The 72,089-nt window shown below is 37.5% G+C and overlaps 1 protein-coding gene and 2 pseudogenes across 1 annotated transcript; 2 read left to right on the top strand and 1 right to left on the bottom strand.

The window, feature by feature from the left end:
• The first annotated feature begins 2,157 nt into the window (after positions 1-2,157).
• On the top strand, positions 2,158-6,729 carry LOC107774628 (uncharacterized; annotated as a pseudogene).
• A 1,526-nt stretch (positions 6,730-8,255) lies between these two features.
• Positions 8,256-17,522, bottom strand: LOC107774629 (very-long-chain aldehyde decarbonylase CER1). The gene is made up of 10 exons (XM_016594223.2): positions 17,357-17,522; positions 16,510-16,736; positions 14,188-14,420; positions 12,874-13,093; positions 10,836-11,211; positions 10,564-10,671; positions 9,986-10,183; positions 9,796-9,894; positions 9,035-9,208; positions 8,256-8,756 (listed from the first exon to the last, which is right to left on the bottom strand). The coding sequence occupies exons 1-10, from the start codon at positions 17,414-17,416 to the stop codon at positions 8,574-8,576; spliced, it is 1,878 nt and encodes a 625-aa protein (XP_016449709.2). The 5' UTR covers positions 17,417-17,522; the 3' UTR covers positions 8,256-8,573.
• A 24,231-nt stretch (positions 17,523-41,753) lies between these two features.
• Positions 41,754-41,852, top strand: LOC142177821 (small nucleolar RNA R71; annotated as a pseudogene).
• The last annotated feature ends 30,237 nt before the right edge of the window (positions 41,853-72,089 follow it).

Here is a 72,089-nt window from a genome sequence, read left to right on the forward strand (position 1 = left end):
TGAACAAGACTAAATTTCTGAGATTGAAATATGGGCGAAAATATTGTTTCATGTCGCGCATGCGATGGTTACCCCATGGGCACAAGTTTCGAAAAGATAAAGTTTAGTTTGATTATTTTAAGGAGTTAGAGGCAGCACCTAAATGTTTGTCATTTATTGAAGTTCTTAAGCAATTGAAAGGTATTAAAAATAAATTCGGAAAATGTCCATCGATCAAATCCCAGAAAAGAAAATGGAAGAATTCTGATCATGTTGATGATGCCATGTTGCAATATTTATGGAAGAAAAAGAGCATATTTTTTGAGTTAGACTACTGAAAAGATAATATGATTCGTCATAATCTTGACACAATGCATATTGAAAAGAATGTATTTGACAATATATTTTGGACATTACTAAATATTGACGGGAAAGGAAAAGACAATCTGAATTCTCGTTTGGATTTACAAGAGATGGGGATTCGAAAGGCGTTGCACCCTAAACAAAGAGCTAATGGCAAATACTATCTACCTCCGGCATGTTTCACCTTAAGCAATGCACAAAAAGATATGCTCTTACAAGTTTTAAGAGATGTGAAAGTACCGGATGGATATGCTTCAAATATATCATGTTGTGTTGATCTTAAGCAACGCACTGTGCATGGATTGAAGAGTCATGACTGCCATATTTTAATGCAACAACTCCTTCGTATTGCTTTGCGAGGCCTCCTTCCCATGAATGTCCTTAAGCCAATTATCGAATTAAGTAACTTTTTTAGGGGCATTTGTTCAATAGTTATGAATATAGGTGAATTAGAAAAGCTCCAAGATCGAGTTGCAATAACTCTTTGTCATTTGGAGAGAATATTTCCTCCATCTTTTTTTGATATCATGGAACATCTAGCCATCCATTTAGCTGAAGAGGCAAAGATTGGTGGACCTCCACAATACCGTTCGATGTGGGCATTTGAAAGGTACCATTTCGTTATTCTTATTTACAGTACTTATGAAGTATTATATTGAACTATAATATTATTTATTATTTTAGGTACTTGCTTACTCTTAAAAATTATGTGAGGAGTAGAAGCCATCCAAAAGGTTCAATTGCAGAGGGATATTGGATAGAAGAGTGCATGACATTCTGCTCAAGATATTTACATGATATGAAAACAAAATTAAATGGACCTTTAAGAAATTATGATTTGTATAATGAGATTCCAAATCAATAGGCTCGTCAATCAACTAAAATTGACGGGTTTACGCTTGATGACATTACCCATGCCCAAGCACACAGATATATTTTATTTAATTCTGCTACCACAACTCCATATCGCGAGTAAGTATCAATAATATTCTGCTTTATAATTAATTATTATGTTATAATATTTATAATTTCTTCATTAAGTTTTTATGTGTTTTACTTTTGCAGTGAGCATATAAAAGAAATCAAGAAGCAAAATCCTCGTCTATCGAGACATGATGTGGATCAGATTCACAATGAAAATTTTCACATATGGTTTAGAAAATATGTAATTATGAACCAGCTAAAATGCATTTACACACACACACACACTATATAGAATATCATTTTATAATTAGTTCTTGCTTATTTATAATTGATAGGTTGAGAAGATACATATGGCAGGTGAGCAAATACCAAAAGAAATTCAAAATCTAATTATTGGCCCATCAAAGCAAGCAAAAAGGATGAGCGGATACATAAGTAATGGAGTTAGATACCTAAAAAAGCCTCGTGATGCAAAGCTAAAAATACAAAATAGTGGTTATGGTAAAGGCTGCCACTCAGAGCTATGCAAGCGCAAGAGACAGAAATCCCATATTAGTAGAAGTCACCTTTTATGAAATTCTCACGGACATAATTGAGTTGTATTATACCGCAAACCTCAAGTTTATTCTATTTAGATGTGAATGGGTAGACAATAACAAGGGGCTTATTGTGGACGATGATTATGGATTTACTCTTGTTAATTTTTCTCATCTACTCTACAAAAGGCAGCACCCGTCAAATGAACCTTTCATCTTTGCTTCTCAAGCTCAACAGGTGTTTTATGTCTATCATCCAATGGCAAAAGAATGGCAGATTGTAGTTGAAATTAAACCAAGAGGTTTTTGTAATTTAGGTGAAAACAAACTAGCAAATGAGCATATGGAATAGCACATGGAATTGTGGCCAGAACAACAGCTGGATGATACTATATTTGAAAATGAAGAGGATATTGAATGGGTTAGAGAAGGTGTGCGGGAATAGAAATTGACCCACTTACTTTGGAAAGTAATGAGACATATGATGAAGAAGACGACATATCTTAGTTACTTTTATTATTTTTGTCATTATTTTAGTAAAGATTGTTATTGAACATATATAGATCATCGTGTTGGGGATTTCTTACTATGCGTTTTAGTTGTTTAAATCTCGTATGTGCATGTGTCTTTTTGTTTGGCTTGTTAGTTTGATATTATTTTATACTTTTGGATAGTAGAAAATATTTTTTAATTTTGCAGGAACTATAGTATTTGAGCAAATTTATTGTGATGGCAAGAAAAAGACAGAGAACTTCCAGTCAAGAAATGCTTCTGCCTGATTTTTCGGAGTAACAAGAAGAACAAATGGGAGGTGCGGCAATGCCTCAACCACCTCAAAACTGGCCACAAAATGAAGTACAAGCTATCCGATCTGGTAAATCAAGAAATGATTCACATGAAATAGAAAATTCCCTAGGTACTTATTATGTATAATATCTTATCTTTCTTGAATAGTTACACTTTGTATATTTGTACATTTTTTCATAAGAAACCTCTTTTTTATATTTGGTTATTACAGACTCTAGTGTTAGTGAAGAGCAATCTAAGCGACCTAGGGATCCTACTATGATGCACTCAGGATGGGGAAAAGATGGTGGCATTTTACATGTTGAGTTCAATGATCTTAGCCAAGCTATTAGGCCTGATGCAGCTAGATTGAGTTCAAAACTTGGTGTCATAGCACGAAATGGCATTTTAGCTCCCTTAAATCATAAAGATTGGAGGCTTGTGCCTAAACTGTACAAGAATAGGATATGGGCTCATATTAAGGTGCTTAAAAAAATAAAAAAAAATATTATATACTAAGATGCTTATTGATATTATGCTTTTATACATGTGTTATATGTTGATATTTGCAGGAAAATACTGATGCTACTGAGGATATGAGACGTATGTTGATGATATCGGTTGGATCTAAATGGAAAGAATGGAAGCATGAAGCAAAAATGATCGGTTATGAGCCATATAACAACGATATTGAACGCTTATCTAAATGTCCAGATAGGATAGAAGAAGACCAGTGGAATGCATTAGTTCATTATTGGAGCTCTAATGAAGCAAAGGTATTCTCCGAGTATCAAGCATCTTCTTCTCTTGCTCTTAGCACATGCTATTAGCGCATTCCGTATGCGGATCACACTTTTTCCTTTAAATATTTTTATGCTTTTCCTCTGTCATTCTTCTTACTTTTTATCTTTTTTCTTTTAAAAAAATTTGGTCATGAATTATCTCTAATATATAAAATTATGTGTAACTTTTCTAGGAAAAAAGCGAGAGGAACAAAAAAAGTCGAAGGAAGTTGAGTATGCCACACACATCAGGAAGAAAAAGTCATTCTCAAATTATAGATAATGTATGCCATGTTTGCTATAAGCTTTCTGCAATTTATATATCAATACTTATTTTCTTGAATATATTTGTAATTCATTTTTTACTATTTAAACAGATGACAAAGAAGAATGGTGTAAAACCAAGTCGTATCGAGGTGTTCAAAGAAACACGTACGAGAAAGAATAAACAACCAATAAATGAGATAGCTAATGAAACTATGGTAAATTCTCATTCTTTATGAATATAAAATTACTTTCTTTCCAATATAAAATTTTATTAACTTTTTATTGTTTTACCTTTTCTTTCCAAAAGAAAGAAATGGATGAACTTGCTAAGGTGTATCCTGAGTTAAATATCCCTGGAAGTGCTCCCAATGATGTGTATGCACAGGTTATGGGATCAGACACTCATGAAAATGTTCGAACTCTAGGAAAAGGAGCAGCTCCAAGTTTTGTTTATGGCCCTGCATATAAACGATCCCAGGCTGAGCAAAGAGAATTTGATAGAAGGGTTGAGATAGAAGTTGAAAAAGCTACCTCCGCCATAAGAATTGAGATGGAAGAAAAATTGTCTGAAGCAAATGAAAAAATAGAAGCGAAGGAGAAAAAGTTATTTGAAGCAAAATAAGAAATAAAAGAGATGGGAAAAAAATATTTGAAGCAACAAAGGATATGGAAGCAAAAATAGACGAGAAAGTAAAGTTGGGTATAGGTGCATATCTAAAGTCTTTGGGTATTACTATTGGCTCAAATAGGAAATTATTTGGTAATGAGCAGGTAAAAAATATTGTGCTCTTTAGCAAAAATTTATTGTTTTTAAGATAATCTTGTAATTTAGTTTTCTTTTAATTGTAGTAATCTTCCTCTTTTGTGATAGGTTTCTGATAACTCAATGGACGATCACCAACAATCACTATCACATGTTTCCGTTGTTCACACAAAGAAGGTGAGTTCGTAAGCTCATTTTAACTATATCTTTTTAACTATAAATTGTAAATTTATGTTATTATGGGTGTAGCCTTAGTTTATTGCTTTTACTTTCTGTTCGTGTCTAATTTCAACTTAAGAAAGTTATGTATATATTTTTTGGGTATGTACCTCACATGGGTTTCATGGATAGTTGCATTCCCATTTTAAAAAATCTTGGATTTGTAGCTTGTGCTATTTTGGGAAAATGTTAATTATAATCTTTTACGTGTCTACATTATATTGGAGTTATTGCCTAAGGGTTTAATTGTGCTGGTTGCACTTTAACCAGATTGGCTCCGATAATTTCAAAAGAAGAATGCTTTGTTTAAGCACACATAGTCGGTTTAAGTTATTGGTAAAAACTTTGCAGTGACCGAGTATTTTTCCTTCTCTTGCGTATGTGCATTTGATTGAAATTCAAGCTGTAATATACGTGGGTGGTCAGTGATAGTTGCTAAAGTTTGTGGCGCTGTGATGATCATACAGGCTAACAGTGGGCCCTAAGCCAGCAGGGGAAAATCAGAGTGGATTAGTTTTAATAGCCTGGGTTATCATCTTCATTGTTTCTCTCTAGCCAATTCCACATCATTTTTCCCTTTCTTCTCAACTGAATTATCTCTAACTTATTGACTCGGTGGTCTTTTGTAGGGACATGGGTTTGTCTCCCTCTTTCAAGTAACTTTTATTGATAGGGAGATTTTCTTTAGGACAATTCCATGTAATCCTGTGACCTAAAGAAGTTAATGCAACAATCAAATCTAAAAGGCGGTTTATGTTTGCCACATTTAGTTGCACAATTTGATTTATCTCTGCCATGGAAAAGAAAAATTACTTTACCAAGGGCTTAAGGATTAAGAAAATGTTGTATTGGATTATGTAAAAGTTATTTGCTTATATTTATGGTTGGAGTGCGGCTGATTGGTCGTATAAAATAGGTCACATTGTAAGTTTTTACAAGTTTATTTTTGCTCATATATATGATTCAGTTGTTCTTTATTCACGTAGAAGGTTGGATTATTTTTTAACATCATATGATGTTTGATTTATAAGTTATTTAGTTTCTTCTCTTGCATATTTCTTATAAGGTTCAGAATTCTAATGTCTGCTTTTTTTTTTTGGATATGTGGCTATTATGTGCTGCTTGAGTGTAAAATAATCTGAAGGGTATATTCTGATGTATGGTTCATTTCATCTAGCTAAATTGATCTCTTACTTAAGAGATAATTAGTGGGTAGTTTTACTTGGCATAAAAGTCAAATTTCCTTTATCTTATTTAGCGACCTTATCTTCCAAATGCAATTAATAGAAGTATCTTGAGTGATTTTGGAGCTGTCATTACTAATTGCTTTATAATTTCCTTTATCATATTGCTTTATAATATGTTTCATCTTGAGTGTTTCATATTAATAGAAATCACTCAAGATACTTCTGTTAAGATTTGTCCTGGCAGCAATTCTATTAATTGCATTTGGAATATATTAATTGCATTTGGAATATGTTAAGATCAAAACATAGTAATGACAGCTATAAAGTTTAAGATTTGTCCTGTTTTTTATATCTTGTATTCACAATTTTCTAAACTACCAGAGTAACCAATCTTATATTTCTTCACAGGTTAACATAATCAAGAAGACTGCAGTTAGTGAAGTTGGCACAAAGAAAAAGAAGTGGGTAAGTTTGAAAAAATTACAAGATTCTTGTTCTTCCTTTTCAAAGGGAGAAACCCTTCATGTTATAGTTTGCAAAACTTATAAAACATTCATTAGTTTTCAACTCACTATACCATTTACGGAAACTAATATTTCAAAATTCAACCCTCCTCTCCCACATCCCCCACATCCCCCACAACCAAAAAAATATCTTCAACTGCATTATAATATTAGATTATTTCAGTTGTTGTTGGGTTTGGGCCGTTGCGTTCACTTTGTTGGATTTTTTGCTTTATGTTGCCTGTTTCTTTCTCTCTTCAGCTGCTAGTATTACATTTATTATCAATTTGTTTCTCTTTTAGAACCTCAATCAGTTATTATTTTTCGTATTCCAATTGTTTTGGAGGAGGAAAGAATTCACTTTATTAAAAAGTTATAATTCTTTTTGTTTTTTTGCGACTTCTTGTGCAGCATTTTTGAAGGAAGTGATACATGTCAATTACTGGCAATGAAAAGCTTGACTTGTGGATAGTTGGTTTTATAAGATTTAGTCTAGAAGTTAAGGAAATTAATTCGAATTAGGAGTGATCTTAACGTACTTACACGCTGAAGTTACTATCTTTTATGATTTAGTTAGATTTGAGTTTTACGTGAGAACAAATTATTTGATTTGACATATCTATCTTGTACTAAGTATATTTTATACTGCTACTTTATTCTTTGGTTACAGTATTAAAAGATATTTTCTTTACATTTATTTCATGTTTGTTATAAAAGTTTGACATTTGTGAATGTAAATGATGATGAAACAAAACAGAACATTATTATTTACATTCTAAAAAATATGATACCTATATTAATTTAAATGTCAAACATTTAATGCGACATTTTGCTATATTGTAAAAGATATGTCACTAATTTTTTAAATGACATTCACGTAAAGTGGATACGACATTTTGTATATGTTGTGAATTTTCTTATTGACATTTACCGAAATGTCGGAAATTTTAATATGACATTTTGTGAAGATCATACGTAAATGTCGTATTTGTTTAGTAACATTAATGTAAATGTCGAAAATTTTAAGTGACGTTTCTCCTAGATGTCGTAAATTAAACGTCGTAACATTCTTACCGATATTTACCTAAATATCATAAATTAAATATCATAAATTTCTTATTGACATTTATCTAGATGTCGTAAAATAAGTGTCATAAATTTTTTATCGACATTGAAATTAACGATATTTGATGCAAATGTAAATTAAATGTCGGTAAATGAATTTGTGACATTTAAACAGCTTAGTACAACATTTATTCGTATCTCCACTTTCTTGTAGTGTGTTTGGCATTTGCCAAGAGAAAGCATGTCTATTATGTGGCATACAAGATGAATCACTGGAACACTTAGTCTTTGGATGCCATTTTTCAGAACATGCATTGAGGCAATACTTGAGTGGTTGGAAATAAGGGTGAGTCAAATTCACATACAGGGTATATGGAAGAAAATCAGTAGAAAATCAAGGGAAAAATAGTTTGAGCCTTTGTGATATCTGTTCTGGTAGCCATAGAATATGGGATTTGAAGATCCAGGAATTAATGAAGGATTGTGGCAGCACAAGGTACCATGGCCTTCCAAAGTATGGAGTACAATCAAAGATGAAAGTCACTGTAGGTTTGAAATGAGAATGCACAACAGACACAGTAGAAAACAAATAGGATGGATACAGAACTTGTACATATAGGTTTATAGAATAAATTAGAAAAATAGATTTAGAGACTCTTGTAGCTACTACCTGGGCAGATCTACGTGGTAGGGATGTCCAGGGGAGTTAGATAACGATTTTGTTCTGGTTTTGTAAGTTTTTGTTTTTCTGGTGATGATGAATAAAATTTTTCTTTCACCAAAAAAGACTTGACAATCATGTAACTAAGAAATATTAATATAAAATTCCATTATAGATAGCCAAATGCGTTCGAAGAACCAGCAAATACATGTAACCACTATAAAGAAATGGAATTCACTGATATATATCATTGATAAATGAACTTTGAGCCTAACTCAACTCCAAAAGCTAGCTTATAAGATGAGGATTGCCCAAAACCATATAAGGAGACTAAGGACCTCAAATCCCTCTGTGGGACAACTCAACACTTATAAGTTATAATGTTATAAGATTGTAACCTGAGCTAGCAGAATCAGAATTAATAGAGGTTAAATAACAAATATCTTAAAATTCAAACAAATTAAACTAGAAAGTCTTACATGTTACTAATAACTTGTGAATAACCATTGGTCAATTATACCAAGGACAGGAAAACGATTTAAGCCTTTGATTCAGTGGCAGAAGTCAAGGTTAATGGGCGAAAACCATGATCAAGACTGGCTTTATACGCTTTCTCAATATCAAACATCTTGTCCCCACACTCGTGCTCACTCCATCCTTCCAATGCATGTAAAATCCCAGCTATTCTCCATGCACTCATAACTCTTCTCGGAAGCCAATTCTAGCGTTACAACAAATATAGAACACAAATATTGATATATTAGAAGTATTCAAATATTGAACAACAATAAAGAAGACTACCAAAAAACGCTAGGTGATTTTCTTCTAATTTAATTTGTTTAAGTGCCCTTGGTGGGCAGAGTTGCACGATATCTGTGCTGGTGGGAGATGGTAAATAACTGGTGGAATAGTCGAGGTACGCGCATGCTAGCCCGGACACTATTGTTTTCAAAATATATAAATAAATAAAGGAGAGATCAAGTTTAAATTATTTCCTACCTCACAAGAGTCAACATTTTCAAGATGCTTGGGAGCGATCATGGCCGGGGTATGGAAGTAGAAGCAATCTTTGCGAGCTTTCCTTGGTGGGAATTGTGAGAATGGAATGAACAATGTTCCTTTTGGTGCCTTCAATTGTTGTTCTTCACTCAATCCATCCCCTACTAGCCATGTCTACAAAACAAGAGTTAAGTTAATTATGTATAAACATATTATTTCAGAGGTGAGGAGTCACCGCCGGACAAATTACCAATCTTGGCATGTTAGCTGAAGATTAGAGGCGGCAAAATCAACTCATACTTTAGTAATATGTCCAACTAAACTAAATTTAAATGACTAATTTGTTGACTGTTGATCCGACGGATTGACCTAGAAATGATCCATTAAGCTACTGGATCAACACAAATCATAGTATAACCAATCGGTAAAAATACAACCAAAATTCAAACGCACAAAATTAAATTTGAAGATTGAAGACAATGTAAAATCTGAAGAATTTAAGCTAAGGATTTGAGAAAAATGCATTAACCTTCACATTTTGTTTTATCAATAAGCAAAATAAAAAAAATGATGGGAGGTTGGTTCACGTAGAGACAGTTGGGTTATGACCCGATGACCGAAATTGAAATAATTGGGTCGTGGTCTGTCTTAACCCGCATATAGAAGTTTGACTCAACCCGCCTGTTTACCATCTCTAGTTATGGATGATCAAAGTATAAGATTGAAACAATGAATTTCATTGTTTTTTTGTTTATACATACCTTTGAAGTATAAGATATTGAAGTAGCCAGATTAGTTGCAGCCTCAGGGGTAAGCCTTGCTTTAAGCATGTTGTAATCATTCTCACACAATGTGATAACCTATAACAATAACAGCAATATATATATATTTGAAACGGAAGTTGTTGGAGAAAATTCACTATACAATTTAGTGACTGAATATTAATGATACCTGAATTCCATCTTTGCATAAAGCAAGGGCAATGAAATAAGCTACTTTTGATAAATGGCCACCAAGAACCACTTGAGTAGTTCCTTTAGGAATTGAGTTTAGAACCACAGCAACTGCTAGGCTACTTCCATCAACCAACTTCACTTTAAGTTCTGGATTCCTTTTTATGTATTGTTCACCATTCATATTTAGTAGCTCCTATCAAATTTCAATGTACAAATACATTAGCTCAAGTAACTCATCACTTTCTCTAGCCAATATTTAGTGAATTAGCTGCACATTATGGAATATCAGAGAATAGATTATTTTTTCTGGTTATAGACAATTGATAACAGCTAACAAAATTTGAAGTGCAAACAAGCATCATTTGAATGAGTTTAAGTTTTATCGCACTGGTGGATGGAAAATATTCAGGTCATTGATAAGGTAATTACATGTAAATCTTCATAATAAATATAAACTAATAACTTGATAAAAATGATAAGTAACCTGCTATCACATGTTAAATTTATTAATAGCGCACAAAAATCTATATAACTTAAATTCCATTTGAATCATTGACTTATTTTTTAACTTACCTGATTTAAAAGTCCTAGAGTCAAAACCTTTACGCCTTTCTGATCTGCTTCTTTGATGGCTTTCTCCATCAAATTGCTAATAGACTCTCTTTGCCATGGCATAAAGTACTGCAACAAAATCAAGGAAAAGGCAACAAATTACTTATCGAATTTATGGTATATATGTTTAAGACTACAAGTTTCAAATGTCTTTTATTCTTTCTTAAACTTTATGTTCAATTAAACTACGCTACATAAATGAAACAAAGGGAGTATGCAGTGCATATTCTTACTTGTACGCGATATTTTGGAACGATCCAAGTTTGCAATTTGAGATTCTTGAATATGTTTCTCTCAACAATAAATGCATGGCCATAAAACCATGTAAACATCGTAGACCACAAAGTGATTGGCCACATTACTGGAAAATACCATTTTGAGGTGTGAGGTTCTGAGGCCAAGGATGCAAATCCTAGGCGGAGATGGTAGATGGATTCTGCAGTTGTTAGATGTGTTAAATGCACCACATCAGGCGATTCGCCTACCCTCTCTAGTGATTTTTCATATAATGTATCTGAAGATTTGTCCAATGTGTTGTAAATATGGTCATACATTGGCATAAAAAGTGAGTAATTTGTTCTGAATTGAGTGTGATGCAGTGAGTGGTACCTGTGTCATCAAAGAATTGAAGTTAATTGAATTCATTCTGTGAAATTGTAAGAATTTTTTTGTGATTATTTACCTATCTAGCAAATCTTCAATAGAACCTTTTTTTTTGTTGGGATGGGTTAAAGTTTAAAGCAAAGTCCAATCTATGCTTTTTCTGGTTTAACTATCGGGTATCTAATATTCATTAGTCGAACTAATTAGGATTTGTGCCATGTAGGGTTCATTAAAGTAAGAATGCTTCCTGCCGGCGGAAGTTTCTCCATTCCTACTGCTCTAAATAGCTATGAGTAACAATTGTACCTTTAAATGTGTTCAACTCACATCTTGGGGTCCCATAACCGTGGAGAGAACGTAACGATCATGGAAATAACTCGGGAAAAGATTAAAACTTTTTGTACAGTACTAGTGTTTATCTTAAATTTCAAAATTTAGACAAGGTGGGTTGCTATGATGGTATGCACCCTCCACTTCCAACCAAGAGGTTGTGAGTTCGAGTCACCCCAAGAGCAAGGTGGGGAGTTCTTGGAGGGAAGGATGCCGAGTTTCTATTGGAAACAGCCTCTCTACCTCATGGTAGGGGTAAGGTATGCGTACACACTACCCTCCCCAGACCCCACTAGTGAGATTATACTGGGTTGTTGTTGTTGTTGTAATATATATGGAGTATTTTATTTTCTCATTCTCGGTTAGAGAAAAGAGAGCTCATTTGTTTGCACAAATAACATTAAATACTAGGCGTCAAATATTAACCAAGAGCATGCTACTTTTAAATTTTGAAAATTCTCATCACCATTGAACGGTAAGTTGAAAGGCATACAGAATTTCAATATCAAACTTCAAAAAAAAAAAAGAAATTCTTACAATCCAAATGATAAGGGATAAAATAAATGAGTATAACGCAGCTGGAAAGAATGTGTCGATATCACCTTATCCATGAATTTATGCACGACAAGCATTCATTAATTCATGAAGATAAGGTGGTATCAACAAGATAACAAATTCCTTCATTGTATTCTATATTCTATTATTTTTTCACCTTATCATTTGGACCACCATGAATGTATGTAAGGATTTGTTTTTTCATAATGTTGGTATTGAAATTTTGTATGATCAAATGAAAAGTATTTTTTTTAAGAGAACGTTGGATTGGTTTGGTTGGTTTTTGGGAGGTGATAGATAATTTTTTTGGGGGATGCTCTTTAGTGCATTTTTTAAAGTGGAATTAAGGTGGAAAGTTTCACAGTAGTAACCCAGCTCGCTAGTGATATTGTCCGCTCTGAATCTATGCCCTCACGGCCGATGTACGACTCTATCTAAAGTCCGGGGTATTACATACACCCCCTCTTATGGACTCAACATCCTAGACTCAACATTAAGGTTTGCCCCGCCTAAACTCTGATCCACCATCGGCAAGGCTGACAGAAGAGTGGCTCGGATACCATCTGTAGCAGCCCAACCCGCTAGTGATATTGTCCGCTCTGGGCCTAGGCCCTCATAGGTTTAAAATGCGCCACTAGGGTCTAAGTTTAATTAACTTATATACCCATCATCCCTCTTATTAACTTACCCATTATTTTGAATTGGACGAATAGTAGAAGCAAGATGTTAAAGATTTGTACTTAATTGGTCTTGATAAAAGTAAGATGGAAGGTTAAGACTTACGAGGGTGTATACATTAAGTACTTGAGAGGTGGAAAGACAGAGAAAATCCACTTAGGAATAAGTTCAAAGTTGCAGTGTCCCAAGTTGTTCATGAAATCAATGTAAGTGATGTAACCCCCAAGTGCCACTATTGAAGCAGTCCCAGTAAGTACTGCTGTGAGCATTGGGATGGCAAACAGCGCGAAATACGCTACATGCTCTGCAAATGGATGAATCACGGCTGCCAAAAAGAAGAATATTTATCAAACACATAGCTAACTAAATTACTACAAGTAATATGATTTGCATTTTAGATATCTACAGTAACAAGTTTAAAGATTTTTATACTATGAAGTTTAATATGTATTAGCAGGTTCAATGACGCACGTAGGCATGATTTTTCTTAAGCGTGCCAATACTTAAATAAATTAATAAATGAATAAATCACTATAATGACAAGCGATAACTCTGAATGCAGGCTGCTAATGTAAAATTGGGCAAACCAACGATCAAGCACACTTATAAAGCGGCAAATGCATTAGCAAAAGAAGGAGCCAAGAAAAAGGTTTTTGGAAGGCCAGCAATGCTGATAGTTCCTCCTGTGTATATTATTGACGTTTTTTGGACAGACATTCTAGGAACTACAAATCAAAGACTAATTTTAACTTGTAATAATACTAGCACTGAAGCTTTGGTTTGGTGTTCTATTTTGACTGGGGATACCATGTAAAATATGTTCTGTTGTTGCATCATATAGATTCAATCCATTTGGTGGGGTGCAGTTTTAGCTGGAAATTAAAGTTGGCAACCTATGATGGCTAGCTAGCTAGCAGGCAGGTCTTACTACTTAATAACGGTCATCTTAAAATATTGAGGCGAATTGAGTAATTTAAATTTAATGAGTTTAACATCCAGGTTCTTACTGTTAAATCCACAACATTTTTAAAATTACATGTTCAACGTTTAATATTTTCCTAAAAAAAAATATGATTATTTATGTGTATACACACGCTGTGTCGAAAATACTTGTTTGGTTGAACCCATTAATTATATACTACATCCATATCATTGGTTATCACCTTTAGTCTTAGGATCTTATAACTTCTGGCACTAACAATGCATAACAATTTACACCATTAGATTAACACGATCTATTGCAATGGATAATTAACCTAATTTAGTAATTTAGAAAATAAAGTAAATAACCTAGTATAATGAGTTAAAATGCATTGAAAATGTAAACATATATTATTTCGTTCCACTATCGATGTATATAAGTTAAATATATTTTCAGTTAATAGATGAAACAGAAGTAGGAAATGGGAGATGGCTTACAAGTTATGGGCTCTGTGACAATAGAGGAATGGTGATGAGAGTGATAGCGAGAGTAAAGGAAATGATGGTGCAAAGATCTGTGAAGCCAATAATAGAGAAATTCCACAGGACCAATATGAATCAAAGCTGTCAAAATTATCCCATCAGTCCTCCAAAATGGAATATGATGAGACTGCTCCAACTTCATATATCCATAATAGAATAAGAGACCATTAAATATGATCTGATCATCCCTGCAAACATAAGATCGATAAACATGAATCATATTCTTTGCACTTCAATTTGCATTTAGATTTTCTTTTTTTGGAGCCCAATTCCCACTCCTTTTGAGCTTGGTCCAAAAATAGCATTGTCGTTAAGGAGTTCAATTGAATCCCTTTTAGACGAAAAGTTATATTATCAAAATAGATAAAAGAATATTTTGTATACATATAAAATGTATCCACTCCTTGGCATATGAAAAAAATATAGTGTAATGGCAAATATGAGCAAAAATTGATTTAAGTCGTAAGTTCAAAATCCTTTTTTTTGGGGGGGGGGGAGCGGGGGGGAGGGAGGGATGATATGATTGAGAATCAAATCTTCACTAATAAGGTAAAAGTTTAGAGGTACCTAACCAACTGAGCTACTATGATTTCTCATAAGTTCAAATCTTAGGTATTTATCATTTATGCATTTTCTAAAAACACTTTGTTAATAGTTTTGATTCCGCTGCATTTAAAATAAAAATAAAAATAACACTGCAAGCTGTATGTAGAAGATATGTTTCTCTATAACAAGGTCTAGGTATGCCCCTGCCAATATTTTAGGGGGATACTCCTAAACTGTTAGATCATAAATTTCATGTTCAAAAAAGTCTTATAAAATAATAATATAAAATATATGTATGATCGTGTATAATTAATGTATAATCTATATATATACCCGCTAAAATAGTAAATAATGAATTTGATTGGCTATGTGCAAAAAATCCCATTTAATTATACACCGCTAGATTAGATCTTCCTTCTTACTGGCGGAAGGAGGCCAAAATGACGTACCACCCATTCATAAATGTTAACAACTGAATAGTGGGATCTAACCCGTAAAAATAGGGCCATCGTATCCAAGTATTTATGATAAAATAAAACATAGAAAATAATTGTAGACATTGCCGCTGACATTATCAAGAACTGTACATAGAAAAAATAATTAATTTTTTTTTAAAAAAATAAAATAAATATATATATATTTTTTATTTTTTTATTTTCATGCATGTCAGGAGGAGGGCGGATCCAACTCCCTTCTATTTCTTAGTCTCTCTATTTCTCCAAGTTCCTACTTAGATTTGAGACATTTGTCAAAATTAAATATTAATGGATGAGATTTACTTGAATAAAATAAAACCCTAACCATAATTAAAGTACTTAATTCCTTCTTTTATTCATTCCCAAATAATACAATTATAGCTACACATTATTTAAGATTCCTTCTTTCTCTCTTGCAGTAATTTTCTTTCCAATCAATTCTAGCAGAGTTTTCTTTCGTAGTATTCATATGCATGTCTAAATGAATCAAATTTTATCCGAAGGTTTATTGGTACAAATGAAGGAGAAACATCCATATGTTAATTTTGAGATGTGACCACAAATCTACCATTGAAAAGTAGAAAGTAAGATACATGGTTCTGTTACGAATAAAGTTTAATTTTTCGGTTAAAATTAGATTGAGTTTTTAAATAATTATTTCAAAGTTTTTTTTAAAGGATAGTGAACTCCAGAATAATGAAAAGAAAATTGTGAAATGAAAAGGTAAATTTACTACGGAAGATTGCAACTTAAATTTTTAAAAGGATTGACATGGTAAAAAATTTTGGGGATAACTTTTTGGTGCCAGAAATGGATTTTGTAGGAGGGAATATCAAAATTTCTGAAAATTATATATGGAATATCTATTATTTAACCATAGTTAATGCCTTGTTTTAGTTAATTAAATCTAGACCATTAATTTTAAAATGGTATAGGTGTCTCCTGTCCAAGTAATAACTTAAAAAAATAATAAAAAATAAGGAGGAGTCAAATCCGAGGAGGGCCAGGGAGATTTTCTTTTTGTTTTATACCGCGTCCTTCCATTCTGTGGGGTTAGGGATAGGGAGTGTGGGTAAAGCAGAGAGGGACAGCGACAGATGCAATAATAGTTCGAACCGAGTATAATTTATTATTACTAGAGTATCAAATAATACTAAATTACGTGCTACTAATTGTAAAAGTGTAATAAATCAAATGGTGAGAATATAAATATTTAAATCCCGAATCCGCTTTTAAAAAAGGTGTTGGTGCTTACCAATTTCTTTCTCTGTCAACTTGGTCAAATTCAATGCTCTTATCAACAATTCGATTATCTCCTTTGGCAGTTCTGTAACGAGATATGGATATCCATATTTGATTGTGAATCATTCTTGAGAGTAGAAATGGGAATATAATAAACTTTACAATATCCTTCTGCTTTTCATCTTTGCTCAAGAAGAATGAGTGTATGCTATGAGCCACGAATGGTGCCAAAACCACATACTTCAGTCAGAAAAAATAAAAAGCTGTTAGGGGTATGAAAAATTATATTAATTACATACATAATTCATGCTAGCATTTACTTTCCGAAAAGAATTGAAAAGAAGAAACAAGTTAGAATAGAGTCACAAAATTGAAAATGACAAAACATTGTATCACGTGTTAAGTATGAGACAAACCCGATAGAGCCTTAGATATTTTCTAACACAAAGCATAAATATATGGAGTATATGAAATAACACTCAAATAATTTTAAATTTTAAATTCATAATTTTAAAAGTTCAATAAATTTAATGAAAAGAATGTAAAAGTTGAACTTATCAAATTTGAATTATGAATCGCCCCCTACACTAATATATCTCTATTTATTTGTTTGATGCATTGAAGGAACATATTTTCCTCACAGAAGAGGAGGAGAAGAAGGAGGAGATTCATTAGCAACAACAATCCACTAAAATTCCACCAGCAAGATCTGGGGAGGATAGAGTGTACGCAGACCTTACCCCTACCCGGAGTAGGAGATTCATTAGCATAAATGTAATTATGCTCTAATATAATAAAAAGAAAAAACATACAGGACTTTAAGAAAAACTATGAAAAATGAATCAATATGATTAGTATACCTTGAAATTGCCAAGCCATGTCCATGGCCATTCAGTGAGAATGCCTGGTTTAGATGCCATGGATTTTTGTTTTGGTTTTGCTAGCTTATCTTGTAAAGTAAGTAAGTAGTACAACTTCTTTCAGCTAGCTAGCTTTTTTCGCCTTCTGTCCTCTAATTGGGCTGCATTTTATAGATCCCTAAAAATGGAGCTGATGCCAGCATATTCAATATTTTACACTGTCTCAAAATTCTTTACTTATCACAAACCGCCATGTGTCCCCATCACATCACTTTTTTTCTCTAAAAAATTCAACACCCGGTGTTTATACTATTAAAATAATTTAACTTGATCTTAAAGTTAAATTATTTGGTTTAAAGTAACCATCAGGTAAATTTCTTTTTACTACCGCATCTTCACTTGCCTGTGAACCAAACCAAGTTAATTTAGATATACTCTCTCCATTTTATTTTGTATCTTAGTTTGATTATGCATGAAATTTAAGAATATGAAGACATTTTTTTTTTATTTTGGAATCTTAAATTAAACGTGCATATAGTAATATACTGAAGGTATTCTTTGAATATTATGGTCTAAACATGCCATTGCATTCCTATAAGGGACGATGTGTCAATAAGGTTAAATAAAAAATACTAGAATTAAAAACTTATATAAAAAATTAACATTCTTTTTTCAACAAACTAAGTAGTAAACAAAAAACTAATTAAGACACATAAATAAACTGAAACATGAAGAATAATTGAAGGCACACACATTAAAAAATTGGTAATTAATATGGCTAAATGGTAAAATGTTATGTTGAAAACATATGTGATGAATAGATTGATTAAATACAAATATCAGGTGCAGTGATTTCTTTTTCACCTAAAAGTATTGATCAACGGATTCAACATTGGTGGTCTTCGAACTTTATTACTGTAAGAGCTACATCACGTTGCAGCCGCTACTCCATTAATTTAAAGATAGACTAGACCCATGAGGTTCAACATAAGTAATTAATGTGTCACACCTAACAAGTATTCGAGCAATATTATGTGTTCCAGCACACATAATAGTTGGATATAATGTATGTTATTAGTTATATAAAGTGCGAGAAATCAACAACCCGAGCTACTAATATTATGGCTCACTTCAACCTGCAATAAGAGGAAAACGTCCTACTTTCAAATATGTTTTTTTAACTTTAATTTCAAATACTTTTTTTTATACTTGGATTAGATATTGTTCAAACACCTACTAAATATTTCAAATCTTCTTAATACACTAGAGAGAGAAAAAAAGGATATGCAAATTATCTTGAATTCCTCGTAGAGGAAGAGCTGATGCTACTGGAATATTGCAAACACGGTCATAACTTTTGCAAGTTAAAATGATAAAAGAAAACTATCTTTTGTAATGCCGAGTTAAGTTGACGAAATGTCTAAGCATCACCAAAAGTTACCAATATAAAGTGTACTTTAACCTTCTAGATATTTCAATGGAAGTGCCACCGGTGATGTTGGATTGCAACTCGTATTTGTTCAACTCGTTTTCCATCTGGCTCGACTCGCCCATTCGTCTCCATTATTTCTCTCTTACAATAATAATAATGACTACGACTCAATTTTAAAGTCTGTTGGCCAAACATCTTGTTTACCCTAAAAAATGGATAACAATTAAATTTATATGTGGTTTAAGGATATATGGATTAATTCAATACGAATGATTAATGACGTTAGATTAAACAAATGAAAGACGTAATAAATGGCCAAACCAATGATAAGAGTGATTCCGAGCTCAGTTGGTGACTCAATGAGGAACCCGCCCTCGATTCCGAGCTTGCACTTGTGAAGAACTTAAGAACAAAAGTAAGAACTTTGAACGACAAAGAGAATGGAAATAGATTTCCTTGGTATTCGTGTTACAATGATTCCTTGAACATTAAGTTTTCCACTTTATATAGTAGGAGAGTTTTAACCTAAGTACAATTCTAAGAAAGGCAAAAATCTCCTGTTTCGCTAATCACTGATTTTCTGCCGATACGGGCCGAGATTCACGCCGCGATATCCGGATGGGCACGGACATCACGACCCTTTGTTAGTCATGTGCAGTTGTTTGGTAATACTCTCCGAAGTCTTGATCCCCGAACCGGACCCGGAGGACATGGCCCTGATACCCCCGAGGGCAGGTATTTTGCCCGAGCCCCGATATGAGGGGCTCCTTGCTCTGACTTCAATTCATTACGGTCACATTCTTGCTCTGTTTGTTTCACCGGGAAATCGGGGTGTTCAGTGGGCTCGGTTTTACCCGTATACAGATAGTCCCCTCGTTTCTCAAAGAGTAAGCTTGCCGAAACGATGGGAAACGATAGATGACTCTGATTCCTTCCTTCATACATTACGACAAGGGAGTCGAAACGTCCCACCAGTCGCGTCGTTCTGATTTCGGACACATATCGCTCACCGGTAGGTTGCCCCCGAATGCGAAGCGTCGGCTGTTTCCCTATAAAAGCTTCCTCCTTTTGTCCTTTTTCTACTTTCCGACCAAATCACTACCTTCGAGCTTTCCAACCATCATCAAACCTTCTTCATATCTTCATCCTTGTTCTTCAATTTCCATAGCAATCTCCATATTTCTGCCCAGATTTTCTTCAAATCTTCATACTCTGTTCTTCATCTTCAAAACCCGTTTCTCCAAAACTTTGTGTTCTTTCCTCAAATTTTCAAACACTCATCCAGATAACAATGGCCAAAATATCGAAAACAGTTCCTCAACAAGTTGCCTCTTCATCTTCTCAATCGGCCTTTGGTACTGAACCGGTTTCCCCTGAGGTGGTTGCCTTCGAAACGGCTCCCCCCGTTGCGGCTGCTAAGGAACCGGCCGCCGAGATTCCCTTGTCGGCGTTCATTCTCGGGGGCTGCTCAATTGCAGATGACTTTAAAGTCGAGAATCCCTCGTGCAAACATGACCGGGGTGAAGGAGTCTCGAGGTACATATATTCTGTGAGTGAAGATGTTCCTCCCACAGTTCGTAAGGACTGCAATTAAGAAGGCAAGAACGTAGTAGTCCCCGGGCCCAAGGATACCGTCACTACCCACGTGGAGGGGTACTTAAGTGTTTACACTTATCCCTTCACACTGGGCCCGATAGACCCGATCGTCCTAGACTTTTGCAAGAGGTACAAGGTGTGCCTCAGGAAAATCTACCCATCATTGTGGAGGATCGTGACCCTCCTCCGCTACATCGTGAACAAGACTGAATCTTGTCGGTTCACGATCGACTACCAGCTTTGATTATACAGTCCCCGGATATTCTGAGCGGGACTAATCAAGCTTACTCGTCGGGCCACCAAGGCCCCCTTTTCGAGTATCGACGAAGACCAAGATCGGGGGTGGTAAGGACGCTTTTTCCGAGTCAAGACCGAGGATTTGATCCCCCAGAATACATGCCATTCTTGACGAGCACAAAACACAACACAAAATTATTGCTCACTAGTCAAAGATAGTATAGTTTAACTATCGTCTCCGCATGGATTGGATTTAAACAATGTTCGAATAATCTTCAATTGATTACTATCCAGAAAAATTAATACTTGATTTGATGACTATCACTACGATTAACTACTAAAAATTAAGCAAGTAACAGTTGATCACATAAGACAGCAGATGAGCAACGAAGAAATATCAATGAGAGAAATAAGGGTATTTGACTAGATAGGTGCAAGATAATTGACTCGGGATCGAATTCTTGAGTTAATTCACTCAATAATACTGTTGGTTCTCACGAATTCAACAGATAATTAGATTACACTTGAAGTTAGTGTTCCTCTTTCGATTAAACGTTAATTTCAATAATTAATCTAATTGAAGCACGGTAAATAATTGCAACAATAAAATGATAGTTATGATCTAAAGGGTAACTTCTCACGAATATTTCCCTATTTTCTAGCTTGATTGACAATTCAAGAGGCTCTTTCGATTACCTATATGAATCACGAATTTAAAGTAGAGCATAAGATGTAAAGCAATTCAATACAGTGCTCCTCTTTTGATTAAGCAAAATAAGAAATAACTCCACAATACAAATTAAAACTCCATCAATTAATTGTGACAATTATCAAGAATCGAATCCCTAATCAAGTTATCAAAACACTGTATCTGCCAACACCCTAATAGAAATTACTCCATAACAATGGAGTAATACATTTCAAATAAGTTTAAGAACAAAGAAAACATCAAAGCTACTGATTTTGATACCAACTCCTGTATTGCACCGATTGCAGGTTGTATTATTGATGAATTCTTGAGTTTTATTGCTTTTGTTGGTTCTCCTATCTTTTGTAGGTCAAAAATCCCTTCAAAATCGTGTTTTTGGTGTATTTTATACCGTGTAGAAATAAGCCAAGACAAAACTACCCTTTCCTAGCCGAACTTGGAGATCACTCTGACAAATTTGCACAGCCGCGCCGCGCCCCGAACCGCTCCTTGCGGCGCGCTAGTGAGGAAATCCATAGAGCTCGCATTTTTCTTGTCAGGCACTTTTGCACTGCCGCGCCACGCCCCATGCGGCGCGGTAGTAGCTTTTTCTTAGAGTAAATTCATGTGTTCACTTTTTGATATCCGGACTTGGTCCTCGACCCCCGAACGTGATCCCAACCTAATTTCTTGGGCTTCTACTCAGACTTCAAAGTTCTAACTTGTTTGATTTCGCTCCAAATTATCTAAATAGCTCAGAGTCATTTCCTACAAGGCATAAAATACATAATAAGTATAATTCACTATCATTTAAGCTCAAACACACGTCAAATGTAATAATTAGAGTGAAATACTACGGCTAAAACACGGGTTTCTAGCCTACCATCCACACCTCACACTTAGATTGTTGCTCGTCCTCGAGCAATCAAACTGCACTTCCCCTAGGGACGACCTTTTCATTAAACAAAATCCCTAACACATCATGCCAAGAATGCTTAAAATAAACTAAGCACCCTATCATAACATCCTTACCTCAGGACTCGACTCAAAAGCGCCACGCATTTTTCACAACATGTCCACTTACTCTAACACAGAGGTCAAAGACTTTACCTTACCTTCACAAGTCATGTGCCTTCACACAAACAATAGAGAATAGTTCCATATACAATAAAGTTCAAGAGCAGTTAGGACTCAAGGTAGAAAGAATTCACTCACTCTCAGGAATTAAATTCATGCGCCATAGAAGACGTACCATATGTTTGCCCATAGTGTAATACTCTACTAATTTAGCTCATTCAGTCAAGGATCAAGTACGACTTTAATTGGTTGTAATGTAGGTTGTGGGTCGGGTAGGATACATTTGAATATAGTGATCACAACTTCCTAAGTACTTTAATACATATACATTAACAATTTCACCCCACACTTGTGTGAAACCAAACCCCAACATTCACACATAATCGCATCAAGCTCCCGATTTCTTTAAGCACAAACCCGATAAGAACTACCACTAGCAAGTAATTACTTTTTTATACTATATACAAACACCAATATTTTTTCTTTTTCTAGATTATGATATTCTCTTCTCTTCTTTTTTTATCTCAATTCCCTACAAGTGGTTCTCATAATCTTTTTTTTTCTCAATATACCTTTCCCTTTTCTATAGTTCCACTCAAAAACCCAACCATACCTCCATCTAGCTTTTACAAGCTCATAACAACTCACGTGCTCAAGAGAGGTCTACAGTTCAAACAGATAGTCAATTCAAACAAAGGGGTCAAGCTTGTATTGTGGTTACCAAACAAATAGGATTACAGGCTCAAAGAGGCTAACTAAGATAAACATTAATTAGGTGGGCAAAAGCATATATCTGGCTCAATAAAAAAATGCCTATATCCCTTCCTAGACTGAACAAGACTGCTATTTCGCTTTGCAAACACACAGGGTAAGTTCTATACATCAATAGACATGCACATAATATCAACGAAAACCACACTCATACATTGGCACATAACTCACTCGGGATCGGATCTTTCCCGACTCTCTAGTCAAAGCATTTAAGTAGAGTTACGATCAAGCAATTTAAGGCACTTATCTAAAAGTCAAGAACTGAGCCTAGGCGTCATGACTAAGGCACTCACCACTCTCAAGGCATATGCAGTCAAGGGAAATTGCTTCAAATTAGCACTATGACTCAACATTTTTTACTCCTATAAACCAAAAAACTAACTACACCCGGTTCAAGTAAAATCCTTAGAAAAGAACCGCGACACAAAGAAAAACCAAGGAAGAATTACTACACTACCTAAGAAAATAAAATAAAATAAAATAGAATAAAATAAAACAAAGGACTTATTTTTGGATTTTCAAAATTTTTTAATTTTTGTTTTTCGTTCGACTTCAAATCCCTCAAGAAGCCAGTCGACAAAATCCATCGTCCGAAAGAGTCAAAACTAAACAGTTAATTACTAACTATTACAGGACGATAGAAAATAGAGTTATGATTACAGACCATATTATCTAAGAAAGAAAGAAACAAATCAAACAAAATCAACTGGCAAATAGAAAACAAGTACAAATACAATCAAATAGGAGCACCCCACACTTTAAAAAAAATTGCATTGTCCCCAATGCAAAACAGTAAAACAAGAGTGAAAAGGTAACTCCCTGAGGCCCATGGCCTACTCTTCATCGCTACCCTCAAAAGTGTGCAGGTACTCTTCATCATCAGAGAGAACAGAGTTGGCGTCCTCATCAGGTGGCATCTGTACTCCAGCAGCTAATCCCAACCACTGCTGCGTGATCGCGGAGAGTAGATGGTCCTCCTGCAGCTATGCCAAGTCAACCTCCCCCCGAGCAGCGCGAAGGCGCATATCAACAAATAGAAATTGCAGTGTCTTCTCAACACGAACAGTCTTTGATCTACAGGAACAACAACAGCATGAGGGTCTATCATAATTGTGACATCAAAAGGCTTAAGAGGTCGCAAAACCAGAATCTACCGATCATAATGAAACTCCTCCTTCACATGGTGGATCCTCAGAAGTCATATGATCATACTCAGGAAATATAGACGGTGGTCCCCAAGTGGTCGTACTCGAGACATGTGCTCAAGCATAATCTTACCCAGATCAAACTTCGTCCGAGTCAAGATAGCATAAATGAGACACACCTTCAACCGGGAGACATCAATGTTGTTCTGGGTAGGCATGATCTTCGCATTAATCAAACGGTGAACGACTCTGGCAAGTAATACTATGGCTAAAATATGGGTTTTTAGCCTACCATCAATTCCCTAAGAAGTGGAATGCGTCTCGTAAGTGCAATTCTCTCTTTAAACATCAAAATTCTTTTTCTTCAATTTCTATCTTCTCATTCATGTTTGTGGTTGTACAGCTGTCACCCGGTTTCCGAATGCGGTTCCTCGGTTAAAGGAGTGGATCGAGGGCATCTGTACTCGAATGTCGTACTTCGAGCGTACATGGCACAGACTCTCGAAGGGCCGATGGGAGGCCCGTTCTCATGGTAAGGCCTCTTTTTGGGTTGCCAATACTATGTTTCCACCTTTTATTATAATAACTCTTCTTCCCTTTTTGTTATTGCAGGTTTACCTAAGACCACCGAACTTAGGCCTTCAAAAGGGGATGAGGATGTGCCCCCATCCATTGATCCCTCTACTGCTGCCACAGAGGGAAAAAAGAAGAGGAAGAGAAAACCCTCAGGCTCCCCGGGCTCCGAGGTGAATAAACCAAAGAAACGGGTGCTCTGCAAGCCTAGGAGGGGCTCCAGTTCCTGGGTTCCAGCCTTAGACTTCCTCCTACGGCTTAAGGACGAGCCGGAGGATAAATCTATTTTTGTTACCCACAAGACGACCTATCCCGGGGACGCAGATGCATCCGAGGGGGAGACTCGTGAGATTGACCCCCCTCAAACTCAAAAGACCGACGTGGATAACCGGGGTAAAACTCCTCAGGATGCCAGTTCCGATCCAAAGGAAGCACCCAATATAATTGAGATCTCGGGGATGCCCTCCTACACTAGGTCCATGCTCGAGGAGGCCAAGGAGAAAAAGGAGAAGTCTAACGAGGGGGTCCATAGTTCTGAAAATCCTCTTCACTCCTTTTTCGACGATGTGGACTCGACTACTTTGGAAGACTTCTCCGGGCTAGGCGACCTAGAAGTTCTGAAGAAGGACATATCCTTGGAAGCAGGCGGGCCGAGCTCTAGCCCTAAATTGATCGATCAGTTCGTTGCCCCAAGTGTCAACCCTAGGCATAGGAGATCAATCATACTGAATGTCCATGAGGATGCTCGGGTTTTGTCCGCTCCTGTGGGGGTAGCTAGCTACCTCCGATGTCTTGTGACCGAGGAGGATCAAACAAAAATGAATGAGGTGAATGTGCCATGCCTCTTCAATGAGGCGCAACAAGCGCTGAACCAGGTAAGGCACTATTTCTCTCCATCGATATATTATTATCTTCGTTTGATGTTTCTCATATTTGTTTCCTTTTTGCAGGCCTCGGTACTTCACCACAAGAGTTTTCTAGGTACCGGGTTGAGGTCAATCAACTCGAGCTCGAAATCAAGGAGCTTTCCCAAAAGATGGACATGTTCAATCTTCTTAGCGAGCAGCAAGAGGGGGTCGCCAAGAACCTCCGGGCCAAGTTGGATGCAGCTCAGAAAGAGGCATCGGCCTTAAGGAAGGAGCATTCCAACTTGGTGGAAAAGGTAAAAGTTTTTGAAGTTAGACACAAGGGGCCGGTAGCAGAGGCTAACAACAATACTTCGCAGATCCAGCAGAAGATCGACCAGATCAACCAACTCCGCAAGGAGATGGACGAGATCCAAATAATGGCCGACGGGTGGAAAACAAGATGGACCTGCTAGCCTCGGAGAAGGAGACCGCCCAGGCCAAGCTGTCTTCGGTGAAAGTTCAGCTTCGGGTGGTGAAGGAGAAGGCCGATACACGAGCTCAGCAAAACGAGGACCTCCAAGCACGGCTGGGCTCGTCCATCGCTGAATGGGATGCCCTTGGCAAGGAGATCAAAATAACGAGGTCTAGGTTGGAAGAAACATCGGCTGATGTTGACGAGATGGTGTCCTAATACAAGGCCGATGTTGAAGCAGCCGAGGCCCTCCTGAAGACTACTGCTGAGTATGTAAGGCGGTTATCCCGAAGGGAAACCCTCGAAGAAATACATGCCCGAGGCTTCGACCTATCTGCCGAGATCGAAGAGGAAAAAAGAATCGAGGTTGAGGCCAAGAGGCTAGTTGAACCCTAAGGTGAAGAAGCCTCTGAGGGCTCTGAAGAATCCGGAGGCCTGACGGTTCTAGTGACGAGTCGGGTTCCGGTGAAGACCAGGCGTAGATGCCTTAGGATGTTTTTTTGTTTTTGTATGTAGTAAATATATTTTGTTGAGGCTGTTTTTATTTGGCCTTTGTAAAGATATTCCGGAATATATAAAAAAATTTCTTTTGGCAATTTTCAAGTCTATTATCTTAGTATCGTTTTACAGTTGCAATAGAATCAAACGTAGTAATAAGTCATTTTTCGGAGGTCCGAACAAGACCTGTCCTTGATGCAACTTTTGCTCGAAACTTGTGGAAGCTCGGAGTGGCCGAAAATTTCCCCAAGGTGCTTGCTTAAATGTTTTTAGACTATATCTTTGCCGAGGGTAAACTTTGAACTGGTTTAGAATTTTGTTGAAGTCCTTATGTTTTGATTACGGGCTTCGGACGTCTCCAAACCATTTTTAGGGTGGTCGTAGTTCTTTAGGTTTAGGCGCTGCCTAATAGGTTTTGTGCCTCCGGGTTTCGATAACCAGAGCCGCCTGAACTTGTCTCAGATGATAGTCTCCGAGTGGGGATATCCCTTTGGGCTCGGATAGGGGTGGCCCTTGGGCTCGATGGTCTCCGGGTAGGAATATACCTTAGGCTCTATACTTGTAAGAAGCAAAAAATATGCATTAGCAAGGTAGAAACTTTGTTTCATTTTTGTGTGTAGCGTACAAGATTGTAAGCGTGTAAAAGCTCATATTATGGCTGAGGTGGCCTACATAGGCATGGTTCACTTGACCGTTTGGCCCTTACAATAAATCCTAACAACCGAGCCTACATTGTTCAAGCACAAAGTTTCCTTCCTTGCTAAAAATCTTGACCCAAGGGTGATGGCCCCCAGTATTCGAGGTTGATATTTGAGAGGGATCAGATACTGTTGATGCGACTATTGACTCCAATTTAAAATCGGTCTTCAATTCTACATTAGCACGATTTATGTTGCCTCATTAAAAACCTTGCCGGAAAACCCATTTAGGATAAAACCGGTTCAAGGGAAAAAGAGTGCAACGTATGCTTTCAGACCTAACAACTACATTCTTCTTTGGTTGTTGCCTGCAAGTGTTAGTCTAATTCATAATATTAAAAAAAGTGAATGAGGTCGTACCTTAGCAGTATTACCATTTTAAGTGGGTCACGTTCCAGTTGTTCGGTAGCTGTGCACCATTCCCTGCTTCGCGTTTGTATGACCCTTTACCGATAGTCCCGATGACTTGATATGGACCTTCCCAATTCGGTCCCAATTTCCCTTCGTTCGGGTTCCGGATGTTCAGTGTTACTTTTATTAACACCAAGTCCCTGATATTGAAGTGTCGGAGGTTGGCTCTTCGGTTATAATATCTTTCTATCCGCTGTTTCTAGGCAGCCAACCAGACTAGGGCGGCCTTGCGCCTCTCATCCAATAGTTCCAGACTCGTGCTTATGGCCTCATCGTTTGATTCTTCAGTTGTATATTAGAACCTGAGGCTCTATTCTCCTACCTCATCCAGTATTAATGCTTCAGCACCATAGACTAACGAAAATGGAATGGCCTCGGTACTAGATTTTGAGGTCATACGGTATGCCCACAAGACTTCGGACAAAATTTCCTTCCATTTTTCTTTGGCATCGGTCAACCTTTTCATAAGGTTTTAAAGTGTTGTCTTGTTTGTAGACTCTGCATGTACGTTACCACTAGGGTGATAGGGTGTTGACAAGATCTTTTTCATCTTATGGTCCTCGAAAAATTTTCTTACCTTGCTGCTGATGAACTGCTTCCCGTTATCACATAATATCTCGGCCGGTATACCGGACCGGCATATTATGTGGTCCCAAATGAAGTCAATGACTTCTTTTTTCCGGACCTTCTCGAACGCTTGAGTTTTGACCCACTTAGAGAATTAGTCAATCATAAATAGTATAAATTGAGCCTTGCCTGGTGCCCATAGCAGGGGACCGACAATATCCATTCCCCATTTCATGAACAACCAAGGTGACATGACCGAATGTAGTAACTCCCCAGGTTGATGGATCATTGGTGCATGCCTCTGACGGCCGTCGCATCTCCGCACAAAGTCCTTTGCATATTTCTCTATGTCGATCCAGTAATAGCTGGCTCTGATTATCTTACGAACCAAAGATTCTGCCCCCGAATGGTTTTTGCAAGTGCCTTTGTGAACTTCCCTCAAAACATATTAGGTGTCTCCCGGCCCCAAGCATATGGCGAGTGGGCCATCGAACGTTCTTCTGAATAGAGTACCCTCAAATAGGCTAAACCTAGTTGCCTTCATTCGCAGAGCTCTCGATTCTTTAGGATCCGAGGGCAACTTACCAGTCTTCAAGTAGTTTATATACTTGTTTCTCCAGTCCCAAGTTCAACTCGTTGAGTTTATCTCAGCATGGCCTTCTTCCACTACTGATTTCATGAGTTGTACGACCATTCCTGAGCTGAATTCATCGTCATCAACCGATGACCCCAAGTAAGCCATAGTATCAACTTCGTTGTTTTAATCCCGGGGTACGTGATGCAAGGTCCATTCCTTGAATCGATACAGCGTTACCTGTAATTTGTCCAAGTACCTTCGTATTCATTCCTCTTTTACTTCGAATGTCCCGTGGACTTGATTTACCACAAGGAAGGTGTCACACTTAGATTCGACCACCTCGGCCCCTAAGCTTTTAGCCAATTTGAGACTTATAATCATGGCCTCATACTCGACTTCATTGTTAGTTAATTTCACAGTTATGATAGATTTCCTAACTATGTTGCCCGTAGGCAGCTTCAACACGATGCCGAGTCCGGACACTTATATGTTCGAGGCCTCATCCGTAAAAAAGGTCCAGATTCCCGAGGAAGTCCCCGAGGTTAACAACAATTCCTTTTCGACTTCGGGTATTAAGGCCGGCATGAAGTCGGCCACAGTGTCTGCCAAACTTTGAGATTTAATGGCGGTTTGGGGTCGATATTCGATATCGTACCCACTAATTTCTATGACCCATTTGGCCAATCGTCCCCAGAGATCAGGTTTGTGCATTATGTTCCTCAGTGGGTAAGAAATTATGACACATATGGGATGGCATTGAAAATATGGCTTTAACTTTCTAGAGGCGCTTAGCAAAGCGAGCGCCAATTTCTCTAGGTGAGGGTACCTTATTTAGGCCTCGCCTAGAGTCCTGCTAACATAATAGATAGGAAATTGCGTACCTTCCTCTTCCCAGACTAAGTCTCAACTTACCGCTATCTCGGATACCGCCAAGTACAGGTGCAGTTGCTCGTCTGCCTTCGTAGTATGAAGCAAGGGTGGACTCGAAAGGTACCATTTGAGTTCTTCCAAAGCTTGCTGGCACTCTGGGGTCCACGAAAAGTATCTTCTACTTCAATAATGATAAGAACCAATGGCTCTTATCGGAAGACCTTGACATGAACCGACCCAGGGCGGTTATGCTCCCCGTTAGCCTCTGAACGGCCTTGACATTATCTACCATGGTGATGTCTTCTATAGCTTTGATTTTGTCGGGGTTGATATCGATTCCCCGATCGGACACCATGAATCCCAGGAACTTCCTGGACTCGACACCGAATGTGTATTTCTCCAGGTTTAGCTTCATATTGTATTTCTTCAGTATGTTGAAGGCTTCCTGCAAATGTTCCAAATGGTCCTCTGCTCGCAGGGACTTAACTAACATACCATCAATGTAAACCTCCATTGATTTTCCTATTTGTTCTTCGAACATCTCATTTACTAGGCGTTGATAAGTGGCACCGATATTTTTTAGTCCAACGGCATTACGTTATACCAATAGGTGCTGAATTTAATGATCAAGGAATGTTTTTCTTGATCGCCCGGGTCCATCCAGATTTGGTTATAACCGGAATAGGCATCGAGAAAGCTGAGTATCTCGTGCCCGACCGTTGCATCGATCATGCGATCGATGTTAGGCAAAAGGAAAAGAATCATTGGGGAACGCCTTGTTCAAGTCTTTGTAATATACGCACATTCTTAAATTATTTCCCTTTTTAGGCACTACTACGTTAGCCAACCAATCTGGGTACTTAATTTCCCGAATGGAACCTATTTTAAGGAGTTTGGATACCTCGTCTTTGATGAACGCATGCTTGACTTCAGACTGAGTACTCCTTTTCTATTTAACCAGAAACTTGGGATCCAAGATTAGCTTATGAATGGTTACTTCTATTGGGATCCCTGTCATATCTAAATGGGACCAAGCAAAACTATCCACATTAGCAATAAGTAATTTAATGAGTTTTTTCCTGAGCTCGGGAGTCAATCCCGTGCCCAGGTTTACCTTCCGATCGGGAGAGTGTTTGATCAATATGACTTGCTCCAGCTCTTCGACCGTCGAATTGGTGGTATCGGAATCGGCAGGGGCGATTAACGACCTATGAACTCCATAATCATCATCCTCGCCTGCCTCCTACTTCTCTGGTTTTGTCTGGACCGGTGTCGGTGATTGCTATTTAGTTTCTTCCTTCCTAACTGACTCTGGGTTCTTTGATGTCGAGAGTGCAGACATCGAGATCACCTCATCGACCGCGAACATTTCTTTTGCGGCCGACTATTCTCTGTAAACCATCTTGATCCCTCCTAGTGTGGGGAACTTCAATGCCTGATGTAGTGTCGAGGGTATTGCCCTCATGTTGTGAATCCATAGCCTTCCGAATAGAGCGTTATACCTCATATCCTCTGCGATGACATAAAATTTGTTTCCTGAATGGTTACGGTGGTGTTCACTGGCAGGGTTATCTCCCCTTTAGTAGTTTCACATGCCATGTTGAATCCGTTTAAGACCCGGACTGCAGGTACTATTTGGTCTTGTAGACCCAGCTGCTCTACGACCCTCGATCTAATGATATTGTCCGAGCTACCTGGATCATCAACACACACTTAACTAGATATTTATTTATGAGTACAGAAATTACCAGTGCATGGTTATGCGGTTGCACGATGCCTTCAACACGTATTCCCGGGTTCGCTTTTCCCTTGTAATGGACACCTTAGTGCACTTCAGCATGGCCCCTAGGGGATGTCGCCTCCATCGATGATCATGTTGATGACGTGCTAAGGTTCCTCTTGCTCGGTCTGCTTGTTGGAGTCCCTATTTATGAAGTGATTTTTGGCTCGATCACTCAGAAATTCCCGGAGGTGTCCGTTATTGAATAACCATGCCATTTCTTCTCTTAGATGTCAGCAGTCTTCAGTCATGTGGCCGTGAGTGCCATGATACTTACACATCAGGTTGGGGTCTCTTTGGGCAGGATTGGACTGCAATGGCCGAGGCCACTTGGTATCTTTGATGCATCCGATGGCTGACACGATGCCAGCCGCATCGATGCTGAAGTTGTATTCTGATAACCTCAGTGCCTCCCTGACCCCGATTGGCCTGTCGAAACCATTTTGGCTCATGAGTCCCCGGCTATTATGACCTCGATCGCTTCTTTTTCATTCTTTGCAGGGTTACGTCCGGATCCGCTGCCCCTTCGATCTCCGTTATACGGTTGATACTGATCTCTGCTTGGTCTTGGTATATGATCGACGACTCTTTTAGACATGTCATTAGTTATTATGGGATACACAGACCCAGAGGGGGCCCCGAGCTGAACATCCTCGACTCTGATTTTCGATTGGTAACTGTTATGGACGTCAGCCCAAGTTACCGCCGGGTACTCTATCAAATTCTGTTTCAGCTGTTGTAAATCCAATGAGCTTTGGGGGTTGAGTCCTTAGGTGAATGCTTGAATGACCCAATCATCCGCAACCGGAAGCAGGTCCATCCTTTCAATTTGAAACCTCGATACGAATTCCCTGAGCATTTCATTATCTCTTTGTTTCACTATAAAGAGGTCTGATTTTCTGGTCTCGACTTTGATGTCCCCGTCATGAGCTTTTATGAAGTCATCTGCAAGCATGGCAAACGAATCATTGGAATTAGGGGGCAGGTTGTGATACCATATCATTGCTCCTTTAGACAGGGTTTCTCCGAACTTTAAGAACTTAAGAACAAAAATAAGAATTTTGAACGACAAAGAGAATTGAAATAGATTGCCTTGGTATTTGTGTTACAATGTATCCCTTGAGCAATAAGCTTTCCCCCTTTATATATTAGGGGAGTTTTACCCTAAGTACAATTCTAAGAAAGGTAAAAATTTTCTGTTTCGATAATTACTGATTTTCTGCCGATAGGGGCCGAGATTCACGCCGTGATATCCGGTTGGGCACGATCATCACGGCCCTTTGTTAGTCGTGTGCAGTTGTTTGGTAATGCTCTCCGAAGTCTTGATCCCCGAACCGGACCCGGAGGACATGGCCTTGATACCCCCGAGGGCAGGTGTTTTGCCCGAGCCCCGATATGAGGGGCTCCTCGCTCTAACTCCGATTCATTACGGTCACGTTCCTGCTTTGTTTGTCTCACCGGGAAATCGGGGTGTTCAGTTGGCTCGGTTTCACCCGTATACACATCTTTTGATCAAAAGTATTTTGTTGTCAAATATATTTTTTTTCTAAAGTTAAGGTGTTTGTCCAAGCATTTAGAAAGAAAAACAATATGAGAGTAAAAGTAGAAGCAGTTTTTTAGAACATAAAAAATTAATTTCTCCCAAAAAGTATTTTATTTTTTGAAAAATACTGTTCAGAAACATCATTTAAAAGCTTGTCCAAATATTAATTACTATTCAAAAATAATTTTAAATTAATTAATCAAATATATAGTGTTTCTCATCAAATGTAACTTTCTGAAAAATATTTTTTAAAAGCAGTTTTTAAAATAAATTAATTTTAAAAACTTGGCCAGGCTTTACGCCCATTAAGTCACTTCTCTCTCCCAATTGTGCACATTTTCCGTTAGAAGCATTTGTGCACATGTATGTTTAGATTTGTATTTAAAATTTAATTTGTAAATATTAAATTCCTCGTGGTTGTAAATCTTCGCTTGGATAAAATAAAGACACGAAGATGCACTTTCAATGTCAAAACTTATGGACAAAGGGTGAACGGTGGAGGCGCCCATGTTAAAGCAGCCTGTGTTTATCCGTAAAATGATATAATTAAATTTATATATAATTTATAAATAAATGAATTAATTTGATCCAAAAATAATAGATAAATTAGACAGAAATATTAGACTTAGTCTTAAAATTGAAATAAACGACATATATCTTAGTTCCGGGCGTAGAGCTACCGATAGTAATAAGAACAGTGCAAATAAACAAGAAAATAAAATGTTATTTGAGCTTTTGATGAAGTATAGTATATGCTTGTAAGAAAATTTGTGTCCTTATAATGATGATAGAACTCACTATTTATAGTTACACCTAGGGAACAAGGTCCTAGGATTAAGCTCCTTTTTAATGACAATTATGAGGGCCATTGAAGAATGTATAACGGTGGACAGTGAATGTTATATTCTCTATAACGGATCATGTAATTAATGCTGTAGAATATTCTTCATTGAAGGTTACCGGATGGCGGCATTTATTTTGTCTTTATGAATATCATTCTCTCCGATGACAAGCGGAATTATTGTCTCCGAGTTTGACTATCTTTTGTGTTCGATTTCACATATCGCTTTCTCATACGATCATTAAAAATGAACATATTTTACCCCGTACCGTTTGGAAAACTTTGATTGATGTATTTATGAGTCTTACCAGCAAAAGAAAAAGGGGAGCTTTAACAGAGGTGAGCTGGTAGGGGTATGTCACTGATTTATTGGTACAGCAATAGAAGTACCAAGAAGCAAAAACTACCACTAGCTTTACTGTCGTACTGACCAAATAGCAATTCGATCGAAACGTTTCGTACTTCACATATCATGTCTTTAGTGCCTATTAATTCTTGTATGGTCATGCAGCCATGAAAATTACTCCCTCCATTTAAAAAAAACTTTTTGAGATGGTCTTAAATATGTTGTAATAAAAAACTTTTAAGATATATGGTCTTAAAAACTTGATACAAATTTTAATAAAAAAGGTAAAATTTTTGAGATATATGGTCTTAAATATGTTGTAACATTTTTGTGGCTATAAAACTTTTAAAACTTATGGTCTAAAATCTACCATAATATTTGTGTGGCTATAAATACTTTTTATTAAAGAAATATTGAAAGATGCCAATCTTTTTGAACATACTAATAAGGAAATAATGTCAATCTTTTTAAAACAAATGGAGTATTATATGGTGTACGTAATTGACATGTCAACAAAGTGAGTTGAGAATCATGAAAGATTTTCGGTTTAAATTTCTTGCATAAATTCTGTTATACGCGCATTCTTTCTATTTATCCGAGCCTTGATGGATAGAATTACCTAATATTTATGCTGACGAAAATAACATATATTTCTTAGAATATATGTGCAATTGATCCATGAAATGCCTCCTATTGTTATTCTCTTTCACTTCTCCTTCCAGATTCAAAGCTGTTATCAATTTAGAGTCTGTTTGGATGAGCTTATTTTAAGTGACTCTTAAACCAAAATAGATTTTAAGCCATAAGTTAGGAATTCTAACTTTTGGCTTTTGGCTAGTTTTTGTCATTTTAGTTTAAAAACAAGTGCTTAAAAGCACTTTTTTACTCTATTCAAACACTACAAAATGACTTAAAAGTTATTTTGGCTTAAAAGCACTTAAAATAAGTCAATCCAAACGGGCTCTTAATTTGCTTCTTGTGTGTTGAGAGGCTTAAAAGAAAATTTTGAACCTCCACTATTTGGTTTTTTCGAATTCAAAGTCGAGATTTAAAAAAAAAAAATAGATTGAAGTTTGAATATTTGAGCCGCATTCTTTTCGAGCTGGAGTCGATTTCTCTTTACCGTGGTTAATTAAAATTTTGAAAAATAGAATTACACCATTAAAAGTCGCTCGAGCTTCGATTTTAGAAATTGGGTTTTTCGAGTTTGTTAGTTGTTTGGATTAGGTGTTGTCCGAATTGATTGAAAATATCAAGAGGAGTTTAAAACTTAAATTTGAAGTGATTTGGAGTAGATTTGAGTTAAATTTCAGAAGAAGCTCAAGGAAGAAGAAGAAGAAAGAATATCACATGAAACTCCATCAATAGAATTTATTTGTATAACAATATGTAATATTGTTTAATAGTGTACAAACACCTCTTAAATACTATAGGGGTGTATAAACACCTCTTAAATACTATAGAGGTGTATAAATACCTCTTATACATTATTATATTCAAGATTAATATATTATTTACATATATTTAATGGATTTCTCACATATTTTTATTCTTATACACATATCTACATAGCGTATCAACAACATATTTTCACTATTGTGCTTATATGTAGTTATATACTTTTGTACACTTATATGCATAATGTACCTGACTTGTATAAAAATGTATAATATTGTATAAATATGTATAAGCGTCTCTATACGAACTTTTTCTATGATTTAGAGTTTCAATTCATGTTCAAACCGGTCCAAATTCCATCAAATGACTTCAAGTTTTGTAGAACAAGTCTAAATAACAATCACTCCAAGATTCTCATAAAAAATCAGAGTCGAAATTTAAACCTATTTATTTAAGCTCATTCAATAATGGTGGATTACGTTAAAGATCTGATTTTCACTACCCAAATGGATTTGGTTTGTTGAACTAATATTTGAGTCATATTTATTGATTCGGAAATTGGGTTAGAAGCTTGAGCATTTAAAAATAAATTTTGAATAGCAATTTCGAGAACCAATTTTGGTTGGATGTTAAATCTTGACTTATTATATTTGGGTTACAGCTTTGCAAAGTTGTATATAAGTCTCCTAATTACAATGTATATGTGTGGACTGTATTTATATGCAATTCTCTAAACAAATTATTAATGATAAAATACTTTATTGTTTGCTACTAATTATTAGGAAATATCAAGTACCGAGAGACAAATAATAAAATTTTGTTTACTTCGTCATGGAGTATTATTTAGAGCAATAGTATTAGTTATAGAATGGAAAATGTGCTATTTGATATGTGTGATATTTGTACATCCAAATGTGGAGACGGTATAAAGTGAAATATGATATGACACGTGGTCATCTAAAGGAAATACACGTGGAACCCAAGACGAGGATAGCCTAAGACCGAACACAGCCATTCCACTTGTCACCGGAAGGGATAACGTTCATAAAGATGTATTAAATGCTCCTTGCCCGATAGCATTTAATAGGGAATATTCTGCAACATTAAGAGCGACGGTCCGTTAAGAGAATTTGACATTTATGTTTACCGTTACATCTTCATCAATAACCCTCATAATTGGCATTAAAGGAGGGCATGATCCTAGGGCCTCCTTTCCTAAACACAACTATAAATAGTGAGCCTAGTTATTGACGAGTTTAAAACACAACACAAAATTATGCTCGCTAGTCGAATATAGTATAATATAATATCGTATCCACAAGGATTGGAGTTAAACAGTATTATCGTAGTTTGTAGCTAGATTGCTATCTAAGATGATCAACAATTGAGAATTATATGACTAAAACTAAAATTAACTAAGAATCTAGAGCTAATTGACTATGACAATCGCAACAAAAGTAAGCAAGGAAGATATCAATGGGAGAAAATAGGGGATTGATTGGATATGTGCAAGATAATTATCTCGAATTTAACTCTAGTTAATTTATTTCTAATATTCAAGTGAGTCTCTTGAATTCACTCAATTATTAGTTCAAACGTTTAATAGAAACTCCTCTCTCGATTAAGTCTCAACCTCACAATATGAACCAATTTAAGCTCGGTGAAGATATGCAAGAATTCGTAGTGGATTGGTCTTTAGGAGAACCTCTTCCGATTATCCTCCTAACTAGGTTTAATCAATGATTCAACTAGCCTCTTTCGATTACTAAGAAGAATTAATGAACTCAACCCACAAGATAATGTGAAGATATCACAAGTTATGCCTCTTTCGGTTACATGAACATGTGAATATAAATGCAACAATTAAAACATCCAAAATGATTCAATGCATAAAAACTAAAGTTAATATCCATAAATAATTATCAATACACCAAATCTAACAATCCCTAAAGAGAACTACTCCATAAATATGGAGTAATTCATCACAAATATAAAAAAAAATATAAAACGATCCAAACTCTTGTCTTGAGTGAGGATTGAATGACGAATCCCTTGTGCTTTTGCTTATCCACCTTCTCTATAGCCTCCTTAGGTCTTAGATGTGTCAAAGTCTAAAAATAATATTTTTACATGTATTTATACCAAGTAGGGTCGGGCCCAAATGAAATCATCTTTTCCTATGCGAATTAGGACAATTACTCTGTAAAATTTGTATAGGCGTGCGCCGCATGGGGCGACGCGCCAAGCGGGGCAGCAGTGGGAAACTGCAGAGAGCTTGCTCTTTGACGGGAGCAGGAACTTGCATAGGCGCCGCGCGCCACGCGCCGCGCTAGTGTAGTTTTCTCAGAGTCCGGCTTTTTGCTTCGATTTTGACATTCAGACTTGTTCCTCGACCCCCGAACGCGATCTCAACTAAATCCCTTAGGATTTTACTCAGACTTCAAAGCTCCAAATCACTCAAATTAGCTCCATAACATCTACATCACTCGGAATCACTCCTACAAGGCATAAAATACATAATAAGTGCAAAATACTAGCGATTAAAGCTCAAACACAATTAAAGTACAGTAAATTAGAGTGCAACAAGCGACTAAAACACGAGATTATAGCCTACCATCAACACCCCACACTTAAACCATTGCACGTCCTCGAGCAATCAAACTATACTTTATAAAGAAACGACCTTTTTACATAACTCTCCTAACTCATCATACCAAGAATATTTAAAATAGGCTAAGCACAATAGTGTAACATTCTTGCCTCTAGACTTGACTCAAAAGCATCACGCGCTATTTATAAACCACTCGCTTACTCTAATATAGAGGTCAACGATATTACCTTCATTCGTGAATCAAGTGCCCTCACAACAATAGAGAGTCGTTCCACACAAAATAGAAATTAAGAACAATTAGGAACTCAAGATAGAAAGAATTCACTGACTCTCAGAAACACCATTCATATGCCACAAATGATGAACCATAGGCTTGCCTGTATTGCCCGTAGTGTACTACTTAACTAATCGAGCCCATTTAGTCAAGGATCAAGTAGGACTTTAATAGGTTGTAATGTAGGCTGCGGGATGGGTAGGATACATTTAGATATAAGAGTGACTCCACCTCCCTAAGCATTTTAATACATACATTTCAATTTTCAAAACCCCACCCTTATGTCAAACCATAACTTTACCTTTACATCAATAATATTAACTCCCAACTTCTTTAAGCACAATTACATCAAGATTTACCACTATCATGGAATATTTTGCACAATCAAACAATATTTTTTTTTTCCTTTTTCAATTCAAATAGCTCTTACTTTTTCAATACAGTGCACCTTTCTCCTTATTTCATTAGTTCCACTCAAAAGCCAAACCAACCACCCCACACTTCAACTTTTACAAAGTTCATAACAAATTCAAGTACTCACGAGAGGTATTAGATTCAAATAGATGGTCAATTCAAATAAATACATACAACTTGTAATGTGGTTGCTAAATAAACAAGATTACAGGCTTGACAGGGTTAACTATGATACATAACAATTAGGTGAGTAAAAGCATATAACTGGCTCAACAAAGAAATGCCTAAATCACTTCTAAGACTGAACAAAACTACTATTTCGCTTTACAAACACACGAGACAAGTTCTAGACATCAAATATAATGCACAGAATACACAAAACCTCACACACACATGGCACCTAACTCACTCAAGATCAGACTATCAAGACACTCTAGTCAAAGAAGTTAAGCAAAGTTAAAATCATACAATTTAAGGTGCTTATGCAAGAGTCAAAAATCGAGCCTAAGCGTCACAACTAAAGCACTCACTATTCTTAAGGTATAATGGAGTCAAGAAATATTGCTTTCAATTTAAAACACAACATAAGGTTTCCTACTATTCTAAAAAATAAAAACTAACTACATTCGGTTCAAACAAAACCCTTGGAAAAGAACCGCGGCACAAAAAAAAACCAAGGGGGAATCATTACACTAACTACAAAAGAAAATCTTTTTATCTTTTCCTTTCGACTTTAATCCCTCAAGAAACCCGTTGAATGATATCCATCTTCGGAAAAAGTCAAAATGTTTAAATTTTGATGGTTTTTCTCATTTTTCTATCTAACTACTAAAACAACAAAATTAAATTACTAACACAGATGCATACAACATACAATTTTTCCCACCCCATACTTTAAGTCATGACATGTCCCCATGATACACAATTAAAAAGCATAAGATAAAGAAAACTTCCCTGAATTTTTAGTAAGGGTCTGAGTCAAAGCCGAGATCCATTCCACGCGCCCGAACCAATGCACACATCCATGCAGATAGCTTCTTCTCAGCCTTCTTGGGGTATACCCCACACTTTTCTTTCACTGCAGCCTTCTCTTTTGAACCCTTCACCTTCCACTCAACACTTGCAGCTGGCTTCTCCTTTATCACCCCAGTCTCTACATTCATCTCGAACGTCACAGTCTCTTCACCCACTCTAAGCATGAGTTTTCTATCATGTATATCCAATATTTCTCTACCCGTTGCTAAGAATGGTTTTCCTAAGATAAGGGGGACCTCTTTGTTCTCTTCTAGCTTCACCACTGTGAAATATATAGGAAATACAAACTTATCTATCCGAACTAAGACATCTTTCACTATCCCCTCGGGTATGATAGTTATTTGGTCTGCCAGCTGCAAAGATATTGGTGCAGACCTTATCTCTCCAATCTCATTCTTCAGATTCCTGTAAATAGACAAAAGGTATTAAATTAATTGAGGCAATCACATAAAGACTTATCAAAATTAATAGTGCCTAAAGAGCAAGGTATAGTAAAAGTCCCCGGATCTCCACACTTTTGTGGGAGTTTGTTTTGCAAGATTACACTGCAATACTCTGTGAGCTTGAGTACTAATGTTTCTTCTATCTTTCTCTTCTTTGTAAGGATTTCCTTCAAGAACTTGGCATAAGCTGGCATTTGAGAGAGCACATCTGTGAATGAAAAATTTACATTAACTTGTTTCAGCATATCCGAAAATCTCTTAAATTGCTTGTCCAGCTTCTCTCTATAAAGCTTTTGGGAAAAAGGTAAAGCAGGCATCTGCTTGCTTTCTTCAGATTCATCCCTTCTTGAATTCTCTTCCTTCTTCTTTTTCTCAGTTCCCTTCTTGCCTTTCTTCTTCTTATCAACTTCATTTTTCAGCTGCTCCCCACTTTATTTTTCAGGTACCACCTTTTTTGGATAGGGGTGGGCTCTTTCACTACTTGTCCACTTCTTAGAGTTACAACATTTACCGTCTCTTTGGGGTTTCTTTCAGTATCAGCTGGCAAAGTACCTGGGATCCTTTCAGACAATACGGTGGCAATTTGTCCCACTTGCTTCTCCAAGTTTCGCAACCCTGTGCCAAGTTCTTTGATAGCTGCACCATGAGCATCTAACCTCTCATCTGTCTTGACAATAAAGGACTTCATAAGATCTTCTAGCCCAGGCTGATTGGATTGTTGAGGTTGAAACTGCTGCCTTTGCTGATTTTGGAAGCCTGAAGCTCCTTGTCCCCGGAATCTGGAGTTGTTTTGTTTCCATGTATGTGCAGTACCCCCAGGTGAACTCCATGGAAAACCGGGGTGCTTCTGACCCATTGCATTGAAGTTATAATTTCCCACAGCATTTACTTCCTTAGTTGAGGCCTGACACTCATGAGTGGGATGTCCTCTTCCACGTATATCACAAGCTGTGTGATTCTCTCTTTGTATAGAAGCTAAGGTCCGCTTCCCTATCTCTTTCGCCATGGCATCAAGCTGTACCTACACAGATGTGTTAGCATCAACCTGGTGAACACCATTCGCCCTTCTTCTTTCAGCACTTTCAGAGGGCCACTAATTTGCATCTTCAGATAATTCATCGAGAATATCGACTATCTCCTCTGGTGTCTTTTTCATTAAAGGTCTTCCAGCTGCATTACTCAATTTTCTACGCGAGGCCGGTGTCAAACCATCCCAAAAATCCTGGAGTTGCATCCAGAGTTCAATTCCGCTATGTTAACACTTTCGAACTAATTCCTTAAACCTCTCCCACGCTTCAAACATAGTTTCAGTCTCTTTCTGGAAGAAGTTATGGATTTCTCTTCTAAACTTTCCCATCTTAGCTAATGAGAAATATTTGTCAAGAAATTTTCTGGTCATCTCATCCCATGTTCTAATCGATACATAAGGCAAGCTTCGAAGCCAGTGCTTTGTATCATCTTTGAGTGTGAAGGGGAATGCCCTTAAGTAAACTGCATCTTGTGACACACCATTGTATTGAAAGGTGTTCATGATCTCCTCGAAGTCCATTAGATGTGTGTTTGGATCTTCGTTCATCTTCCCTCTGAAGACACAACATTTTTGCAGAGTTTGGAGCAACCCTTACTTCAATTCGAAATTGTTCGCAGCCACTAGAGGTGGTCTAACACTTGATAAGCCTTGGTTGTAGACCGGTCTAGCATAATCGCCAAGTGGTCTCCTAGCACCCAAAGGTTGATTCTGAACAATTCTCCGAGCCCTCTCCTCCTCATATACAAGTTGTGTATTCCGAAGAGTTGTTTTCTCGGCATCCCTTGCAATTTTTTCTCTTTGTTGGGCTTCCTCTCTTGCAGCCAAATTAATATTATCATCATCTCCCGCCATAATATCTTTGGTTGAGGATTGCCCAACCTTTTCAATATTCTCAGGGAGATTTCTTTTCGTCCTTAGCTGTCGCAGTTGTTTTTCTATTTCTGGTTCGTATGTTAGCACTTCCTCCCCAGAAGATCGAGTCATGCACCACTCTTACCTGTAACCTGCGCACAGTCAAAGAACACCAACCGTAAAAAGGAAAAAATAAAAATAAAAAGAAAAATTCTTGAATTAGCACTACAACTATTTCAAACACTATTGATTTTTCAATCCCCGGCAACGGCGGCAAAATTTGATGAGCTTAAAACACAATACAAAATTATGCTCGATAGTCGAATATAGTATAATATAATATCGTATCTACAGGGATTGGAGTTAAACAATATTATCATAGTTTGTAGCTAGATTGCTATCCAAAATGATCAACAATTGAGAATTATTTGACTAAAACTAGAGTTAATATCCATAAACAATTATCAATACACCAAATCCATCAATCCCTAAAGAGAACTACTCCATAGATATAGAGTAATTCATCACAAATATAAAGAAAAATATAAAACGATCCAAACTTTTGTCTCGAATGAGGATTGAATGATGAATCCCTTGTGCTTTTGCTTCTCCACCTTCTCTCTAGCCTCCTTAGGTCTTAGATGTGTCGAATGTCCTAAAAGTAATATTTTTACATGTATTTATACCAAGAAGGGTCGGGCCCAAACGAAAGTACCTTTTTCCAATGCGAATTAGGACAATTACTCTGTGAAATTTGTATAGGCGCGCCGCATGGGGCGACGCGCCAGGCGGGGCAGCAGTGGAAAACTTCATAGAGCTTGCACTTTGACAGGAGCAGGAATTTGCACAGGCGCGGAGTGCCATGCGCCGCGCTAGTGTAGTTTTCTCAGAGTCTGGCTTTTTGCTTCGATTTTGACATTCAGACTTGGTCCTCGACCCCCGAACGCGATCCCGACTAAATTCCTTGGGCTTTTACTCAGATTTCAAAGCTCCAAATCACTCGAATTAGCTCCATAACATCTACATCACTCGGAATCACTCCTACAAGGCATAAAATACAAAATAAGTGCAAAACACTAGCGATTAAAGTTCAAACACAATTAAAATGCAACAAGCGACTAAAACACGAGATTATAGCCTATCATGAGTTATCATTGTAAGAGACACAAATTTTATGGCTAAACTTACACTGCATTCTATACAAAGCTTAATACAATCTTACTCTTCCGCTTTTTGATCTCATCATTACTGTACTCGGAAACCTTGTTCCCGGAACTATCATCTCTGCTGTTTCATCTACATTTTAAGGCTAAGTATTATACATTTCTTTAATTATCGCATTATTTTAGGATCAAATTAATTCACTTGTATAGAAACCACGTATAAATTCAACTGTATAATTTTACGGGTAAACATAGACAGATAATTAGTTGACAGCCTGAAATGAAATAAATAAGAATTAAGAAAGGGACTTCAAGAGAAAGAGAACGCCCGTCTTCACAACAAATATCTGTATTCCTATAATAACATCACATTCTTTCCAAGTTCCAACCACATTCTTATTTCTATAGGACCCTCACAGCTCTTTTCCTTTTGTAATAAATCTGTTTGTTAATGATAACAACGCCCTACATATATTGCTTTTCCCAAAAACAATTCAGAAAAAAGAAAAAATTCCATCCCTGTATTTCATGTTGACGTTGCTTGGAGGTTAGCGGTGGGTCCGTCCTAGATCTTGCTTTATTTGGAAGAGTTTCCAAAATTAGTTTGTGTTGACGAGTTAACGAACTTGTCCTACATTAACTAGAAGCCTATCTTTGGAAATTTGGTGGTTTTGCCTCAATTAAGCTATGAGATTTTTACCTTCCTATATTACATATAAAACTTTATTACTTTTCTTAATCAAATTTTAACTTAATTACATAATCATATACAATTTACTAATTATATACAAATTAGTTTTAAATGAGTATCTCTTAAAATTAGGAATTGAATAAGGAATCAGTTATTTTCCATCCTTGTTCTCTCTCTCTCCTCTCTCTCTCTCCGTCTCTCTCTCCCGCTCTCTCTCTCTCTCTCTCTCTCTCTCTCTCTCTCTCTCTCTCTCTCTCTCCGTCTCTCCCTGTCTCTCTATCTCTCATTCTCTATTCTTTCCCCAATTTTTCTTCCTCTGATGTTCTCTACTTTTATCCTTTAATGTTGTATATATTTTTAATGGAATTCATCAATGGATTTTAATCGTTTCACTATAGAGTTTTAACTTAGCAATTTCCTTTTATATTGCACAATTGGTGTTCAAATTGAAATTGTCAATCAATAAATTTTGAAGGTGTCTGACTCTCCACCATTGACATCCATTAAAAAGCTTTGAAGCTTTGAAATCGAATTTGGGTTTTCAAAAACCATTATTTGTTTGGATTGGGTTCTGTTGCAAACAATCGAAAATATTATTTGGAGTTTACGTCTCAATTTTGAGAGTGTTTGGTGAAGATTAGACTTGATTTTGGCTGAATTTCAGATCGAAACTCGAAAAAGAAGAAGAAGAAGAAGAAGAAGAAGAACACATGACATACAATATACTTATGAAATTGTAGTAAAGTTGTATTATAATTATATATAAATTGTATTATGTTGTAGTTATATATATTTTTTTTTATTTGAATGTTGTATGAAAGTTGAAAAATAGTTGTATAATGTATGAATCGTTGTATCAAATTTGTATTTAAGTTATCAATACTATCTTTTTACATAATGTTGTTGATATGTATCAAAATTATATTAAGATAGTAAGTTTTGATTGGAATTTTAGAGAGGAAGAAGCACACACCACATACAAAATATATACAAATCAGATACAAAATATTCAAATTATACAAAATTCATATTGTATAAAATTTGTATGAAAATTATATTTAAGTTGTATGATGTTGTAGTTGTATTTAACTCGGTATAAATAATGTATGAAAGTTGTAGATAAGTTGTAAATAAGTTGTATACTATATAATTAGTTGTATGAAATTTATTTTTACTATGTATGTTGTTGTAGATATTCAAATTTGCATTAGATTTATACGAAATTTATTTTTAATTTGTATATTAATATACATACATTGTTCTTTTCTCAGTTGATTTATTAAGGAAGAAAAGTTGAGAATAAATTCCAAATCGACTCAGTACACTGATTCATAGTTGTTTGAACGGAAAAACTTGAATATTGATGGGAACTGAATGATTTGGATGGAGAAATTTCGAGTTTCACGTTAAAAGTGCCATCGTCGCACTTCGGAGAAACTGAGTTTTATGTGAGATTTGAATTTATGTGAGAAATTAACTGGGTAGCATAGATTCTTGTTGGAAATACTAATACAAAGTTGAATCCAAAATTTGGAGGCGATAGGATTTAATTAAAAATCTGCTAAAACTTCGAATTTGCTCAATTATGCTTTTTGATTCAACTACAATTGGTGTTGTAGTTTGATAATATTGTTAAGAAATTGTTCAGTAAAAGCATAGTAGAGTAATCGTAGATATGGAAACAAGGATAAATTTTGGCGACAATTGCATTTAAAACTGTTGTCATATTGTAGCGTATTTTTTTTTCTTTTTTGTAACTGAAATTTCGTTTGTTACGGTTTAAAATATATAATACACAATTGGAAGGAGTCTTTTTTTTCTTAGCAAAACATGAGATAAGATATTATATATCAGTAGTATTCTCTTCTGCTGCACTTAATATCTGTAAAAATTATAGCCAAAGGGAGTTGTAAATGGGAGTGGCTACAGATTTAACTTGAAGATACTTATGAAGTCCTTCCATTCTCAAATCCCTTTCAAAGCCGCTGCTTTTGTATCCTTCATATGGATAATTCAAATCAAAAGTAAAGTAACAGTTTATCCAGATAACTCCAGTTTGAATCGATCTTGAACTTGTGTTGGTAATGTTCAAGTTATTTGTCATGGAAGAAGTCTTATTAAAGAGGAATGGAGAGAAAATAAGAAAAAGATGTAACTAAATCCCTAATTTAAGGTATTAATAATGGATTATATATAATTTGTAAGTAATTCTTGTTTAGGGCAGGTAATATACAAAATTAGGACAATTTTGATCAATAAGTTTCAAATATTGTATAAGAAGGAAAAAGTCCCGGCATATGGTATATGAAACTTAACCCTTCCCGTGTTGAAACTTCTTCCCCTTGATTCTTATATTACTAGTAAGGGATGAGCATGGGCCCAATAACGCTATGCTTAGGTTGTGCTAATTAGTATGTGTAAATTTTTTTCTTAATTTATATGCACGTGTAATATAAAACTTTATTTAAAATATCAAGTTATTAAAATAGTTATGGATAGTTTCTTAGACGATGCTATCTATCGTTTAAAATAAGTACTTCTAAGTTTTTGACACACCATTAAGAGAATCATTTAATAGCGTTAATATAATCGTTATTTAACTAAGTTATCCTTTATATCTTCTTTAAATTAGTCTTTGTATATTATCGTATTTTGTAGATCATTTATTGGTTTAAGGATAGTTTGGAAAAATACTAATTATTGTCTTCTTAGATTTTCAAAGTCATAATTACTTTTGTCAAATTAATTTAGCTAAAATAAAATGTATTTTTGATCATAGGGACGTTGCATGGTCTAGTATTGCATAGTGAATATTTTTGATCATAGGGAAGTTCATGAAAACTACCATGTAATGCCTCAAAAGCCTATATATATATAGGTTGAATTAGTCCCTATTGAATCAAAGTTGCATGGTCTAGTATTGCATAGTGAATGCTAATTTCCTTTATCAAAAATACCAAAAGACCGCGAAAATGATGCATTTCTTAATTAGTACAAATGTCACATGTAGCGCATAATTCAAAGATAGTATTAATTCATCGTATTAATTACAAGGCAAAGGCAGAAGTTAAAAAGATTGATATGTGTGCAACACTAAATAGATAAATTGCATATTATAACCTATTGTAGATTTCTTTTCTTTTTGAGTTTAATTTGTTAGACTGTGATTTTTTTGTTATGTGACTTTCTCGGTTTTTTCCTTCCGAGTTAAATGGTTAGTTTGCGATTTTCTTTGATGTTAGGTTTATTAAGGGGACCGGGTTGGATTTAGTTTTCTCATTAGTTAGCTTTTGATTTTCTTCAAATTTAGATTTTTGGATTCTTTCTTTTTTGGTGTTCTTAATGGTTGGATTGTGATTTTTGATGGATTTTGAATTTTGTGTTATTTTTCTTTTCCTTGGTTTTTCTCTCTCCAGTAGTTAGCTTTTGATTTACTTGAAATTTGGATTCTTTGGTTATTATCTGATTATATCTGGTCAAAAGAGGATACCAAGTTGCTTTGATATTTTGTTACACATTCTCTACCTTTCTTTTAAATGGTATACAAGATTAAAATATTTTTTAAAATTCTAATAACTTTTATTGTATATTTACCTTTTAACTTAAATATTATCAAATTTATATTCCATTCTTAAAAATTGAAAGAGCATAATCTGGATTGCCATCTTTTATGACAAATATGTTTTCTAGACAAAACAGTATAAAAACATTAATATTTTAGGAAATCAGATAAAAATTTGAACAAGCAATTTTCAGTAATAAATGGTGCTGCAAGTTAAAACATTGTTGCATAGTTCAGTGGGTACGATGGAGATGGTGGCAAACCGTTATGTTGAACACTTTTTGAGGATTATAATAATTACTCAATTTCATGATTTCAAATAGAATTTATGTGCAAACACAACTTTAACTTCCAATTATATTTTTTTCCTTTAAGTAATTTATTTTTCAACTTTGTCAAATATTTGTCCAAATGCCAACAATAAACTATATTTTTTTATGTTATGTAAATTAAAAATAAAGTTAGTAACACAAATAGCCATAAAATTAAATAGGAATATCAATGTAGTAGTATGACAAAAACAACGTATATATAAATTACAATGGCTAATATAAAAACTGTAATTACTTTTTAGCGACATGAGAGTTAGTTTGGGACCGTCTCCACAAGAAGCTTTGGGATAATTAAATGGTGATGTATGATTGAGATAAGCAAAGGTCAATTCGGTCTAGTCACTCAAATATCTCTATAGCAGCTACAGTAAGGTACCTTGTTATCCAATTAAATTGCTCCATTTAATGTGCTATTACCAGAATGCCAAGCACCTTCTGTGTGCTTATTCCCCCTTATTAATAGAGAGAATACATCATTCAAAGTCCATAAAACTTTAGGTTCCGTCCCTACAAGTAGCTGTGGCCAGAGGACTCCTATATATACGTCTGAGTCTAGAAAATGTAACCAAGAAACTAGAGGGGGTTTTGAAGCCATTTAATAGAATAAGGAGCGGTAGTTAAAGAAAATGATGGTAAAAACACCAAATTTTGTGATCGCATGAGTTGTGTATAGGATAAAATTGATTTATATTAAGTGATCGAATGGTAACGTGACACGTGGGATCGAAGACAAGTAGAAAGCAAATCGTGTAAAGATCAGTACCGGAAATAACAACTGCAATTGACATCGGATAGACCCCGAAGGGAGCATGATCAACGTGAGCAGATCAAATGCTTGCCATCGGATATCATTCAATGAAGAATATTCCCTAGCATTAAATGGACAGCCGTTGCAGAAAATATTTGCATTCATGGAATGCCGTTACATATTTATGAATGGCCCCTTTATTGTCATTTAAGAGGGGCTTGATCCTAGGATCTCGTTTCCTAGGTATAGCTATAAATAGTAGACTTAATAGCCATTGTAAGACATGAAATTCTAGGCAAAACTTATGTTATATTTCATTCTCAAGCTCAATAAAATAACTTTATTTGCTCTTTATATTATTCTTATTTCTATCGCCGGAGGCACTGCTCTCAGAGCCAAGCTTGCCATTTTCTTTGATTTTAACTGCTAAGGCTTATTTTTAATCTTGTTTATTTATTATTTTTGAATCAAATTAAATCGTTTGTCTATAAACCACGTAATAAATTTAACTGTACCGTTTTACGGATAAACAGTTTGCCGCCTACCGTGAAGCTTAGACAGTTGCGTAATTGAGTTGATCCTTGCATTTATTACTACTTTTTTGATTCTTTGTATTTTAGCAAATAATCAAAAATGGCAGCTAACGATGTCAACATCGCATACAACACAGAAGAGGCTTGGTTCCTCCCGACGTTCCTACAAATAAGATGGCTCAAAGAGTTGATAACAATACCCTAAGGGGTAAGGTCGGCATTGACAGTGCTGGGGGCACCGATAGCGGATCCGGTAACGACAACGGTAATGATCCCTTCAAAACAGAACTCATGAGATTCATGAGGGAGATAAACGAACGGATGGATAAGAACGCAAAGGAGTTTCACGCCCGAATGGATCAGATTCTGGGCGCACCCCCAATTTTGAAGGGCCCAGATTCGAAAAAATATACTCAGTTTCCGTTTATACCGAGCGCAGCACCAGAATTAATTCCGAAGAGGTTCAAGATGCCGGACATGCCAAAATACGGTGGGACTTCGGATCCTCAAGAGCACATCACAACTTATACAACGTCTGTAAAAGGGAATGATTTGGCTCAACATGAGATCATATCTGTTCTACTGAAAAAGTTTGGAGAAACCCTCACGAATGGGGCAATGACATAGTATTCGCGCTTACCCGAGTATTCAATTGACTCTTTTAAAATGCTTGCAGATTTATTCATTAAGGCCCATACCGGGGTCAGAAAGTTCCAAGCCAAGAGGGTGGACATATTTAGGATTGTACAAGGTGAGTCTGAGTTGCTGCGGGAATTTGTGATCAGATTCCAAAAAGAGAGGATGCTGCTACCGACCGTACCAGACTAGTGGGCAGCGGAGGCACTCACAATGGGTTTAAACCCGAGGAGCTCTGATGCCTCCCGAAAGCTGAAGGAAAGCCTGCTCGAATTCCAAGCAACCACATGGCCGGATGTTCATAACCGCTATGAGTAGAAGATAAGGATAAATGATGATCAGCTCGAGTTCTCAACATCAACCAAGGGGCGAAACCGAGACAAGAATCAGGATAAGTTCAAAGGTGATTTTGATGCAGACCGGTGATCTTCTAAAGGCCATTTCTTGCCTTACGAGAGAGCCGAGGGACACGACAACAAAAGGTTTCGGTCCTTGGATAGGTTTGGTCCCAACAGAAGAACTGACCGTGGCCGAAACAACAGATCGTTAAAAGAAAAAGAGGTATGGGGGACCCGTGATTTTACATATCCCAGGTTGTCAGATTACAATTTCAACATCAGTGTAGTGGAGTTGGTATCGGCAATGAGTAATATCAAAGAAGCACGATTCCCGAAGCCAATCAGATCCGGTCCCAGCCAGAGGCATCCTAACTTATGGTGTGAGTATCATGGGACTCACGGCCATAGAACTTGAGACTGTCGCCATCTGTGTAAGGAGGTGGCAACGTTATTGAAAAATGAGCATCTCAAGGAATTCTTGAGCGACCAAGCCAAGAACAATTAATATGATTTTCGGAGGGAATGAAATCAATGGCGTAACCTTCTCGGCGAAAAAGAAGACAAAGGTATCAGTGACCCACAGCAAGAGACTTTGGAAAGTCACCGAAGACGACATCACCTTCATAGAGGAGGACGCCGACGGACTTCTTCTGCTGCTTAACGATGCCCTAGTAATTTGACTTAATGTTCTAGATTTCAATATTAAGCGTGTTTTGGTTGACCCAGGAAGCTCAACCAACATCATTTAATGGAGAGTGCTAGAACAAGCCAAATTAACGGTAAGTATCATTCCGGCAACAAATCTCCTAGCCGGGTTTAACTTGGCAAGTGTGACAACCCGAGGAGAGATCCTGTTGCGCACGAACACCGAAGGCGTAACAAAGACCACCTTATTTAAAATGGTGGACGGCGACATGGGCTACAACATAATTTTCGATAGGCCATGATTACATGATATGAAGGTCGTACGATCAATGTATCACCAACTATTGAAACTCTCGACCCTAAAGAGAATCAAGCAGATAAGAGGAGATAAACTGGCAGCAATAGAAATGAACGCAGTGTCAATTTCCAAGAGCAAAGGGAAGGAGTCCAGCAAATAGCAATTACAGGAACCGACACCTGCTCCAGTGCCAAGTGAAGATGAAAAAGGCGAGGAGTCATCAGAATCCCACCAGGTACCGAGATACTTTCAGGTACCAGAAGAGACAGATGCGACCAAATCCATGACACAAGAACTCGAGCAAGTGGCTTTGTTCGAAGAATTCTTGTAGAGGAAGTTTTACTTGGGAACAAGACTTAATCCCGAACTCAGGTCAAGATTTATTAATTCCCTTAAAGCTTACATTGATTGTTTTGCATGGTCGCACTCGGATATGATAGGTATCCCACTAGAGATGGTCGTGCACAAGCTAAGCCTGGACCCAAACTTCTCTCCGGTAAGGCAAAAGATATGCCCTATAGCCGAGTTCAGAAACATGTTTGCTAAGGAAGAGGTAACTCGACTACTTGACATCGGTTCAATCTGGGAGGTAAATTATCTCGAATAGTTAGCTAATGTAGATGTGGTTCCAAAAAATAATAACAAGTTTCGAATGCGCGTAGATTATAAAGACTTGAATAAGGCGTGCCCTAAAGACTCATTCCCATTACCAAACACTGATCAAATGATTGATGCAACGATCAGGCAGGAGTTAATGAGTTTTCTCGATGTTTATTCTAGGCACAATCAAATCAAGATGAGCCCGGAGGATCAGAAAAAAATTTCGTTCATAACGAACTTTGGCACATATTGTTATAATGTGATGCCCTCCGGGCTTAAAAATGCCAGAGCCACTTATCAGAGGCCCGTGAACAAGATGTACGAAAAATAAATAGGTAAAACAATGGAAGTGTACATAGATGACATATTGGTCAAGTCTTTGAATGTAGATGATAATTTAAAGCACCTCCAAGAGACCTTCAATATCTTGAGGAAGCATGACATGAAGCTCAACCCGGAACAATATGCGTTCGGGGTTGGTTCCGGTAAGTTCTTGGGTTTCTTGGTCTCAAAGAGAGGGATCGAGGTAAATCCCGATAAAATCAAAACTATCGAAGACATCCCGGACCAATTAACGAGCGTAAAAGAAGTACATAAGATAACCGGAAGATTGGCCACTTTAAGAAGGTTCATCTCTCGATCCTCGGAAAAATATCATCACTTCTCCTCACTGCTGAAGACGAAGAATAATTTTGAATGGACTCCGGAATGTCAGCATGCCTTGAAAGACCTAAAACGGTATCTATCAATCCCTCCTGCTACTGTCAAAATCGGAGGAAGGTGAACAATTGCTAATATACCTAGTGGTCTTAGAGGTAGTGATAAGTGTCGTTCTAGTCTAGGAGGACGAAGATACAGAATATCCTGTCTATTATGTTAGCAAAATTTTGTTAGGGGTGGAGACTCGTTATCCGCACCTCGAAAAGTTGGTCTTAGCTCTCATAGTCGCCTCTCAAAAGCTTAGGCCTTATTTTCAGTGCCACCCGATAGCCGTTGTGACACCTTTCCCCTTGCAGAATGCTCTTCACAAGCCTGAGTTGTCAGGCCGGTTGGCCAAATAGGCAGTTGAAATTAGTGTGTTCGATATTGAATACAAGCCTAGAACTGCAATCAAATCACAAGTTTTGGTAGACATTGTGGCTGATTTCAGTCCCGGGTTATTGCCCCTAGCTGCTAAAGAAGTGATGCTGGTATTGGAAACGACATTAGGAGTTTGGACCTTTTTCATGGATGGAGCTTCCAATGTGAAAGGTTGCGGGCTCGGGGTGTTCCTAATCACGCCCTCAGGGGAAACCCTGTGGCAGGCCATAAAAACTATTCTGTTAACTAACAACGAAGCTGAGTATGAGGCTTTGGTTGCAGGACTCGAGCTGGCCCGGGGACTTAGCTTTGAGGTCATATAGATCAAATGTGATTCCCAGCTAGTAGTAAATGAAGTGTATGGGATTTTCGACACAAAGGAGGAACGCATGCAACAGTATGTGAATAAAGTCCAGGCATTGCTTGCACGATTCAGAGCATGGTCAATCACACACATTCTGAGAGAAGAGAATGTGGAAACAGATGAATTGGCTAATTTTGGGTCGTCTACGGAGATGAAAGGATCCGATTTTGGTATTGTCGTTCAACTTCTGCATTCGGTACTAGATGTGGACGGCTATTGTAAAGTAAATACAACCAACCTAGTCTGGGACTAGAGATATGAGTTCATCGAGTATCTTCGGCATGGCAAGTTGCCCGAAGACGTCACAGGCACTACGCACCAAAGAGGCTCGTTACAGCCTCATGGGTGGACAATTATATAGGAGATCATACCAAGGCCCGTTGGCCCGATGTTTTGGAGCCTCGAAGGCGGACTACATGATGAGAGAGGTCCATGAAGGAATTTGTTGGAACCATTTCGGTGCAAATTCGTTGGTGCTAAAGCTGATTAGGGCAGGATATTATTGGTCCCGGATGGAGCAAGACGCAAAGATGTTCGTTCAGAAATGTGACAAGTGTCAACGCCATGCATAGTTGGTGCACCAACTGGTAGAACTCTTGCATTCGGTATTATCCACATGGCCATTCATGAAATGGGGGATGGATATAGTTGGTCCGCTGCCACCAGGTCCCGGAAAGGTAAGATTCCTTTTAATTTTAATTTATTAGTTCACTAAATGGGTTGAAGAAGGTCCTTACCAAACAATTGGTGAGCGCAAAGTGATCAAATTCCTGTGGGAACACATAATCTGCCGATTTAGAATTCTAAAGGAAATTTCTTGCGATAAAGAACCGTAGTTCATAGGCTCCACACGAAATTTCTTGAAGACTTAAAAATCAAAAGAATTACACCCTCACCATAGCATTCGAGCGCTAATGGACAGGTGGAGTCGACCACTAAGGTGATTATCCAAAAACTAATAAAGAGGTTAGAAGCGGCTAAAGGCAAGTATCCCGAAGAACTACCGGGCATGCTATGGGCGTACCAGACAACGGCAAAATCAAGCACGGGAGAGACACCTTTCTCTCTCGTATACGGTGCGAAATCTCTAATCTCGGTGGAAGTAGGAGAACCAACCTTACGGTTCTCTTGAACAGATGAAGAAGCAAATAATGAGGCATTGCTGGTGAAGCTAGAACTGTTCGATGAACGTAGGGACTTGGCACACGTGAGGATGGTGGCTCAAAAGCAAAGAATGGAAAGATACTATAACCGGAGAGCCAATCTGTGCTACTTTAAAATATGAGACTTGGGTTTGAGGAAAGTGATTCAGAACACTCGAGAAATCAACGCTGGGAAGCTAGGTCCGACGTGGAAAGGTCCCTACCGGGTTTCGGCTGTCACCGGTAAAGGATCATACGAGCTGGAAAATCAAGATGGAGTCAAATTTCCTAGTAATTGGAATGTGACTCACCTCAAAAGATATTAGTGCTGATGGATCCTACCTATACTAAAAGTATGTGCTTCACTCATTTTCCCTTCGATCAGTTTTTGTCCCAATCGAATGTTTTTGGCAAGGTTTTTAATGAGTCAGCAACGAAAATCATACTACGAAGGGAGCGGCATCGGCAAAGTTAAGACCTTTAAATGACACGAAAATCATACTACGAAGGGAGCGGCATCGGCAAAGTTAAGACCTTTAAATGACAAGGCATTGAAATAATAAACCACTACGGGATGGTTATATAGTCTTTGGCTTGATGGCAAGTTCCTAATGGTAAGTAAAGCTTGCCATCGAAACCAAAGGCTATTCAACCGTTCACAAGTGTTTCAACCAACGAAGCAAGACCTCCAGTGTTCTAATTCGCATACTTCTCATTCGAATACCAGGGGGGGGGATAGTATTGGACACGACAGCAAGGATGCCACGAAAACCGGGACTACGAGGATGCCATGAAAACCAGGACTATGAGACTCGGGAACAATAATGTCTCATCGGGACCGAAGACTACATGGCCAACCCCATAGAAATAAGTTGTACGAGCTAGCCACATGTAGTGGCAATTTCTTCTTTTTAGCAATCGAATGCTTATGTACTTTTAAATATAGAAGGAATAAAATAAAGTCCTTTTATTTTTATCTTGTTTCTTGTCCAAACAATGAGTTAATTTTATTATTTGAAAGTTAGAGGAATGATTCAAATGCTTGTACAGGAATGAACAGAAGACGTGCTCTTTAAGATAATCGTAAACATAAGAGGGCCATCTCTTATGAAACCCTCATAGTAAAGGGTTGATTCCGAAAGAGTTTATGCCGGGAACAAGAAGCTATGGACGAAAATACACCTGAAGCCTTATCTAATTCAACGCAAAAAGAACAAACTTTGCATAATACTTAAGTAAAAATCTTCTTCATTCATAAAAATGCCAAACAACATAAGTACAAAAGTATAAAGGAAAACAACAAAAGAAAAGAGGAAAATCTAGACATTATCGCCACCAGAACTCGGGAGAGAGAGGCATCTACGCCCCCCGAGAGAAGTGGGTGGATCAGCCGCCGGTACGGACCTTGGCCTTCATCATCATTCTCTTCAAGTTTCCCCTCGGTTCCCAAATACTCGGAACCGATGATCGAAGAGTCAGTTGCGTCAGGCTGAGCTAGGAGACGTTCTCGAGCAGTTAATTCAGTGTTGGGGCCTTGGCGATGCCATCATCAATATCAACGATGCCCACTTTGGCCTCCTCCAAGGCTTTTCTCCTCATATGATACATAGTGTATGTCTTTTCAAATTCGAGGGAATCCGCTCAGTGTTGGAGCTTTGCCTTTAGTCTGTCAACCTCGGCTAGAAGGCCATCCTTTGCTAGAATCGAGTCCACGGATTGTAGAAAGGTGAAGCCGATTTTGATCCATAATCTTCTTAATCTCTCCTCCATCTGGGCCCTCTTCTCCATGGTGGCATTAGCCTCCTAGGTTTTGGAGCTCAAGACTGCCTCCAAATTATTCACTTGTTCAACGGAGGCAGACTCGCGCTCAGCAACAACAAGAACAACATCTTGAAGCTCAACCGACCTAGCTTTAGCATCTTGAAGTCGTGCATGTAGCTTAGTGGCTTCTTGGATGTGGGCTATCACTTCCTACTCATTTTGCTGCAACCGAGCCTCACGCTTACCTGCTTCAGTAGCTTTTGCGTCCAGCACCAGGAGGCGCGTATCAAGTTGATTCCTTTCGGCCAACAATTGATCCAGTTCGTACATAAGTCCTTCTTTATCGAGAATCAATCTCTGAAGACCCTCGGAAGCAAAAAAGTTGGCCTGCAAAACGTATATCGAAGTTAGAGACGCCGACGGATAAGTAACAAACAAGCAGTAAGAGAACAAGTACGATACCACTGCCACATTATGCATGGTGTTATTTAACATGCACTTCCCTAAAAGGGAGTGTATTTTTTTCTTATCCTTCTCTGAAGGCAGCGACTTCAGGTTGTTGGCAAGTTCCATCAGCCTGGACAGCAGATGGCACGCCTTCGAAATCGAGAGAGTGAAACTCCTCCTCCCTCGGGGATCTAGAGAAGGGGTGAGTAATTGTGCCCCAAATTCCCGTGGTTGGGAGATTGGGGGAGGAGAGGCACCCTCCTCTCGGGTGTCTGTGGTCAGTGGAGGAGATGTAGTAGATGTTGTTGGCGAAGGTGTAACTAGTCTAGAGGGGAATGAAGTTGTTGGTGTTGTAGGTTGATAAGAAACTGCAACAAGAGCAGTGTTGATTATTGGTTGCTCATCAACCGAAGGCAGAAGAGGCCCGGGTTCTAACTTCCTGGGACCAAAAATAGCAACATGGGCCGGAAAGCGAGAATCAGCATTCTCTACTATCTCCATTTCACCCCAACATGCTCGGACCTCACCTTCGGTTGGGTTTTAAGCTCTCCCGGTTGAGCACCCGGTTGAGCCGATGAAGATCGTTTTCTCCTTTGAAGAGAAGCCCCTTCATCACTAGTTTCCCCGTCATCTTCAATGACCATTGTGGCCGCGGTCGGATCAATTGTGGCATTCTTTATTTTCTTATTTTTATCCCCAATTAAGGAAGAATGTCACCTTTTGGTTGTTTGTTCTCTGTATGAGGACCCCGTGAGGAAGTGCCTCTACCGAAAGCAGACCCAAGGGCACCGCTTCGAGCGAGGGCACTCTGTAACAATCTTGTGGCCTCTATGGGGACAGCCAAAACCCCGACCTCAGGGTAGGTGACAGAGCCCTGTGGGAGTCATAAATCAAGCAAAAATATATGGTTAGCAAATTTACTTATGTATATATAGAGGCCGAAGGTATAAGGACTCAGTTTACCATGGTTATTGGCCTTCCACCCATATTTTGGGGGCCATCTTCTTCCACCGACGGGTTTCTGGCATTGTAATATTTAGAATTTTCTGAACCCATTGATCCAGGTTTTGAACCCTTGGTGGTGTCCACCAAGCAACTGAAACAACAAAAACAAAGAGGTCTACAATGATAGGAAGCAGTCGTTTTACGAAGAAAAGAGATGAATAAATTACAAACTTACGTGAACGGTCCCATGATTCAGGAAAGGATGGAGTTGTAGTTGGGATGATATCCCTAGTAGCAATGATGACAAACAACTCCATCCATCCATGGTTATTGTCATCATCCATGCCGATAAGAAGGGTGTGGTGGTCACGTTTACTGAAGTTTATTACTCCCCTAAAGAAGATTTTGGGGGAATAGAGGTTTATCATATGTGTCAGGGTTAGGGTTTTCCCTGTCTCCGTGCATAGCTGGCGTAGACAAGCTACCGTTCGCTATATAGAGGGGCGTACTTGTGCCAAGAAGACCTAGTACCGATGACAGAACTCCAAGATCATGGGGTCGAGCCCTCCGCTCAAAGAAAAGGGACCCAAGGTGAAGGGGTACATATAACCATACGTAAAACATTCGTTGGTGAAAGTAACCCCCGCTCTATCAGGTCATGAGCAATGATGTTAAGGTCTAGGCAGTCACAGTCCTCCTTCACAGCAAGAATACTGGAAGGGTGAATAGAGGAAGGATACCTTGTAACAGCCCAAGTCCGTGGATGCACGGAGTGAAACTTCTCTTGGAAGTCATTGACGATACTTAGATGTTTGGGGATGATGGTGCTTACCGTGGGAGGATCAATATCAACATCCACCTCTTTATCTTTGCTTCTCTTCAGGCCTCCACCGAGAAGAAGGCCAGAGTTTTTGAAAGACTCAGTAAAAGAAGACATGATACCAAAAAGATAAAGGAGTTTTTTGATGAAAATCGGAAAGGGATGAAAGTAGAAGAAGGTTAAGTGCAAAGAAGATAATGAACTTATGAAAGCTTTGGAAGTGAAAGAGGTAAGATGATGAGTATAAGTATAGATATAGACTGTAAAAATCGTGATCATAATTACCTCGAGAACTAGAGAAAATATTGTTGAATTGTGGAAAAACAGGTGCTCGGGGTATTAAATGCGAGAAGACGTGCGTCCTTTCAATAGTAACGAAGATATGCCATCGGAAAGCTGAGGGACTATCTGTATATGGTAAAATTAGTATACATTAAGTTATTTAATAGTAACGTGACATGTGGAATCGAAGACAGGTAGAAAGCAAATCGTGTAATAACCAGTATCGGGAACAACAGCTGCAACTGACATCAGATAGACCCCGAACGGAGCATGCTCAATGTGAGCAGATCAAATTCTTGCCATCAGATAGCATTAAATGAAGAATATTCCCTGGCATTAAATGGACAGCCGTTGCAGAGAATATTTGCATTCATGGTCTGCCGTTACATATTCATCAATGACCCATTTATTGTCATTTAAGAGGAGTTTGATCCTACGATCTTGTTTTCCTAGGTATAGCTATAAATATTAGACTCAACATCCATTGTAAGATACGAAATTCTTGGTAAAACTTATGCCATATTCCATTCTCAAGCTCAATAAAATAACTTTATTTGTTCTTTATATTATTCTTATTTCTGTCCCCGGAGACACTGCTCTCGGAGCCAAGCTTGTGATTTTCTTTGATTTTAACCGCTAAGACTTATTTTTAATCTTGTTTATTTATCATTTTTGGATCAAATCAGTTCGTTTGTGTATAAACCATGTAACAAATTAAACAGTATCATTTTACGTATCAATTGTATGAGTACTAGGCAAGTTACACATTAAAAAAGGAACGTTGAGGAGCAAGACAACAAAAATAATAATTGAGGATCAATACTAGTATATGAGATTGATTAAGTTTATTTTCCGTTATCCTTTGGTTGTATTCAAACCTCTGGCGTTAGGGTAAAATCTCAGTTATGCCCTTCTGAGTCCCCACACTTGTTCAGTTTCGTATAGTTATGCAAGTACATTTTCATATATATGCAGAAAGTGTCTGTCCGTGACATCGATTTTAGTCTCTACGTAGTAAAATTCTTTCACTTTACATTGATTTTTGAAATGGTACAAATGCCAACCAACTTTCGCTACATTTTTGTGGTCCTCTAAATTGGTCAAACTTACTTTAATAAGGTAATTAATGTTACGAGAATTTAGCAAAGCAAAAGCTATGGAGATCTAGGACCATTTGAACTAGTTTTATGTAGTATAAATGGCCAACTTAGCTGTGTTTTAGAGGTAAAATATTACGCGTAAGAACAGCATAACTGTAATGAGGTACATTAATTTGTGTCTCTCTCACTCTTACAAACTTCTGAGATTCATGCATGAAGTAGTTAAAAGCATTAAGATCTATGTGGTTGGCAATGCATAGGCATTAGGCAAATCACATCAACTTGGCCTCAATCTTCGCGGAACGGGGCCTAATTCTCTCCATGCATCACAACGAGGAAAAAACATAAACTGCCAATAGGAATTATATATATATGGCAACAACATAAATACATCCCCAGCAGAAAGCTATCAACTTGGACCGATAATCACGTTTAATAATCTAAAACATTAATTTTTCATGGCAGTTGATATTAAATGCCAAAGAAAACTTACTTTCCATCCACCTAAAACAAAATCACCTATTTTTTATGCGAAAATATCGTTGTTTCCCAGCTGATGTGTGGCTATAATTCTATAGTTTCGTACATTATGTGTCTTGCATTTTATATGCTTTAATGATAAATTACACTTTATTTGTACATAATGGAGTCTATTTTATGTGTAGGTAAAAGTAGAGCAAAAGGGATACTTAAACGTTGAAAGTGTGCTGGAGAATAGTGAAAAGGAGAGACCTGGCGAGGCCAGGCAAAGGCCAGGCTGGACTAGGCTTTAGCCTGGCGAGGCCAGCCTAAGGCCAGGTTGGACCAGACTTTAGCCTGGCGAGGCCAGTCAAATTTCAGGCGTTAGGCTGGCGGCGCCAGGCCTAAGACCAAGTCCAATCTATGAGTATGAGTAGCTAAATTCCTAATCTAGGGTTTTGATGGAACCTATTGAAGGATGATTTTCTTGTTACGTTAATATAGATTTGCCGTAGTATTTTCTCTATTTGTTCAACTATATTATTCTTGTGGTTGATTGAAGGGCCCTCAATTAGCTGTGCCTATTTAGTATGTATTACTCGGGAGAGAGTGCATATTTAGGTAGTTGTTGAACAACATCACTCCTAAACGTATATGAGGGATCAATACGGAAGGTTTAAAGGTGGGATTAGGGATAACGAAACCTTAGTGCGATCTAAGTGAGCTGTACTTAATGCCAGCTAGCGTAATTCGGGAGAATATGTCTAGTAAATTATGGTAATTACTCGGGAGAGAGTTACGACAGTTAGAGTGCTCATGATCGGTAGAGAAGACTTAGGCAAATTTATAGGAAACGTAGCGGAAAGGATTCCGACAATTGGGGAAACCATAACTCTAGACCTCCTTAATCTTGTCTCCAATCCTTATCCTTGTTAGTTGATAGTTTTACTGCTTTCTAGTATTTGTTAGTTAATTAGATAAAAATAAAAATTATAATCTTTATAATTAGAAAATTATTTGAACTTGTGTTTCTTTGCAATATTGAACAGCTGTAGCTAAGCCTTAGTTCTCTATAGGATTCGACTCCGGACTTGTAAACCGGATTATATTTGTAACGACCGCTTAGTCCTTTTTATAAGGCATAGTTGGGCGTGATCAAATTTTGGCGCCATTGCCGGGGAACTAACGGTTTAGTTGTAGGTGTTTATATTGCAAAGAAATACATTGCTATGTTGATAAAGAAACACTTATAGTTGTAGGTGTACATATTGCTAGGTTGCAAGTTTGAACTTTTATTTTATTTTCTTGTATTTGATTTTTTTTTATTTTTGTTTTACATGTTGATTTTAGAAATATGGAATCTTGAAATTATGACAGTTTTGATGTTGGTAATTCTACTTTTGATCCTCCTTATGTATATTGTGGAGGAAATCACCCATGGCAAAAATTATCAAAATATTCCTGAGAGCGAGTTATGTACACCAACTCAATCTTATGTGTGGAATGTGTGTGATATGTGTGGTGGTCAAGATGGTCACTTTCATGGTTGTGCTTATATGTCTTATCCTCCCCCAACCCCTTACTTTGACGGTTCTACATTTTCATGTGAAGTGAATAAGAACAAAGAATTTTGGGAAGCTGACCTGGAGGAGATCAAAGATATGTTAAAGGGCCTCATGGAACAATATGATAAGAAATTACTGCAGATACAAAGGCAAGAGGAAACTATTCACAATTTGGAGGCTCAAGCTAATAAACTAATTGAACCTTGTAAAGTGCAACAAGCTTACATTGTGGATAATAGCAAAAAAGAGCATGAATGGGCTGCAGGAATTGCCATTATAATGGAGGAGTTGAGAGTAGAATTTGACCAAACCAACCAACTAGAATTTGATGATGTCGATGTTGAAGAATTGGTACTGGAGTCAAGTGAGGACCTTACAGATACAATTTTAATTGATTCTAGTTTTTGCCATGAAAAGGATGTGGATAAGACTGTTCATTTTCAGTTTGAGCGCATTTGTCCTTACTCCAAGCACTTTTCCACATTGTGCGTAGATGATGATATGAAAATAGAGTCATCCGGGCCACTTGAAGAGTCAAGGAATGAGGAAGAAGGTGCCTACATTCTAGAATTATTCTTGCCAGAAAGTCGGAATTACACACCTCATCTAAAGGCCAAGAAGTGCAGAATACTACATTATTTCCTTGGGCCAGTTAGATTCGTTCCACCACCCCAGGAACTTGATCATAGAGTAGAATCAAAACTTATGTTCCAATTCATAAGTTCAAAGTGGAGGCAGAAAGTGATTCGTGTCGTGCTGCGACGTTAAATCAAGCGCTTGTTGGGAGGAAACCCAGCTTTACTGCTTTATTTTATTTTTTATTTTTATGATTATTTTTGTAGTGTCGATTTTTGCTTTTCTAGGAGCATGGAAAGCAAAGCTATTGGAAGGATGCAACAGCAAACCAGATAGTTGAAACTAAGTGTGAGGTACCCGCACAAAGGACCAAGCCTGGGAGAAGTCTAAGTACCCTAAGAGTTGCTAGTGCTTCGGCCTTTAGCCTACCAGGGAGTTTTTTTTACCCTCTTATTAGTTATGGTGTGCATTGGGGACAATGCATAATTTTAAGTGTGGAGTGAGGAGATTGTCTAGGTGACTTTCTATACTATTTTAATTGTGTTAGTTTAATTGAATATTTTTTTTAGAGAGCAGAAATAGAAAAGATTGGACTTTTTCCGACGATGGATATGTTAGATAATTTTCTTGAGGGATTAAAGTCGAAAGGAAAAATACAAAAAGATTTTCTTTTGTTAGGTAGTGTAGCAATTCCCCCTTGGTTTTTTTTTTTGTACCGCAGTTCTTTTCCAAGGGTTTTGTTTGAACCGGGTGTAGTTAGTTTTATTTGTTTTTAGGAATAGGAACCATTGGGCCATGAATTGAATTGAATTGAAGCAATATCTCTTAGCTTTGTTATGCCTTGAGAATAGTTAGTACTATGGTTGTAACGCTTAGGCTCGGTTTTTGACTCTCGCATAAGTACCTTAAATCGTAGATTCTTAATTTTGCTTAACTGCTTTGACTAGAGTGTCGCGATGAAACCAATCCTGAGTGAGTTATGTGCCACGTCTGTGTGAGGTTTTGTATGTATTCTATGCATTGCATTTGATTTCTAGAACTTGCCACGTATGTTTGCAAAGCAAAATAGTAGTATGTTTCAGTATAGGAAGTGATATAAGCATTTCTTTGTTAAGCCAGATATATAAAGTTTACCTACCTAAATGCTATGTACCGTATTTAACCCCGTTGAGCCTATAATCTTGTTTCTTAAGTAACCACATTCTAAGTCGTACCCCTTTATTTTAATCGACCATATATTTGAATATTTTCACCTCTCATGAGCACTATGAACTTTGTAAAAGTTAAAGTGTGGGGTGGTTGGTTCGGCTTTGGCGTGAAACTAATGAAATAAGGAAAAAGGTGCTTTGTTTTGAAAAAGTAAGAGCCACTTGAATTGAAAAAGAAAGAAAAGAAAAATTAGTTGTATTGCTGTGAAACATATTCTTTGATAGTGGTGACTCTTGATGTAATTGTGCTTAAAGAAATATGGGATAATATAAATTGAAGTGAAGGTGGAATGTTCGGTTTGACATAAGTATGGGATGTGTGTTAAAGTATATATATTAAAGTGCTTAAGGGAGGTGTTATCACTCATATCCAAATATATCCTACCCGACCCGCAGCCTACCTTACAACCAATGAATGTCCTTCTTGATCTTAGACTGAATGAACTTGATTAGTAGAGTATTATATTACGGGCAAGCCTATGGTGCATCATTTGTAGCATATGAATGTTATTTCTGAGAGCGAGTGAATTTTGTCTATCTTGAGTTCCTATATTCTTAAAATTCATTGTGTGTGGAACTAAGCTCTTTGATTGGGTGAGGGCACATAATTCATAAAGAAAAGGTAATGTTATTGATATCCATGTCAGAGTAAGTAAGTGAATTGTGAATAAGGCATGGTATTTGTGAGTCGAATCTTGAGGCGAGGATGTCACACTTGTGTGCTTAAATTATTTTAAAAATTCTTGGTGTAATGAGTTAGGAGAATTGCTTAAAAAGATCGTATCTATAAGTGTAGTTTGATTGCTCGAGGACGAGCAATGTTTAAGTGTGGGGTATTGATGTGTGGGTATAATTTCATAGTTTCGTACATTATGTGCCTTGCATTTTATATGCTTTAATGATAAATTACACTTTATTTGTGCATAATAGAGTCTATTTTATGTGTAGGTGAATTGGAGGTGAAAGTAAAGCAAAAGGGATACTTAAACGTTAAAAGTGTTCTCGAGAACAGTGAAAAGGAGAGACCTAGCGAGGCCAGCCTAAGGCCAGGCTGGACCAGGCTTTAGCCTGGCGAGGCCATCCTAAGGCCAGGTGTTAGGCTGGCGACGTCAGGCCTGAGGCCAAGTCCAATCCGAGTTTTTAAGACTTAATTCGTTCCGGGTTTGACTAGGACTCAGCCCACAAGTTTAGGGTTTCTTCTACACATATAAATAGATCTAAAAACACCACATGGAGAACGTTTTTCAGAGCCATAGGCTGGAAGCCAGAGGCAAGAAGAGCTGGTGGAATCACCTCTTGGGAGTTAGAATCATCTATTTCTATATCTTTTCATCTTTACTTTGTATTTTAATTATGCAAAATATTTGGGATATTATTACTACGAGTATGAGTAGCTAACTTCCTAATCTAGGGTGTTGATGGAACCTATTGAAGGATGATTTTTTTGTTACGTTAATATAGATTTGCCATAGTATTGTCTCTATTTGTTCAACTATATTATTCTTGTGGTTGATTGAAGGGCCCTCAATTAGCTGTGCCTATTTAGTATGTATTACTCGGGAGAGAGTGCATATTTAGGTAGTTGTTGAACAACATCACTCACAAAAGTATATGAGGGATCAATACGGAAGGTTTAAAGGTGGGATTAGGGATAACGAAACCTTGGTATGATCTGAGTGAACTGTATTTAATGCCAACTAGCATAATTCGGGAGAATATATCTAGTAAATTGTGGTAATTACTCGGGAGAGAGTTACGACAGGTAGAGTGCTCATGATCGATAGAGAAGACTTAGGCAAATTTATAGGAAACGTAGCGGAAAGGATTCCGACAATTGGGGAAACCATAACTCTAGACCTCCGTAATCTTGTCTCCAATATTTCATCCTTATTAATTGATAGCTTTACTGCTTTCTAGTATTTGTTAGTTAATTAGATAAAAATAAATATTATAATCTTTATAATTAGAAAATTATTTGGACTTGTGTTTCTTAGCGATATTGAACAACTATAGCTAAGTCTTAGTTCTCTGTGGGATTCAACTCGGGATTTGTAAACCGGATTATATTTGCAACGACCTCTTAGTCCTTTTTATAAGGCATAGTTGGGCGTGATCACCAGCCTAAGAAATTTATTCCAAAATTATAGGACAATAATAATGAATTTCGAGCAAAATAAATTCTCTAATCATTTCCATAGCATAATTTCAAAATACTTTTAATATAATTTTAAACCCACAGTATAATTTCAATGTGATTCACTCTCCATAGGACCATAGATAATTACCAACAAGTACCACAAATATAATTTCAGTATATTTAAGTATAATTTATTATATTCATAATATAAAATCTATAAAAATTATGATATCCACAATATAATTTTGATTTTAATATATTTTTTTATATCCATTAGTATAATTTCGGTATGATTCGATTCACCCCATCAGACCATAGATAGCTTCCAATGAGTACCACAATATAATTTTAGTATATTTAAGTATAATTTATTATGTCACAGTATAATTTCAGTATAATTTATTTTATTCACAATATAGTTTTTATAAAATTTCTGATATCCACGGTATAAATTTTAATATAATTTTTATACCCACTGTACAATGTCAATATGATTCACTCTACATAAACTCCCCAAAAATTTTATTATATCCACAACATAATTTTAATATAATTAATTATATCCACATTAATGATTTTCAAATACATGAAACCAAATCTGATTACAAATTGAAACCAAGTCTGATTTGAACAACGAACTAAGTAAAATTTTAATTTTAAGCAAGAAGTTATACACATAATTCCTCCAAAAAGTTATACCAAATATATACAATGAATAATTGAATATGTAGTATTAGTTTCATAATGATTAAGTGAATAAAATTAGTGTAACAGTTAAAGAAAGAAATATAATGAAAAATAAGAGAATATAATTGATCCCTAATTTAAAATAGGAGAGAGAGAGAGTGAAAAGACGAATATCCCTTAATTAATGTGTTTTGGTTGTGCTCATTAATTATGTTCATAAGCTTTATTTGCTATTTATTGAATAAACAAAGAATAATATTATTTTTTAAAATATTTTTTAAAAAGTGCTTAGCTGTATATTTTTCCCATCACGATCACATCACAAATCGATCTCGTGTATACTTGTCACGTTATGACTACTACTCACCGCAAAAAAAAAAAAAAAAAAAAAAAAGAGTCAAATTTATTGAGGCTTTGGCAACTGACGCAAATTCGTGCAATATTGTGAAGGTTACAAAAACTCAGAAAAATATCACCACAATTTTATCCCTTATCTGGAAGTTTGAGGTTATTAACCTCCCACATTAATACCGTCAATAAATAAAACTTTTTTTGTATTGAAGCTTTTTAATTTTATTTTTCTTTTATTTAGTGTATCAGCTCCAAATAGAGAATTTTATTGTTAGAACTTGACATAGTAGAGTTGTCGTTAACTATAACTAGAAAAAGGAGCAATAATTTCAGTCACTCCTCTTATTAGTGAAATCCTTCCTTTCTTCTGACTGGGTTTTTTTGTTTGGTAGTTCTTGTCCTCCTTTTTGACTCTTATTCGATCGACCGGTTTGTTTACCCTTGAAACGGATAACAATTAAATTTATATACGGTTTTAATGATATGTGAATTGATTCAATACAAATAATCAAGAAAGTTAGATAAATGAATTAAGGATAAAATAGATAACCAAACCAGTTGTGACGTTAAGTCCGGGCTCGGATTCAAGCTGAAAAATAGTTTTGCTCCCGACCGGACCCTCGATTCGAAGCCAAATATGTATGAAGAACTATGGTTAAAAACAAGAATCTTTCAAATTTCAATAGCTAGAAAGCAGATAAATAAGTTTGTATTGCCTTCATAAGCGCGTTACAATGTGTCCATTGAATAAGAAACTTCCCATTTATATAGTACCCTTAGTACAATTTTTAAAAAGGTAAAAATACTCCTTGTACATTAAATACTGACTCGCTACCGACATCGAGCGAGATCCGCGCCGCGATATCCGGTTGGGTGCGGATATTACGTCCCTCTGTTAGTCGTGTGCAACCTTTTTGTAGTGCTTTTCGAGGTCATGGAGCTCGTACCGTTCGTAAGGTGATGTCTTATCGGGCCCGGTGGCGAGCACTCCTTCGGGCCTTAGTACGAGAAGCTCCCAGCTTCGATTTCGATCCCATGCAGTCATGTCTTTGCTTCGTTTGCCCCACCAGAAAATCGGGGTGCTCTTTAGTCCCGATTTTACTCGTATACGGATAGTCCCCTCGTTTCCTAGAGAGTAGGTTTACCGAAACGATAGGAAACGATACATGAACCCATGTTCCTTACTTGGCACGTTACAACCGAGATGGAGGATAAGACGAAACTTCCCATCAGTCGCGTCGTTCAGACTTCAGACACGTGTCGTTAAACGGCTAGTTGCCTCCGAATGCGAAGCGTCGCTAATTTCCTCAAATAAAAGCTTCGCCCCCTTTACTCCCTTCACTTTCTGATCCTAGATTTTACCTTCGAACTCTACAGAGGCTTTTGACTTTCTCAAATCTTCATATCTCGTTTCTTGAACCTTCATACCTTTAGCTTTAACCTCATATCTTCATACATTTTCTTGGATTTTCAACCCAGGACCTCATACCTTCACTTCTAAACTTCAAATCTTCATACATCTTCTTCAAATCTTCATATATTTTTCAGATTTATGATGGCCAAGACTTCTAAATCAGTTCTCCAGCAGGCTGCCTCTTCATCTTCCCACCGGGCTACGGATGCCTTTGTGGCTGCTCCCGAGAACGCCCGCCCCAAAGCCCCCCGTGAAAAGCTTTATTCCCGGGGGTTGCTCAATTGCAGACGACTTCAAAGTCGAGAAAGCCTCATCCAAACAGGACCGGGATGAAGGACCGGTGATTCTGGCCTTTTGCAAGAGGTACGAGGTATGACTCGCGCAAATCCACCTGTCTCTTTGGAGGATCGTGATCCTCCTACATTATTTTATGAACAACACCGAATATTCTCGGTTTACCCTCGACCACCTACTCCGTCTATGCAGTCCCCGAATCTTCTGAGGGGGACTAATCAAGCTTACTTGCCGGGCCAGCAAGGCTCCCTTTTCGAGCATCGATGAGGATCGAGACCGAGGCTAGCAGGGGTTTTTTCGGGTAAAAATTGAGGATTTGATCCCTCCCGAATTTCTGCCATTTCCTGAAAATTGGAATGCATCTCGTAAGTGTAGCCTTTCTTAAGTGTCAAGCTTCTATTGTTTTCTTTCTCACCATCAGTATTCGTGATCGTACAACGGTTTCTCGGGTTCCCAATGTGGTCCCACGACTCAAGGGGTGGATCGAAGACATCTGGAAGTAGATATCGTACTTTGAGCACTTGTGGTGCAAACTTTCGTAGGGTCGATGGGAGGGCCGTTCTCATAGTAAATCTCTTCTTAGAATAGTTGATATTACTATCCAAACTTACATAACGCTAACCTTTTCTCTTTCCTTTGTAGGTTTGCCTAAAACCACCGAACTTAGGCCATTGGAAGGGGGCGAAGAATGCATACCTCTCCGTTGATCCCCCATCACGGGATAGCCCGGGGCTGCCGCGGGGAAGGAGAAGAAGAGAAAAAGAAAGTCTTCGGGCTCCCTGGGTCCCGAGGTGAAGTCAAAAAGGAGGGCGGCTTCCCGGGCTCATAAGCCCAAGAAGAGTACTAACTCCCGGGTGCCGAATTCTGACTCACTTCGCTGGTTCAGGGATGAATCTGAAGCAGACGACCCTCTCCGTTCCTTCTTCGATGGTATGGAGATGTCCACTTTTGAGTATTTTATCGGGATGGGCGACTTGGAGATCCTGAAGAAGGACGTGTCTTCGGAAACTGGAGGACCGAGCTCGAGCCAAAAACTAGTGAAGTAGTTTCCTGCTCCGAATGTGGCCCCGGTCGCAAGAGAACAGTCATTCTTACCATCGCGGAATATGCTCGGGTTTTATCTGTTCTAGTGGGCATAGCCAGTTACCTATGATGTCTGGTGACCGAAGAGGACCAGGCGAAGATGAACGAGGTGGGCGCATCGAGCCTCTTCAACGAGGCTCAGCAGGCGTTGAACCGTGTAAGACATCAGTAATCCTTTGTGGATTCCACTTAGGTTTCAATATCTCTTACTGTTTCCGTTGCTTTACTGGCCTCGGTGCTTCACCATGAGATCTTCCCCAGGTTCCGTTCCGATATCAACCAGCTCGATTTTGAGTTCAAGGAGCAGGATCAAAGAAAGGATATGTACAAGCTCCTAAGTGAGCAACAAGACGGGGCCATCAAGGACCATCATGCCGAGCTGGACAGGGCTCAGAAAGAAGCTTTGACCCTGAGGCGGGAACATGTCGACCTAGTCGAAAAGGTAAAGGTCTTTTAAGTTAAAAATGAGGAGCTAGTCGGGGTGACTAACGACAAAACCTCGCTGGTCCAACAGAAGATCGACTAGATCGACCAACTCCGAATCGAAATGAACGAGGTCCAATCCATGGCCGATAGGTAGAAAAGCAAAATGGACCTGTTGGATTCGGAGAAGGAAACTGCCAAGGCGAAGCTGGCACCGGTAGAAGTCCAACTTCGGGTGGCGAAGGAGAAAGCTGACAAGTTGTTTCAACTGAATGACGGTCTCCGAGAACAACTGAGCTTAGCTTCCGTAGAGCGAGATACCCTCGGTAGAGAATAAGAGGTAGTGAAGTCCAAGTTGGACACAAGCTTTGCCGATGCCGAAGAAATAGTGGCCCAATACAGGGCCGCTGTGGAGGCAGCCGAGGCCCGCCTGAAGGCAAAGGCCAAATATATGAAGTGGATATACCGAAGAGAGACCCTCGAGGAGATACGTGCCCAAGGTTTTGATCTGTCGGCTGAAATCGAGGAAGCCAAAAAATGTGAGGCCAAGGCGAAGAAGCTTTACGATCCTGAAGATGCCGAATAATCTGAGGGTTCCGAGGGTTCGGAGGGTTCCGACAGTTCTGGAGACGAGTCAGGCCCTGGTAAGATTAGGCGTAGATGCCTTAGTATTGTTTTTAGTTTCTGACTTATGTACATTTTTTGTTTATTTTGAGGATCTATTTATTGGTCTTTTGTAAGTATATTCCGGAATATATATAAAATTTCCCCTTATGGCAACTTCAAGTCTTTACTTTTTCATCATCTCTTCATAACTTTTATTCTTGCAATGTTTCTAATTCCTTGGAATAGAATCAAATATAGTTATAGGGCGTCTGATTTTCAGACGATGCTTTTGCCGAGGGTAACCTTTTAGCAGGTTTTGAATTTTTTATGAAGGCCTTACTTTTGATTACGGGCTTCGAACGTCTCCGAACCGTTTTTAGGGTGGTTGTAGCCTTTTGTATTTGGGCACCGCATAATAGGTTTAGTGCCTCCGGGATTTGATAACCCGATTTATTCGAACTCTTTCCGGACGATAGTCCCTGAGTAGGGGTAGCCCTTGGGCTCGATAGAAAAAATGATAGTCCCTGAGTAGGGGTAGCCCTTGGTCTCGATAGTCCCTAAATAGGGGTAGACCTTGGTCTCGATAGTCTCTAAATAGGGGTAGCCCATGGGATCTTATGATCCAGAATTTAAGAGGCAAGAAAACCTGTAATAACAAGGGCTTACTTTCTTTCATTTCTATGTGTAAAGTATATGACCGAAAGCGCGTAAAAGCTTGTGTTATGGCTTAAATGGGCCACAGTTCACATGACCGTTTGGACCTTACAATGAATCCTAACCACCGAGCCTTAGCTTTTAACTTACAAGGTTTTCGTTTTGTCCTTGCTAAAACCCTTAACCCAAGGGTGATGGCCCTCAGTATTTGAGGTTGAGCTTGAGAGGGCTCGGATACTGTTGAGGCGAAATGAACGCCAATCGACTCCAGTTTGATACCGGACTTCGAATCTAAGTTAGCACATTTTAATGTTGCCTCGTTAAAAACCTTGCCGAAAAACCCATTTTGGGACAAAATCGCTCTAAGGGAAAAAGAGTGCAACGTGTACTTTCAGACCTAATAGTCACATTCAACCTTGGCCATTGCCTGCAAGTGTTAGTCTGATTCATAATTTTACTAAAAGAGTGATTGAGATTGTACCTTAGTAGTAGTATCGCTTTAAGTGCATAACGTTCTAGTTGTTCGGTAGTTGCACACCATTTTCTGCTTCGAGTTTGCATGAGCCTTTGCCGGTAATTCCGACGACTCGATATGGTCCCTCCCAATTTGGTCCAATCTTCCCCTCATTCGGGTTCCGGGTGTGTAATGTTACTTTCCTCAATACCAAGTCCCCGATCTTGAATTGTTAGCGGTTGGCTCTTCGGTTGTAGTATCTTTCTATCCGTTGTTTCTGGGGGTCCAACCGGACTAGGGCGGCCTCA

The sequence above is a fragment of the Nicotiana tabacum genome, chromosome 23 (genome assembly GCF_000715075.1).
Source record: "Nicotiana tabacum cultivar K326 chromosome 23, ASM71507v2, whole genome shotgun sequence".
Taxonomy (NCBI): domain Eukaryota; kingdom Viridiplantae; phylum Streptophyta; class Magnoliopsida; order Solanales; family Solanaceae; genus Nicotiana; species Nicotiana tabacum.

Coding starts and splice junctions, on each gene's coding strand:
- LOC107774629 (XM_016594223.2), bottom strand. CDS start 17,416: ATGGCATCTAAACCAGGCATTCTCACTGAATGGCCATGGACATGGCTT. Junction 16,737..17,356: donor CATGGCTTGGCAATTTCAAG/GTATACTAATCA, acceptor TTCTGACTGAAG/TATGTGGTTTTGGCACCATT. Junction 9,209..9,795: donor CAATATCTTATACTTCAAAG/GTATGTATAAAC, acceptor CTTGTTTTGTAG/ACATGGCTAGTAGGGGATGG.